We start from the raw sequence: 72,089 nt of genomic DNA on the forward strand, positions 1-72,089 counted from the left end.
ACACTTTGTAAAACAGAGGCTTCTTCTGAAGAACCATCTGCATCCGAAAGTGACAGAAGCTATGCAGATTGGCATCACCTGTGGCTCTCTTTCGGAGACTGAGAGATCATGTTGTTGTAGAAATGGTCTTTACTAGTATTGTGGATTCGCCTAACATCTAATTCAAACCTGTCCAATTTATCCTCAAGAAATCCTCAAGAAATGCTAGATTTTGTCCTTTGTGAGAAGAGACAGGACAAATGTACATCAGTCCTCTTTCGTCAGAATTCCATGCCTCTCTTTTCCATCTGCCAGTACAAGGTAGGCTTCCAGAAATAGGTTTAATTAAGGCCTCAGCCCTTCTGGAATAAGCAAAAGTAAAAGGTATTCCATAAATTATAAAGGAATCTCCTGAGCAGGTACAGACGGTGGCTGAAACAACTTTGGTCTCTGGATCAGTTACAAAATTACAATACCTTTAAAGCTGACTTTTGATTTCCAAAAAGAAAATATCTCTTTTGATACCATCACTTCACCTAACCAGGTGGCTGGTATGCCAAATTCTTTCATAAGCTAAGAAACTAGAACAATTTCTCCATACTCCCATTTTTGTCATAGACATTGTTATCCTTCTGAGGGCCATTGGACTCCTTAGGAATTTCAGCCTAACGGTCATTCTGATTCTAGAATGATACATTCTTCCAAGGAATTCCTGTTTAGCACCATCAATATGTTGATGTATTCAAGAAACCAAAGGAATTAAGCTTGCCTCCCCACATGGAATTTGATAGTGCTCTTCCTATTGAACCATGAGCTACTGTTCCTTTTGGAAAAATCAATTCCGTCTCAGAACTAGATCTACAAGGAGTACATCACCTTCTTTGTAGAAAAGAAGGAGGATGAATGGAAAAGAGATTTCAGGACCCCTTTAGGGGATTTTGAATACTGAGTGATGCCTTTTGACTTGAGTAATGCCCCAGCCGGTTTATTGTGATTTAGGGTCAAGTCTTTCCCGACATGCTGAATCAATTTTAAGGACCCAAAAATGCATGATCAACAAGTCAGCCAAGTACTTAGGAGGCTTCAAATAATCAACTCTTTTGTAAGCTAGAAAAATGCAAATCTGTATTATCTGTCTGAGGTTGAACATTTGTTTTTTTTATTAAGTTGCCAAGGTGTGTCCATGGACTCTCAAAATGTGTCCTGGAGCCTTCGAAGATTGATTATGCAGTTTTTTTCTCCCTGGAGCGCCTCCTGGAAGGCACTATTCTGCTAGTTGCGTTTTCTGTGTCAGCGGCATTCTGGCTACTGGAAGGGGTTGCTTTTACCTCTGGTAGTCTTTAAAGACTAGGCCATTAAGGCTGAGAGGTAGTGTGGAAAACCACAACAGGCATCAAGATTGTGACATAAGGTTTACATTTAATAAAAATATACACATGAAATGGCCCTTCTGAGTGGAGCCTCTGCACTTCAGTTTGCCTAAGGAAGCCAGTAAGAATCTTCCATGGATTCACTTAAGCATTTCAAAATCTAAGAATCAGCTTCAACCAGCCAGGCTCAACCAAGTTGGTGAGGAGGGCTATCCCATTATGGCATGGACTGGAGATACCAATGGGTGGATTTCCTGCATGCAAGCAGTAGCCCAGGGGGCTTCAATCTGTAGTGTTGAAGGATTAGAGTCTCCCCTCAAAGTGTTCTGAAATAAAGCATAAATAATCCATGGGGGCAAAGCAAAATAAATGTTGGGGGAGCTAGCCGCATACTTTGTTGTGGATTGTCTTTACAGGCAGCCTCAAGTACTCAATGTAGGGTCCTCATACATATGTTTAAACTGAAATTCTCAATCCAGACTCCTCGGGTATGGATGTACCCTTAAACCTTCAGTGCACTAGAACCTGAAAAGCCTATGTGTAGTTATGGTATAAAAGACCCAGTTCCAGCCTCCCCTTGGGCTGGTATGTACTCAGAAATGCCAAGTGTAACATTAATATGTGCAGGTTTAGTCAAAACTCACTGTACAGCCTTCAGTTCCCCTCTTACCTCTGAGCTCAATTTAAGGGTCAGCATGGTGGTAACATGCGTGAGAGCCACAAAGGTCACACCTGCCTTTGACACTGTGTGAAGGCTGAGGTTACACCTTATTAAAGCTGCGCTAGTACCAATAATGCACAACTTCTTGGCGCCACAACCACCCCCTGTTATTCACAGACTTTTATTTTCCTTCTTCTGATGTACCAGATGGTGGGATCCCCAAGAACAAATTAGGGGATAAGTAGCTGATTAAGAAGAGAAAAGTGTATGAGTTCCAACCTCGTCAACCCTCTCATGAGCCTCAGATCTGCTTCTTGTATGTAAGGGATGGGACAAGAGATGAAAACTGCAGCAGGTGTCCAGGGATATTGTAACTCTGCTTACCTTCTGTCTGTGCTACTGATACCCTCTGTGTTTTACCCAATTAGGTAAGGCAAAAATGCATCACAAACTGTGATAAATGCATATTGTGATGGTCTCTCAAAATGTCACTATAAAAGCGCCAAAATCTTTCTTTAACAAAAAATGTATGATTTTGGACTGCATTCCTATAACCATTTTGGAGCAAGTACATTGAGTAATGTATACAATAAAATACATTGTGGGTGTACATGTAAGTCAGCATAAAGATGAAATAATTTAAATTTAGTTAGTTACATCCAGAATCAGTGAAGGGGACTGAGAGTGAACGTGGAAGTTTGAACGTTCTGCGATGGCATTGACAGGCATGGCAATGAAGTGCACATTAAACAATAAGCATTGATATCCCTCTGGCCTGAGCTCGTAATTGATGGGAACTTGGTAGCGTATTCTGTGGCAACTGGAAACAAGAACTGGCAAAGCCAACCGGTGTGGGCTTGGCAATCTTTGTGATAGTTATTTTTTTATTTTTATTGCAAGCATACACCACAAAAAAGAAAAAGGAAACATGCCTCTGCCTAATGGTGGCAATAAAAGGTTTGCACTAAAAAATAAAAAGTATTTACAATTTTAATTGAACATTCAATGTCTTATATAGGTGGAATTCACATAAGTTCTGAGTTTTATGCCTGTCAAAGAAAAAAGCCTCCTTGGCATGAGAGTACCTGTGACATGGGTTATGTACGAGATGCTTTGGCTATGCTCTTTTCCTATGTGTATTTGATCAGAATTAAGTTGCTTTTGATGTGGATGTTTTGCAAAGTGGGAATATAACAGGGAGATGAGCAGAAGGTGTAAGTTGGTTAGCAGAGAGAAACTTAATGGGTCACTGAAAAAGTACAGAAACAGTTATGCATCTTTAGGGGAAGAACCATATTTTTATGATTTTTTAGTTTACATTCTAGAGTGATGCCTGCCAAAGTAAGTCATCCTGTGTAGTTGGTGTGAGAAACTATGTACCTTGTACACAAGTTATAATGTTTTGGGAAAGATCAGTGACAATATATCACCATAGTAAAGAGCTCTTTTTAGACTGATGATCATCGTCTTGTATTTGTTCTTAAGGAACGATTTGTGAGCATCTGTGTTTTCTTTCTTATATACTACAACTGCAATGTAATGATCTTGTACATGCTCATTTGAGAAACATTGATACTTGACTAAATTAATATTAGCTAAAAAGGGGACAATTTGACAAATTAACCCATGAAATAGATGAAGTGAGGTAGCATGGTAGCCTTTTAAAACATGTTATTTATGAATCTGAACTTGTAATATCGACAATTAAACTAGGGAATGTTAGATAGAGAAACATGTTATAATAAGTTGCATCAGGCATTATGATTTGTATTCCAGTAATATAATTACTGATAGTAAACTGATCAAAATAACTGTAATAAAACATAATATGTATCTGTTGAGCTTAAGAGTGGAAGTATTGATAGTTTGCAGTGATAGATAGATAGATAGATTTAGCTAAAGACAATACTCTTTCAGGCTGCATAAATTATTTGAAAAAGGAAGCAGGGAACTCTAAGTAGTTCCCAAGTTTAGGTGGAGGGCAGCTCCTTCACATGGAGCACCCTCCAACACCACCAACATAATTTGAATCTGCTCAATTCAAATGTTTGTTTTTCGAACAGAGTTTCTAAGTACAAGATTAGCCCAGTGCTATCCATGCTGAGCTAGAGACAAAGCCTTTTGCTATTTTTACAGCAAAGTCTTTAAGCATAGCATAGTTAGTGCCAAAGTTTGTATAAAGTGTGGGTGTCCCTGTTGGGTCGTCACACCCAAAAAATAAGCAAAAAAAAGAATAATAAATGAATGTCAGGAGCCACTCATTTCTCATTCACTACTCTAGGCAAAGAGTGCCCCATAATGCCCTGCAAGGGCTCTTTAATTATATTTTTGGATCCTGGAGGTGGCCCTAGATGGGGAAGGGGCAATACCAAGCATTTTATTTTAATGTTGTGGACGGCTGCTGAGAGTGCAGCAGCCCCTCCACCAACATTAAAAAACACAGTAAGTCTCTTATTTATTGAATCCATGTCCCCTGGAGAGCCTCCCATTGTTTTTACTGCAATCCTAGCTAAAGCTGTATGCTGTTTAGCTAGAGTGCAGGGAGCCCTTGTGGTTGGTTCTATTGCTGCACTTTGTGGCGTCAAAAATATAAAAAAAAGACTCAAAGACATGTTTATGCTTGTTTAAAAAAATATTTTGAGACAATACATATTATTAAACATTCCAATGTGTGTATTTATACAATATATGTTTTATTATAATTATTGGTGATTTTTTGACAAAGCCAATAGGTCACCTTTATATATGTTGATGTCCTGACCACCCGATGAAGACAATAGGCCTGCCTATGTATATTTTATACATTTCAAAAAAGTGGTTGTACACCCATGCATGGCACAGCAGAAGGACTTGCACCATGTGGGGAGAGGGATTGGGCGCCCTCGGAGGGTGCATGCCCAAGGAGGGTTGGGCATGAGGCCTGTGCTCACCTCCTGATTAAACCAATAGATCCGTCTTTTTTGATTTATGTTTTTCAAAAAGGGTGATTGGCCTCCATGGGGGGTTGGGCACAGTTCCTGGCCACAGATCACGCCCTGCAGCCAACCCCCTGCACCTGGAGGCAGGTTGGGTTTACATGGCAGAAGCGCACAGTAGGTTTTATCTGATATTTCACCTAACTATAACATCCCTTTAACCTTTGTTTTTTTCATCATACACCAAAGTCCATGAGACAGGACATGAGAGAGCCAAATGTTTATGAAGCCTGTACACTAACTTGCTGTTAAATATAGTATTGCATTTTTTTGTTATGTTAAATACAGTTTTCAATAAAGAGTTAAAAACAATAATGTATTCATTTTTCTGAATGAAAAATACATTTTCCAATTTAAACTAATATTTAGAAAAGGGGCAGGTTTTACAGATCTTTTTACTTGCCTTGCCCGGAGTTTAATGAATAAAAAGAGCCTGATTTTGGCATTCAAATGCAAGCTGTTTTCCAAAGTGCAAGTCTTTCTTGTTATGAATGACACATTATAAAATCATAATTTAGAAAAAGTGTGGATGCTAAAAAAATTAGCGTCTTCCACGCTAGTGAATTGCCTGTCACCACACTTACGATAGCTGCATTAAATTAATGTTAGGGAAGTAAAATACCATATGGTAAAATGTATGCTTTAACTACGAACACGGAGTCCTGAAGCAATAACGTTCAGACAGTTTGAAGACAAGTTTTATTCAGCCATCTATGGTAGGGGTTTTATGTTTCCTTGTTTAAAAAAAAAAATTCCACTCTGATACAGTAAGCCTCCGTAGGTTTTGATTTTTCACCTCACTGTACACAACAATCATAAATGTTCACTGTGGACATCGCGTTTCAAGTGGCCTGAGATCCAGAGCAGGGCTTTGTGGTCCAGAGGGGGCCCAAAATGCCAAACTTCTTTGGAGTGTGACTGCTGTCACCTCCCTAGGTTGGGAAAGGCTGGCAGGAGAGGCAGCATGCTTAATTACAACTGAAGTCAATAGGTTTAAAAAATAAGGGGGTTGCCCATATAACACCCTAGTACCTGGGCTTGAACTCTAGAACAATATCAATGGATAACCCAGGGGAAAAATACCACAATATTTTAACGCAATTCAGTGAAACAATGAATTACTACTGAGCATACATTTACTTTAATCTAAATTGTAGATATATTGCAAACTGTCAACACTTCTGTGGTTATACCAACAAATTATATTTACATATACAGGTGGCTGTCCAAGGCAAACATCATGCTCGAATTCATGCACATTTTCAACAACTATGTCTCAAGGGTAACACCTTATGAAACAAGTCTATTCCTTGTTGCTCCCTCTTGTTTTTATAGAAACGACGGTGGTTGTCCAAGATTTTCTGACACAAAAGCTACCTGAAGGTAGCCCTTTTCCATGCAAGGAGTAAAGGTTAGGCACTCTAGAGTTCCTCCCATCGTTATTCTAATGTAAAACAAGTTTGACTCCTTCTCCCAAATATATACACACCGTCTACTCTGTGCTACGAAAGTAGGTATGGGAGGCATATGGTAGAAGAACAAGGGATATTCATTCTGCTCGACTGGTCTGCTCGAATTTACAGATGCGGGTACCGTCAGGCAAACATAACTCGCCTTAATCCACTCAGCAGAAGGTGCTCCAAAGGTAACACAGAAGTATATCTACGATTTAGATTAATATTAATTTATGCTCAGTGGTAGTTCATTGTTTCACTGAATTGTGTTAAAAACTGCAGTCTTTTTACCTCTAGGCTATTTATTGATTTGTTTTAGAATTATATGTGAAGGGCAGGCATTGTTCATGCCACCTTCAGTGTGATAGTGCCTACTGGCCTCTCCCTTTTAAAGTGGTCGCCGGTGCATTTCATGCAAGTCCTTCACTATCTTTACATGGGAGATGAATTGTGAATGCCTGTGTGCATTAAATATGTATAGTAGGATGTACCTGGAGAGCATGTTTGCGCTTTATTCTAGGGAGATTGGAGCTGGTTTTTGAACTACTGTGTACAGATCTCAAGAGGGAGGTCAGAGCTGAGCCATGCCAGACAGACATGTGAATTGGATGGAGCCCCAGAACATTTCTGATGTTCCTTGATAAAGATGAAGTTCCAGTGAAGGATGAGTGAGGATAAAATAGTCTTTCGATGTGCTAGATAGGACCCAGGCCCAGCCCCCTTTTCACTTGCCTAAAGGACTGCTCCGGACAGAAATGTATAGCTGGCAGTCAGGAAAGAGTCTCTTTTCTTTTGTCCCTTTATTTCTTTATCTCCTTGTCAGGGCCCACTCTCCTTCACCTTTATTCCTACCCAAACTCCAAACTCTCCTTCACCTTTATTCCTAACAGAACTCAAATCAAAGATTTTATGGAAATCAGCTCCTGCGAAGGGCCATCTAGTATGCTGCGATGAGACAGTCCCTAATTCACATCAGAAGTCTGCAATGAACATTCTAGTCTTCTAGCCAGGTATAACTATTAGGTAGATTTCATAAAGAAATGTTCATAGGATTTATGATTGACCCTTGTTTGGACAACACACACCATCTGATGGGGAAAGACATCTGATTTCCGGAGATGGTGTCTTTGACAACCACTCTTTTATCAGGTAAAGAAAAAACCTGAAGTCCTTCTGCAACCCTGTTAGAAGTGCTATTTGGGAGAAGCTATGAAGGAAGAAGTTATGACTGAGAAGAAAGGGGTATTGGCTATATCTATACAGTAAGAAGCTATAGAGGTACACACTCATATTTTTAAGGTTAGGACACTTATAAATAACTGATCTGTGAAGTAAAACACTGAAACTAACCAGTGATGTCAAGATTCCTGATGTAATGACTCCTGGGAGCTTAGAACCCCAAAACCCCTCAGGCAGAGCACAGTATGGTGCAAGAAAGTATTTTTTTAAGTTGTTGAATGATCAATCAATTTCTGTGTGCCTTTTCTTATCTAATAAAAGGATGCAACACTTGACTCAGTCTGCAAACCTATAGTTCACACTTTGAGTGTGAATTGCCCTCACAATCAACTAAATGACCTCCACTAATGTCACTGTTGGGACCTCTCTCTTTTAGAATTCCCACCCCACCCTTCACTCGCCTCTAGGCAGATGTCAAGGGGCTGATTGCAGGTGCTGCATGGTTTATGGTCAGGAGATTGGGATCCTTCTCTGTGATGTCCTTCCATCCTACAGAGGCTATCCCTGTGATGAGGGTCCTTCTGAGATCCCCGAGTGCCCAAAGGCCTGGACAGAGAAGAGCTGTGCATAGCACAAGCAGAGAACATGAGTGCATAGGTTTTGGGGCAGGACTTCCTGTTTACACAACTAAATCCATCATAGTCACCATTCCACAGTTCCCTACAGAGTCTTCCCAAATGGAATATGGAGGGTTTAAATTCTGGAAGCCTGATTCTACTCAAGAGGGAGATTTAGTATGTAAGCACTCCTTGCCACAATTGTGCTCTGACGTGGCAGCATCTTATGCAGGCCACTCTCTGGCATTGTGTCTTATATGCACTGGTTGGCAATACGGCTGCTAGAGGAGATGATTTATCTTCAAATCAAAGCCCATCACAATAAGGAAATGTTGTGTCCAGCAATTAAGAGTCCCAATCTGAAATATCATTTTCCCCAAAGAAGTAAAGATTTTGTCCCTACCTACCAGGTAATACATGACATGTTTTCTTGTTTTGTGAATACAATGAATGGATGAATGAATGAATGAACTACCTGCCAATTCTGACAAGGACTGTGTTTGCTTCAAATAAACTACAAACAGACTACAGCGGTTGCCAGCCCACTGTCTAATCACAGACAGTGCCGAAAGTGGCTTTTCTGCTGTCTCGTCATAATAGTACACAGACAGCTCCAAAACAAAAAGAGATAACTGCACTAAAATGCAGTGATTTAATTGCCAGCAGTTTTACAGCATTGGTGCGTTTCGGCTGAAAAAACAGTCTTAGTCACAATGCATATCACCATTTTGTGCAGATATATATAGTTATGTGAAAACAGTGCTCATGACGTAACAAACATAAAAACATACTACTACAAGGAACTATTTGCTTTTACGAGAAATTCTATTAATTATCACAGTGCTTGCAGCAATAATATTAAACGTAAAAGATTTTTTGATCTTAAATCCTCATTCCCAAATTCTTCATTTCAAATGTATTTCACAATTTACAAGCTTGTAAATAAATACTGTAAAGCCCTGAGTGATGAACAAAATTATTAATAACACCTGTGACAATAATGTTAACTGTGGGGATAATGGTCCTATAGTCTCATACTGAAATATTTTCTCCATTCGTATGGCACTTTTGTATTCAAATAATACAGTCAAAAAATTTATGAACAATACAATCAAGCCCAAGTTGTCTATTTATATCAAAATAATAATACAATATGGAAATAAAGAAAAAAGAGAAAATAAGTGAGTAACTTCTTCTTGGCACAAGAGAAAACAAAACATATGTGAAATCAGATTTCTTATTTAATTACAGCACCTACTGCCTAAAGGCATAGTATGGCCCCCTGTGGCAGCTAAAACTCAGTTCACAAGTAATACAAAAATGTACAACAATGTCCATTCCGTGCTCTTCTAAATAGTGATTAAATACAATCTAGGTACAAGATCCAATACAGAAAACAACCCAAAGAGCATTACCACCATATATTAGCTCCTTCTCATTCCTCTCTCAAAAAAGTGAGTAGTTTTATAAGATCCCAGCAGCTGATCTGTAAAAACAGTAAACAAACAACACTTCATTAAACTCTTAAATATGAAACACCCAACCTTCAAAACCTCTAAGCAAGTCACTGTCAATGTATATACACAATTTCAAGCTATGAAGTGGAAAGAGCATGACAAAACAGGAAGTATGTAGAATGTAGCCTCCTACTATACATGAACTTACATTTCTTCATCATAATTCAAACCATTAGGCTATCTGCTGTCAGAAGATAGAAAGTACTTCAATTCAAGAATTCTAAGCTTTTCTTTCTCTAGTTCCACTCCTTACTTCATTGGAGATACCATCAATGACACTTACCTAAACTGATTTTCTTCCCCATTATACACTACATGAAAATACCTAGCAACAGGGAATGTGGATCAGTATGTGGATCACAATTTAATTTGTTACAGTTCTAAGGTGTTGTAGAATATGCTTATGCACTGGTGGAGTGGTACTCCCTACGTAGAGTTTTGGGTATGTACATCTTAATAAATACACAATATAGTTACTCCTACAGGTGTAACAACATTTGATCTTTTTTACCTTCCCACTCTGCATCCTTCTTTCTGTGACGTTCTCACCATTCCTGCAGGCCTTACCTTTGCTGTATTTCACAAATTTATCCCTGGGTTTCAGTCACAATTCTTTCTCTATTCTCACATCATTCCTTATCAAAGTATCTTGCATTGATCTAGCTCTCTTAAATGTGAAACTTGGTCTCTTAGTTATCTGAGTGCCTATTATAGGATCACTCCTTAGTAGCTGCCAATGATTGTTCAGCATTGCTCTGAACGTCTAGTTTTTCAAGTGATATATAGTAATGAACCTACATTCATCCCCTTGTTGTTGTTTCTTAGGTCTCCTGAACAAAATGTACTCCCTTTTATCCACAGAGACTCTGTTTCTGGCAGTCTCCAGAGTTTTATTACTGTATCGCCTTCACATGCACCTCTTAATTATCTCCTCTTCGGATTTTTTAAAACTCATCAGTAGTATTGCAAATTATTTTTATTCTGATGAACTCACCATACGGTATGCTTTCCTTGAGCGGAGTGGCATGAAAACTTCTCACATGCAAGGTACTATTGCCAGCACTGGGTTTCCTGAACAGTGTTAATGTAAAATTGTTATGGTTAACCACTAACTTGACATCCAAAAACTCTAGTTCTCTTTCACTGACAGTACTCATAAACTTCAAATTCAAATCATTTTCATTGATTTCAGCCACAAAGAGATTGGCAGAACTTACATCTCCTCTCCAGATAACAAACACATCATCAACGAACCGGACCCACATGATAGTATTCTCCATCCACTTCTCCAGAGGAGGGCTGTTGAGTACTTGCTCCTCCCACTAGTCCATAGACAAATTTGCATAGCTGGGGTAAAGCAAGTACCCATAGCATCCCCACGTTGTTGTTCAAATATTGAATTGTTAAAAAATAATATGCTGTTCTTCAAAGATCTTTCAATCATACTCAAAAACATCCTGGTGTGTTGCAGAATCTAATGGGTCTGGCTCTAAGAAAATGTCCCACTGTTCTTTAGTCATTCATGTGGTGTGTGAACATATATATATATTTTATATAAATCTATTACCTAGTGGCGGTCGGCACTAGGTACTTATAGTTTGGACCATGTTTCCATAGAAAAAGCATTTTTGGACTTGCCTATACCTTTGCCACTGTTTGACAAATCTTCACAATATTTTCCATAAAAAGTTCCCCGTTGATTCTTGTTGTACACAGAAAGCTTCTGGGTGATCCATCAAGTGGGGCCACGAAAAAGGAGGGTCAAAAAGTTGTGTTTCCCATGATAATTCCCATTGGACCTTTAGACACGACTACAGCCTGAACCGTTGGACAGAATTACACCAAAAAGTTGGGGTGATGTCTGCAAATATGATGGATGTGGTGGATGTATGTGTGCCAGTTGGGGTGGTGTCTGCGGGTATGGTGGGTGTGGTGGATATGTCACTGTGTTAGTGCCTGTGGGTATGCTTAATGTGGTGTCAGGGTCAATGGGGATGGTAGGGGTGTCTGCTGAAGTGGTGACTGATGTGTGTGTGGGTGCCTGAATGCCAGTGTGTCTTGTGGTGTTTGTGTTTATGTGTGCTGCTTGTGTGTGTTGAGGTGTGTGTGCGCATGAGTATGTGTGCTTAGGATAGGAAGGAGAAGAGTTAGGAAGAGTGAGGTGAAAGGGGGACAGAAGGTGGGGGGGTGACTGGCTGTCATCAGTGAGGAGGCTAGAGCCTGAAAAGATCTCTGTAGGCCGGCCATGGCACTATGAACGCCTTCCAGGAAAGCATTATTCTGCTGAAGTTCGCTGGCCAATCCCTGAACGGCATTCACAATGGCAGTCTGACTCACAGAAATGTTCCTCAGGAGGTCAATAGCCTCCTCACTCAGGGCAGCAGGGATAACAGGGGCTGGGGCAGATGTACCTGCGGCAAAGGAGGCGCCCACCCTCTTGGGTGAGCAGGAACGGCCAACTGGGTGGGAAGCAACAGGGAGGGTGGTGAAAAAACTGGGGGGGGGTGGACAAAGATGATACAGGAGTATGTCCTGATGGGTCCGCCACCACTAGGCAGTGTCCACTGGAGGTTGAATCCAATGATGAGGATGTAGACTTGGTCTCCTCCGTGGCACTCCCCTCACTCTCTGAACCACTGGGTCCCTCCCTGTTGGTGGTGTCTTCACCAGAGCTACCATGGCCAGATGCTTACTCACTTGGCTGTGCCCTGTCTCCTTCACTTGCCTGGGTTGATGCTGTAAATGCGAAGAGAAGAAGCATTTGCAATGCAATGAGTCTCTCAATGGCTCGATTTAGAGCTATCAGCAATGTAAACTCCTAACTGGACTTTTCTTGGCACATAAATTGAAAGAAAAAAACAAGCGTGATTGCCCTATATAAAACCCAGCGCGATCGCGGTGAAATTGAAAACCAAAAATCCAGCGCGAATGTGCTGCATGGAAAATAAAAAGATTAAGTAGTGCAGAAACCAGGCTGAAAACATGGAGCCTCATATGTTTTCAGTAGTTGCCTGGTGCGCTCGAGGAGGGCTAAACACCGGAAAATGCATGACGTATGCATGCCTTTCACTAATGAAATGAAATGGATTTTAAAAAGCAAGCCCACAAACCAATTAAAGTGACAGGCCTGACATGGGTGTGGTTAAAAGCCCAAAGAGAGATTACAACAGGGACGGAGCACTTGTGCACTTGACCCTAAAAAGGGTCACCACATCTTCCTGATCACACTTGAACAACAGCTCTGATTAGCAAACATTATGATGAAGTCAAGTAGACTGCAGCATCAAACTCAACTTAAGTGGACCCTACATGTACCATACCATATGCATGTATGCCACCTGAACTGTCAACAGTTGCCCACAGGAAAATCAGGATTTGAGAAAACTACAATTGCATGGTTGAACTTGAGCAATAACAGTGACCATTGAACAAGTAGGAGACTTTGTCACCTTCAATGCTTTGCCTCATGAAGCATACCTCAGTTACCTGTTGTAATACAATCCTAGCCCAATGCCTACTTCATTCCCACAGATCCCAAACAAGGTCATGCAGATATTTATTTGTCACATACACAATAACACAACAATAAGATATGATATTCCCAGAACATTCCATGTTGCTGACAACAGTACAGTAGCTTGGAGAAGGTGACATGGAATTACTCAGGTAAACATATCACCAATGCACATTTCACCAAGTGAAATTTGTCGCAATGGAGTCATGAAGGTAGTACTAATGTTGCTCTGAAATGCCACACATTTGGCGTGGAAATGGGCACTTCAGACATCATGTGCAAATTGACAGGGAGATATGTCCCTAAAATCCACAATGCAATGAATCAGCAAGCCCCAGGGAAATCACCACTAATGTCTGGCACCCCTTACAATTACTTAATCTGATTGCATAAGTAGATGCCATTAGTCCTTTGTATGTTGGAGAGGCACACAGAATTGCAAGTACCTGTGGAAGGCACTCAACATGTTGGCCAATGGGAAGCTACATTACTGTCTCCATTTTGGTCCTGCAAACTCAGATGTCTGTGGATGAATGGTTGTTCCCAACCACATGTGATTTCAACATAACTGCAAGTCACTCCATGATGTATGCCAGCAAACATTCCCCTTTACTCATGTGCAGTGTACTTTGCTACATGATGTCACATTAAAGGCCTGTAAATGCACATTGTGGCTAAAATATCTAGTCGTACACGCTTTGTCCCTTACTGCTACTGCAGTTGTACATGCCAAATGGCAATCAATGATGGTTGAGGGTATGTGTTGGCCAACAGTCAATGGTGACACACTCCTGTCTGTGGCACCACATGAAATGTACTCCCATTGAAAATGTCCTATTCCACACACAGGTTGGCATGCACATATGTGGGAGGGAATACAGGATCCATCCCATGAACACAGGTAGAACATGCATGAAACAGCAGCGTACACATTTTGTCAAAAGAGAAAAGGGCACATGCTAACATGTAGGCACAAATGATGTTGGCAACAGTGAGGGCACATAAATCATGTCAATGGACATTCCCCACTTACCAAGGGAAAGTATTTATCTGTAGCTGACCCAAAGAACAATGTATGCACTGTCACATGTATGTTGGCTATCTTCACACTACAGACAGTCGTGAGGGACAAGCATCCTTCACATGCTAAAGACAAGTAGCCTCTGGGGGCAGATGCCTATATACGCATTTTGTCAGGCACATGGTTGAGAACAGTAATATATCACTTCCTTACATTTGGCCTGTAAGACTGAGGAGTAGTGGTGTGCTTCATAGAATTGACACCCACTACAACAAGAAACATTACTTGCTTGATCCATGTACGTAGTCAGGTGTTGTCTCTAGAGAGAAATGTTTGTGTCAATTGTATCCAGTTGTGTCCTAGGTCCCTAGGCCAATAGACAAGGCACATCAGTATGCACCACATCACATAGCTACATAAAATGTCACTCATCTACTGTGTCACACATGGCTCATCCATAATCACCAAGAGGAGATGTCAGAACCTAACACATTAACTTGGCAATGTGACAGGCGGGAATATGTCCTGTACTTACCCCCTTGTGGCTGCTGTCCCCCCTAAAGCTCCCATCAAGGTCTGGGTACGTCATCACCAGGATGCATGACATTAAGGGGGTCATGGTCCGACGTGCACCCCGCCCATGTTGGGAGGAGAGCTCCAGCTGGACCTCTGGAATCTTCCAGGCCCAGAGTCTCAGGTCCTCCCACCTCTTGTGACAAAGCCACTTGTGACAAGGCACATCAGTATGTACCACATCACATAACTACATAAACAGTCACTCATCTACTGTGTCACACATGGCTCATCCCTAATCGTCAGGGAGAGATGTCAGAACCTAACACATTAACTTGGCAATGTGACAGGCAGGGATATGCCCTGTACTCACCACCCCTCAAACTCCCATCAAGGTCTAGGTTCCCCACCACCAGAATGCATGACATTAAGGGGGTCATGGTCCGACGTATGCTCCGCCCATGCTGGGAGGACAGCTCAACCGGACCTCTGTGATCTTCTAAGCCCAGCGTCTCAGGTCATCCCACCTCCTGTGACAAGGCCTCTTGTGACAAGGCACATCAGTATGGACCACATCACATATCTACATAAACAGCCACTCAAGTACTGTGTCACACATGGCTCATCCCTAATTGCCAGGGAGAGATGTCAGAACCTAACACATTAACTTGGCAATGTGACAGCAAGGAATATGCCCTGTACTCGCTTCCTTGTGGCTGCTGTGCTCCCCTCAAACTCCCATCAAGGTCTGGGTATGCATCACCAGGATGCGTGACATTAAGGTGGTCATGGTCCGAAGTGCACCCCACCCACGCTGGGAGGAATGCTCCAGCCGGACCTCTGCGATCTTCCAGCATCTCAGGTCCTCCCACCTCTTGTGACAGTGGGTGCTCTACTGGCTGCAGACCCCCAGGATCCACACCTTCTGGGCAATAGCTCTCCATATCCCCTTCTTCTGATGGGCATTGACCTGCATGAATGCAAGTGACAAATCAAGAGATTACAATCAGAGGTTTTGCACAAATGGTTGAGTCATACAAATGTCAGAAATACCAATCTAGAAATTGGCAGTTTGTTAACACCACAAGTGTAAAGCACACAAGGCAATAAGTATAGGGACATGACTACAGACATTCATGTCTACCTGCAGACTAACCCACTACTCTACTCAGGGACTACAATAACTAAGTAAGCATACTGACATGAGGTAGCCTATGTTCCAGCAACATGTACTGTGATGTGAGCCACAATGAAACACTACACACATACTTGGCTTCTGAAGAGTAAACACCTTAGGCCTGAATGGACAAACACATTCACACTCCACAAGATTGACTCACTCCATACAGTCCCTACAGACCACTTCCATACTGCAGACTTCACTATTATACTTGAGTGACAATGAATGGGCTGGCATGGTGAGTACAGAAAGTGTATTCCTTGTGCATGTGTTGACATGAGGTCTACTAAATGCCGACTCATTTCAGGGGTGGGTTCTGTGGTATGTACCTGTAAACAGAAAACTCCTTAGGACATATGTGTCTATCATACAGAAATGGCATCCAACATACAAAGGTACTAATTGTACAATTTCTGTTATGTGACCAATTTACTGACACATATCATGGCCTCCCAGGAATCAACTCACTGTCTGCACTGTGGGACTGTTATTAGTGCAATAAGCATGTACAGGACAAATATGACTTTTGTGAAGGTGACAAACGATCTGGGGACGCTGACAATGAGACAAAATGCACCAGTGACAGCTTGCAGGAGTGAAAAAGGGCAGGGCGGTGCGGCATGTAATAGGAGGGAGAAACAACAATTATTTTTTTTAAATAATAAAATAACTTACCTTACATGCCGTGCTGGTGAAGTGCTCCGCTCCGCTCTTCTCCACTACTACTCCGCTCCCAGCCTGCCCTGCAACCAATCCTAACTCTGCTTTCATGCTGCTGGCAGTATGAAAGCAATGTTAGGATTGGACGGAGCACTCAGCCAGGGGGAGTGAAAGTCTCTGCCTGCTGTCTCCAACCCAGCAAAGCAGTGCCTGCATTGCTGGTTTGGAGAGAGCCCAATGCGCATGTGTGTTGTGCCGGCCCGAGACATCTAGTCAAACATACATGCGCACTGAGGGGGAGTGCTGTGCACTCCCCCTTTGTGCTCGTCACAGCCTCATGGACCCTCCCCTTTTACAATAAAACAATAATAAATGTAGTCTATTGTTGTTTTATAGTAAACGTTTTGCGGCTGCTGCTGCTTCTGGTGGGGACAGCACTCCTCTGCCGTAGCGGAGGTGCTGCCTCTGAAATGCACATATGGACTACTTCTGGGATGTACCTCAGTACCCATTCCTAATCTAGTCAAAGGAATGAGGCATTCGGGGCACGTTTGCCACAAGAGCATCATATTTTCCACATGACAGGATCTGCTGGTGTACAGGAAGTGCCACAGTTGCATAGCCACAGTGACTCTCCCACAGACAGGCTGGACTAGGTACCATACTTGGAAATGCAAATGACAGGCCCTGGCCTCTGCAGCTGAACAAACAGAACCTACATGACACATTTCCATCACTTCCATGCAGGACTGTACATCATGTAGGCATCAGTAATTCGACATGTGGTTTGTGTAGCAACAGTAGGACAATGCCAGATGTGGTTTGGAAGATCTGTGATACTATACACATTGCTTACAAGATACTCAAATGAATCATGTAAAGTGCATATATGGCTCATGCTGTCTGTAGGAGGCTGGACTTGCTTGTAGTGAGTACTAAGGGGTACTTACACCTTGCACCAGGCCAGGTATCTCTTATTAGTGTAGAGGGGTGTCTAGCAGCTTAGGCTGATAGAAAAGGTAGCTTAGCAGAGCAGCTTAGGCTGAACTAGGAGACGAGTGAAGCTCCTACAGTACCACTAGTGTCATATGCACAATATCATAAGAAAACACAATACACAGATATACTAAAAATAAAGGTACTATGACAATATGCCAAAAGTATCTCAGTGAGTACCCTCAGTATGAGGATAGCAAATATACACAAGATATATGTACACAATACCAAAATATGCAGTAATAGCAATAGAAAACAGTGCAAACAATGTATAGTCACAATAGAATGCAATGGGGGCACATAGGGATAGGGGCAACACAAACCATATGCTCTAGAAGTGGAATGCGAACCACGAATGGACCCCAAACCTATGTGACCTTGTAGAGGGTCGCTGGGACTGTAAGAAAACAGTGAGGGTTAGAAAAATAGCCCACCCCAAGACCCTGAAAAGTGGGTGCAAAGTGCACCTAAGTTCCCCAAAGAGCACAGAAGTCGTGGTAGGGGAATTCTGCCAGAAACAACAACACCAGCAATGCAACAATGATGGATTTTCTGACGAGAGTACCTGTGGAACAAGGGGACCAAGTCCAAAAGTCACGATCAAGTCGGGAGTGGGCAGATGTCCAGGAAATGCCAGCTGTGGGTGCAAAGAAGCTGCCACCGGATGGTAGAAGCTGAGGATTCTGCAAGAACGACAAGGGCTAGAAACTTCCCCTTTGGAGGATGGATGTCCCACATCGTGAAGAGTCGTGCAGAAGTGTTTCCGTGCAGAGAGACCGCTAACAAGCCTTGCTAGCTGCAAAGGTCGCGGTTAGGGTTTTTGGATTCTGCTGTGGCCCAGGAGGGACCAGGATGTCGCCAACTGCGTGAGGAGACAGAGGGGGCTCCCAGGAAGAGAAGGAGCCCACTCAGAAGCAAGCAGCACCCGCAGAAGTGCCAGAACAGGCACTACAAAGTGGAGTGAACCGGAGCACACCCGAAGTTGCACAAGAGGGTCCCACGAAACCGGAGGACAACTCAGGAGGTCGTGCAATGCAGGTTAGAGTGCCGGGGACCCAGGCTTGGCTGTGCACAAAGGAAATCCTCAAAGAGTGCACAGGAGCTGGAGTAGCTGCAAAACACGCGGTTCCCAGCAATGCAGTCTAGCGTGGGGAGGCAAGGACTTACCTCCACCAAACTTGGACTGAAGAGTCACTGGACTGTGGGAGTCACTTGAACAGAGTTGCTGAGTTCAAGGGACCTCGCTCGTCATGCTGAGAGGAGACCCAGAGGACCGGTGATGCAGTTCTTTGGTGCCTGCGGTTGCAGGGGGAAGATTCCGTCGACCAACTGGAGATTTCTTTTGAGCTTCTAGTGCAGAGAGGAGGCAGACTACCCCCACAGCATGCACCACCAGGAAAACAGTCGAGAAGGCGGCAGGATCAGCGTTACAAGGTCGCAGTAGTCGTCTTTGCTACTTTGTTGCAGTTTTGCAGGCTTCCAGCGCGGTCAGCAGTCGATTCCTTGGCAGAAGGTGAAGAGAGAGATGCAGAGGAACTCTGATGAGCTCTTGCATTCGTTATCTAAGGAATTCCCCAAAGCAGAGACCCTAAATAGCCAGAAAAGGAGGTTTGGCTACCTAGGAGAGAGGATAGGCTAGCAACACCTGAAGGAGCCTATCAGAAGGAGTCTCCGACGTCACCTGCTGGCCCTGGCCACTCAGAGCAGTCCAGTGTGCCAGCAGCACCTCTGTTTCCAAGATGGCAGAGGTCTGGAGCACACTGGAGGAGCTCTGGGCACCTCCCAGGGGAGGTGCAGGCCAGGGGAGTAGTCACTCCCCTTTCCTTTGTCCAGTTTCGCGCCAGAGCAGGGCTGAGGGATCCCTGAACCGGTGTAGACTGGCTTATGCAGAGATGGGCACCATCTGTGCCCATCAAAGCATTTCCAGAGGCTGGGGGAGGCTACTCCTCCCCAGCCCTGACACCTTATTCCAAAGGGAGAGGGTGTAACACCCTCTCTCTGAGGAAGTCCTTTGTTCTGCCTTCCTGGGCCAAGCCTGGCTGGACCCCAGGAGGGCAGAAACCTGTCTGAGGGGTTGGCAGCAGCAGCAGCTGCAGTGAAACCCCGGGAAAGGCAGTTTGGCAGTACCCGGGTCTGTGCTAGAGACCCGGGGAATCATGGGATTGTCTCCCCAATACCAGGATGGCATTGGGGGGGCAATTCCATGATCTTAGACATGTTACATGGCCATATTCGGAGTTACCATTGTGAAGCTATACATAGGTAGTGACCTATGTATAGTGCACGCGTGTAATGGTGTCCCCGCACTCACAAAGTCCGGGGAATTGGCCCTGAACAATGTGGGGGCACCTTGGCTAGTGCCAGGGTGCCCACACACTAAGTAACTTAGCACCCAACCTTTACCAGGTAAAGGTTAGACATATAGGTGACTTATACGTTACTTAAGTGCAGTGTAAAATGGCTGTGAAATAACGTGGACGTTATTTCACTCAGGCTGCAGTGGCAGGCCTGTGTAAGAATTGTCAGAGCTCCCTATGGGTGGCAAAAGAAATGCTGCAGCCCATAGGGATCTCCTGGAACCCCAATACCCTGGGTACCTCAGTACCATACACTAGGGAATTATAAGGGTGTTCCAGTATGCCAATGTAAATTGGTTAAATTGGTCACTAGCCTGTTAGTGACAATTTGGAAAGAAATGAGAGAGCATAACCACTGAGGTTCTGATTAGCAGAGCCTCAGTGAGACAGTTAGTCATAACACAGGTAACACATACAGGGCACACTTATGAGCACTGGGGCCCTGGCTGGCAGGGTCCCAGTGACACATACAACTAAAACAATATATATACAGGGAAATATGGGGGTAACATGCCAGGCAAGATGGTACTTTCCTACACTGTCATGCTGTCATGCACATAGATGTTGTCCAACATTTACAACAATCATGAAGAAGGAGATGTCATTGGATGGCAGTCAAGTTTCCTTACCTAGTTATATGCACCCAACACTCTTATCTAGGACCTTAGAAACCTCACACAACACACCACAACACAATGTGACTGAACTTAACATATAGTGCTGGCCACCTGCACAATGGACATCCCATCGATGCCACTCAGACTGAAAAAACAGGTACACATTGGGCCTGATTCACAAAGTTAAGCTTAGTCTAAAAGTCTAAGTTTAGACCAAAAGGCTAAGTTTAGACCTAAAGTCTGACTTTACTCACAGTAAAGCTAGAATTTTTGTCTAAGTTTAGACTTTTGGTGTAAACTTAGACCAAAAGTCTAAAGTAAGACTAAAAGTCTAATTTTACTATGACTAAAGTTAGACTTTACGTCTAAACTTAGACTTTTGGTCCAAACATAGACCAAGTCTAACTTTACTATGATTAAAGTTAGACTGTACCTCTAAACTTAGACTTTTGGTCTAAACGTAGATTTTTGGTCTCAGTTTACCTTTACCTGAATCCGTCCAAGAAGTCTTACTGGCACACAGGGGCACATTGTACCCTGCGAGGAGGGAAAGGATGGTGTCAAATAGATTCAACTGTGTCTATGAGAATCTTACCTGCTCCTCTGGTAAACCATAGAGGTGTCCATACAGGGTAGGACCTCATCCACAAGCCTCTCCAGCTCCTCTGAAGACAAGGCAGGGGCCCTGTCACCTGCTGGATGTGGCATGATTACTCCCAGAGGTGGCACACATCAGCGCTGGTAGTGGAGGTGCTGCTGGCAGCAGTGTCAGGAGTCAAGTGAGTGCATGTGCCCAACATGGCGGTCACATCTTCCACATACGTGGACATCACTGCGGGCGGACACAGCCATTAAACTGCCACCACCACAGGCAACAACATTAGCCTACGGCTGTGTCTGCCGCGGTTGGAACCACCTACTGCCCTGACAACTTCCCCCGGTGGTCGCAGGCGGTTCCGGATGTCCAGTAGAGTAGGTCAGACATCTGCCATTTTGGTGGCCTGAAATACTGTTTTTGGCTTTGTAAACTGTGTCACACCTACAGAATATGTTCCGTGGCATTGCAAACATCCTTATTCTGTCTAATTATGTAGGTCCTTCTACACAACCACAAGTGAAGTGTGTTGCAGGCCATGATGGAGTTTGATGGCGGTGCACAGTCCACCACCACCGACGGTCATTTTGGCAGACGGAATACACAGTCACATTTCGAAGGCCAATTGTGTAGCACAACTTTGAGTTTTCCTCAAATCTATGTTGTGGACACGTGTTGGCAACCATGGGAGTCACATGTGACCCTAGTGTGATTGCCAGCTGTGATGTTTACCGTGTACGGGGTGTCATGTCTATCTAGTAAGAAATGCTTTGTCACATGATATAATTGGCATGCATAATGTATTTTGCTGTGGACATACTGACTAATGTTACAAATCATGTCTTGTCACACACAGGTACCCTGGGAGAGGGAGGGTGCGACAACCTCCTGTCTACCGTCCGCTGCCAGACCTTCCGACCATGGAGCAACAGCATATAATTATGTTGTACGGCCTGGATAGGCAAACAATAGTGGACTTATGCAGTTAGTTGGAGCCAGAACTGATGCCAGCTATTAATTATCCAGCCTGCATACCACCCATTGTACAAGTCATGTCAGTGTTGCTATTCCTGGAAACAGGGTCCTTCCATCATACAGTGGTCCTATCTGTGGTATGTCCCAACCTATGTTCAGTCTGGTGTTAAGGGATTTCCTCTCAGCAATGATAAAACACATTGAGAGCTATATCAGGTTCCCACAACGTGACAATTTAGCCAATGTGAAGACTGACTTTTATGGTTTTGGACACCTCCCACATGTGGTGTGGGCCATTTAAGGCACACATGTTGGCTTGGTGCCACTGCAGGCCAGTGAACAAGTCTACTGCATCAGAAAGAACAATGTGGAAGTTGTCTGGCAGATCTCTACAACTCACATGTCTGTGACAGTTACCCAGGATCAGCCCAGGGTTCCTTCTTAATGTAGAACAGCACCATACTCCAGCTAATGTCACAACTGCATCCAGAGAGGACCTGGCTGGTTGTTAAGTCACGTCTGTCCTGATTGTGTGTGTGCAATGTCAGGTGCTACATTCATGAAGTGAGTGACTCACTGTTGCACTTATGTCACATTCCTTAACAGGAGACTCTGCACATCCAAACAGTCCTTGGTTGTTGACACCAGAGAGGAATCCAATTATGCCAGGGGAAGACCACTTCACTTAGGCCCATGGACGAGACGGCAGATAGTGGAGTGGGCTTTGGCCTCCTGAAGGCCAGATTCCACTGCCTGGACCGGACTGGTGGAGCCCTCCTCTAGTCACCTGGGAACGTGTGTCAGATCACTGTGGCACGCTGTATGCTCCCATACATCCCAGAGGAGAGGGAGCCTTCAATGCGACCGGGTGTGACTCCTGAAATGCCAAGTGAGGATGACAGTGGTGAAGAGTAACGAGCTGACCTGAGGGAAGATCTCATCATCAGCTACTTTTCATTAGTGTAAGTATGTCATGTGATGTAATGACTGTGACTGCACAATGAACTGTAGTTGTGAGAAAGTGTAAAGTTGAGCGTTTTGGAAACAACTAGGGAGCTGATAATCTGCAATGTTCAGCCAAAGGCTGCTTGATGAGATAGCTGTTGACACATCCCCACCTTGATGACGTTGCTTTGTTTGTGTTAGTTTCCTTGCAATGTACTTCGTTTTTCAGTTTCTTGCTTGTGACTTGTGCCATAGGTATGGTTTCAAGCCTACACTCCTTGTTTTGTTCTTTCTGCAGGTACCTTCACCCTAACATCTTCATGTGGGCATTTCAGAGTTGTGACTTTGGCAGGTATCTGATGTGGTTCTGACATACAAAGTGGACATGGATTGTTCCACGGAATGTAGGTCACCGAGTTCGGATGTATGAGACCTGTAACAAGACAGTTTGCACAGTGTTTGGATGGAGGTACAGAAGTGGCCATCGCACTTGTTTAGTGTGTTGTGGTGGGCCTGATGCATCATATGTGTCATCATGTGCTTATAAAATATGCAGTCCTAGCTTCTTTTGACCAAGTCATTTACCTTCACATTGGCTAACCACTCTTTTGTATGACCTGTATATAGCTGTAGGTGGGTTTCATCATTGCAGGCCACATTGCCTGTGCCACAACACTGCCATATGTTTATGTAATAACACCAGAGGCATGGTAACTTGATCATGATGGCCCTGTAATCAGGGACTGTTGAACTGCCATCTGTCTTTATCTTGGATTTTGTGATGCTAGATTACTTTTGTGTGGTATGTGATAAGGTTCAAGCTGCTGACATCAATCACTTTATTGTTTGCCTATTCTACAGGACAGTTTCTAGCAAATCCCTTCATTCCGTGGACTGGGGGTTTGTACCTGTAAATATGTTCATTTACTCAGTATGAGTCACTCATTCTTGATTTCCAGTAGTCCAGACATATTGACAGCCTATGTGCTGAACACTGTAATAAAATATTTGGTTTGACCAGACACTTGTACTAATGCGTTTGTGTATAATGGTTGGAATCCTGAGCTGGACACTGTGTACATGTAACATATCCCTGTTTGCATAAGTAGCTTGTTCCTTCACTGTATGGTTCACATGGTCTTACATCTCTAGATAGCTAAATTTAAGACAGCAGACAAATAGTTTGTGATGGGTGAATTTATTACAATGCTAATACAGAAAATACATTTTGGACAGAAATAAACAAAATAGTAAAGTGAGGGGGTCAGTCATGGTGAATGAAATCATTGGAGTAAATGCCACACCATTGGTAGTCCAAAGTCCAAAGTACTCTTCCCACTGGAACTGGTAGGTGGTTCAGGATCAGTCCAAAGAGTGAATATGTGCCCTTGCCATAGGGTGCCCTTTCCAGCTTGTTCCTGGACCCTTCGTTGTTAGAAGTGTTGCGCTTCAACTCAGGATATAGGACTGGGGGGTGGGGTCACAAGATGGTAGACACTGTGCAGGTTGGGGGGCAAATGGTTGCCTGTGATGTTGAGGCAACCGGGCTGGGAGGTGAATTTGTGGGCACAGTGAGACTCACTGTTGCCACCTGAACACATTGGCCAGATGGACCAAAACCGTCCTCCACGTCCATACCTCCAGGAGTGTCTTCTTCACTGAGGGCTTCATCCTGGGGGTAGTGGCAGTCTGTTCTGTGGCCTCTGTGTGCCCAGTGGCAGCTCCACTTGTTGTAAAATGAAAAATTCCACTGGTTGTATTGTGACATCTACCTAACACGGTTTAGAGTTACAGTAAGCAGAGACCTTGTACAAAGTTAAGTTGCAGTTAATCCTATTGTGCCAAGTAACTATGATATTGAGTGTATTCACATGACATGTGTGAAGCTTGCCAATTCACTTTGACTAAAGCAGCTGCTAAAATGTGCAGATCATTTGCACTTTGGAGGATAGCCTGAAAATTACATCTTGCCACCAGTGCAGGCAAAACAGTGGCTAGGAAAGATATGGCTGTGCCCATTTTGAGGTCTAGTTGAATGTGATGCAGGCAAACCCAGGACTTTGTTGTGCGTGTGACTTGGGTCATCATGTGTACAGTGCAGTGTGAATGGGTCCACTGTCAATACCAATCTGTTTGATGATCAAATCAACATTATTTGAGAATGACATATTCTCAACATATTCTGCAAGTGGTTGTAAAACAGACTGGCAGCCAGCCGCAATGGGTCTTCCTGGTGGTTTCTTTGTGTCTTTGTGGATTTTGGGTGAAACATAAAAGGCTGGTATGGCAAAATCATCCTTATTAAGGTAGTCATATTGCATTTGCTTAACCACACACCAAGCAGACCCTTATTGGAACTTCACGAATTTCACTTCTGAAGGATGGTGTAGGGTCTTTCTTTAATTTGCTGTAATGTGAAGGATTAGGTAGTTGTCTTAAAACTTCCTGTTCATAATCGTTTCTGTCTTGAATAATGATGCTTCCTCCTTTATCAGCAGGTTTGATAACTATATTTTTATTGCTGACTAGGGAAGATAAAGCTTAATTTTGAACTCTAGTAAAGTTGGACTGCACATATTTATGTTCCTTGAATACTCTCTCTACCTCAAACAGAGCAGAGGCACATCACAAGCATGTGATACTTTCTGGACTCACATGTGGATTTTTAGTAAACCAAATTTAAGTCTCAAGGTCCTAAAAAATTTATATAACTCTATTTGAGTAAAAAATGGGTCATTCCTATGAGTTAACACAAAGGATAGACCAGTACTCATAACTTCAATTTCTTTAGAACTTAACTCGTGTGAGGAAAGGTTGAAGATCGGTACCTCCTCCAAACCAGGATTATGTGTCATATTGTCTACCACTCGTAATGTCTGAACCCTAGGGTGTATTGGTTTCTGAACCACCCTGCCTGAAGTTCCTTACCCTTCCACGTGCTGGTCTCTGGCCCCTTTCTAAAAAAGTTTGTCTAGAGGTGGAGGGTTCAGTATTGCAACTTGTATTAGGGAGGCCTGCAGTAGAAACAGTTTTCACTGTCAGAATCACTCGTAGTATCTGAGAAAGTGACAATATGTTTCCGAGTATCACCAGTATTTACTGTACATATTGGTAAAAATCTTTGTTCAGATATGGATATGTGTGCTCCTTACTATATCGTCTTTTTGTAACTTATCTGTCTTCTTCAGGATATTAGTTATTGGTTATAGTTTGATCCTCCAAGAACTTCTTTTCTAGCTCTGTAATCTCTTTTTTAATCTTTTCAATATGTTTTAGAGCTGTTTCTATGCTGAGGACCATCCAACTTCTTGAGCATTTTTTTTAAACGAAACTGAACCCAATTTTAAATTCCTCATCATTCACAAAAATAATCGGAATATTCTGTACTTGTCACCCCACTGGGATAATATTTGCATTTAAACAATCTGTTAAAAACTTGGCGTGTAGCTCAGTCTTTACCAATTTCTTATGCAATTTTTCTAGTTGGGCCAAAGTGGAATCCTGTTGTGATGTAAAAAGGATGCCTTCTGTAGTCCTAGAAGAGACGGGCCGCTTGCTGTTCTAGCAATGTAATCATCAGTGTAAGGTAATGTTTCTTGCTCAGACATTTATCCAGTTATCAATTCTCAAGGTGCACTTAACAAAGATGTTTACACAAATTAAACATAGATATCAAAAATTAACTAAATTAAGGGTTCACCTGCATTGATCATAGTTCTCGAAAGACTAATACAGTCACTTAATGATAAAGGGGCCCTCGCAGAGATACCTCTGCTCTTGTAAAAGAACACACTTAGGGGCAACCCAGTATTCCACTAGGAAGTGAGTACAGACAATCTCTCACTTAAAAATGCTCCTAGAGGAATTATTTAGATATAGTATGCGTACATATGTTCCATTCTTCAATTAATGAATAAGACAACTCCGTACTGTTAAAATCCAATATATTACTCAATAGTATTCAGGAAGTTCAAAAAACTATACAATAATTCCAGCGAATGTCCATTTCATGAACAATAACACTGTATATAACCCCTCTAGATCATAAGATTGAATCACAACTGCAGATCCAGAAAGGGGTCATAACCCTCCTCATGACACAGTTCTGCACAATAACTGCCTGGTTTTCAGTCCCAGTTCAAGCAATATCATTGACTTTCAGTTCAGCTTGTCAAATAAGAAGGTAATGTCGACATTTCGGCCTGTAGTGGCAGTCAGAGGTCCATCAGACCATCATCAGGACTCAGTGTTGTTAAATAATACCTACATGTCAGAAAAATTAATTAAAAAACAGTATGTGCAATCTATTAAATCACACCACATGCTGGCCTTCCCGGTGAGTTTAAATATCTAAATAATTCCTCTAGGAGCATTTTTAAGTGAAACTTTCTAAAAGTGGCATTTTCATAATTGTGACTTAAAATACAGCTTTACCAGTTTTGAATTACAGTTCCTTAGATACCAAACTTTATATTTCCACCTGTTCCCAAACAAAAGTTATCACTTATTAAATGTAATAAGGCAACCCAATACTATCCTATGGGAGCAGTGGGCTTCACACTAGTGAATTTGTGAGCTGTTCACTACCAGGGTATGTAAAACTTAGAAGTATATGTCCAACTTTTGAAATACAATGCACCCTGTTCTATGGGCTGTTTAGGGCCTATCTTAGGCGTGACATATATATTAAAAAAGGGGGTTTATTTTGCCAGGTCGCATTGGCAGTTTGAAACTGCACACAGGCTAAGATGGCAAGCCTGAGACACGTTTTACAAGGCTACTTAAGTGGGTGGCACAATAAGTGCTGCATAACCAATAATAGCATTTCATTTACAGACCCTGGGTACATGTTGAACCACTTTATTAGGAAAGTATACGTAAATTAATTGTGCCAATTGGATGTAAGACAATTTTACCATGCTTTGAGGAATGGATGTAAGCATTTTAACACTAGTTAGAAGTGGTTAAGTGCACAGAGTCCTAATTCCAACAAAAACAAAATGCAGAAGACAGGAGGGTTGAGGGCAAAAAGCTTGGGAGTGACCCTGCGTATAGGGCCAAGTCCAACAATAGCAATCTATGTTCCTGTCTGAGACAGCAGGTGCTTTAGATTGCAAACACAATGTTAGATTTACTTTAAAAAATATGTGGATGCAGTCCTGCCAAGTACTACGCATCAGTAGTCAGACTAATGCATTTCAGTGCTGGTGGCCACATCACCAAACTAAAATGCATTAGTCACGCATTATGGCACTAGCGAGGCTGCCTAACAAAAGAAGCCAGCACACTTTAAATTGGCTTCTTGGCAGTGACTAAACTGCTGCTACAGCCAGCCCAGAGCAAGTGAATTGTCTCACTGACACTGTGAGCTGGGCAAGGAAGGGTCGTGAGCACTCTGCGGTTATGTTTTTTTACAGTAAAAGATAAAAGGCTGGGCTTCAACTTCTGATCAAGCCTGGCCTGTCTCAGTCTCTCTGAGCAGACCAAATGGTTCTAAATTCATAAATAACTTCAGCCATCCAGGTCAGGAGGATGGCACTTTATCCCCACGTGGGTAGATCCAGAGACACATTGCTTTCTGTTGTTTAGAAGTAAGGCAGACAGTCACTACCAAGCGTACAGCAGATATTGGCCCAGAGTGGAGGTGGCAGGTTTGCTTTTTTTCTGTGCAGTGCTCTTTGCTTTACAAGAGGTCCTTCTGGCAGGATGCTGTTTTCCCTAGCTTGAGTGAGTACTGCCTCAAGTCCTGTCCTGCAGGTCCCTTCAGCAGCTCACCAGACATAAATTCAGCTGCCCAGGCTGGATGAATTTGTTGACATGAATGACAACCAGTGAAGTTAGTCAACAGTTTGTAGGCATATTGTGTTCCTTCCCAGTGGTCGAAAAAAACACGCTAATAAATGTGGCGACCAGCCACCCTCTGCCCTGTCAAGGGATCTGAGGCTGTGAGACAGAGAGAGCAGAGCCTGCCTTCCAGTAAGACAACACCACCAACAGCTAACAGCCAGGCTGTGGTGGCCTTACAGTGGAAAAGCCTTGTGATAAGGAGGTGCCGCAGGACCAGAAATGAAGTGCCAGAACAGACTTCTTCCCTGGTAAGCGCTATGCTCAGTCTGACTGCTATCAGCACAGTATGGTGCACGAGAGTCTGAAGCACAGCAAGTGGCTAACGGAGTAGAAACCTACAGAGGCAAATGCTTTGAAAGGGAGAACATGAGTGCTTGAGACACACCTAATACCACCCCTCCTTCCACAGACATAGAATAAGTCAATTCACAGTCCAATAATTTCAGAATTTGAACTTTTTCAATTCTAATCATTAACAAAATCATTGTTGTTTCTCATTGACCGGTTTCTTCCAATAAGTATTGATGACATATGGTTTCTTTTAAGCCTATGTTCATTGCTGTGTGATATGTCTTGATACAGTCACTGAAAACTCACAGAGAGACCGTCATTGCTTTAATTTACCATGCAGAGGGACTCAGTCCGCGCTCGTGAGATTGGGCATGTTCCTGCGTTCATGAGTGACTTGTTCGCACTTGCTGCCTTCGCTCAGCTGCTTGTGTCTAAAAGATAAGAATAATATGCAAAGGTTAAACAGCAGTGTGTAGAGCTATTTGCAACCCTGCAAGAGAGATAACACTATATGAACACTGTACCATGCATGTATAGGCGGGCAGTGTCCAATCAATCAATCAATCACTGCATTTGTAAAGCGCGCTCCATACCCGCGAGGGTCTCAAGGCGATGGGGAGGGGGGGTGCTACTGGTCGAAGAGCCAGGTCTTGAGGAGTCTTCTGAAGGCCAGCAGGTCCTGGGTCTGTCGTAGGATGGTGGGGAGAGTGTTCCAGGTCTTGGCGGCGCTGGTAGGAGAAGGATCTGCCACCGGCGGTGGTTTTTCGGATGCGGGGGACTGTGGCGAGGGTGAGGTTGGCTGAGTGGAGGCTTCGGGTGGGGGTGTGGAAGCTGAGTCGGTTGTTGAGGTAGGTGGGTCCGGTGTTGTGCAGTGCTTTGTGTGCGTGGATCAGGAGCTTGAAGGTGATCCTTTTGTTGACGGGGAGCCAGTGCAGGCCTCTCAGGTGGAGTGTGATGTGGCTGCGGCGGGGGACGTCGAGGATGAGTCAGGCCGAGGCGTTCTGGATGCGTTGGAGTCGTCTCAGGAGCTTGTTTGGAATTCCTGAGTAGAGGGCGTTCCCGTAGTCGAGTCTGTTGGTGATGAGGGCCTGGGTAACGGTTTTTCTCGTGTCGAGGGGGATCCATTTGAAGATCCTGTGGAGCATACAGAGGGTTTTGAAGCAGGACGCGGAGACGGCGTTGACTTGCCTGGTCATGGAGAGAGTGGAGTCGAGGATGACCCCCAGGTTGCGTGCGTGGTCCGTGGGTTCCGGGGCTGTGCCTAGTGACGTGGGCCACCAAGAGTCGTCCCAGGCTGATGGGGTGGGTCCGAGAATGAGGACCTCCGTCTTGTCTGAGTTCAGCTTCAGTCTGCTGTCCTTCATCCAGTAGGCTACGGCCTTCATTCCTCGGTGGAGGTTAGCTTTGGCGGTGTGGGGATCTTCGGTGAGGGATATGATCAGCTGGGTGTCGTCGGCGTAGGAGATGATGTTGAGGTTGTGTTGTCGTGCGACATGGGCGAGGGGGGCCATGTAGATATTGAACAGTGTCGGGCTGAGGGAGGATCACTGTGGGACGCCGCAGATGATCTCGGTGGTTTTGGAGCGGAAGGGTGGGAGGCGGACGCTCGGGGTTCTGCCGGAGAGGAAGGACGTGGTCCAGGCCAGGGCCTTCTCTTGGATACCGGCGTCATGGAGGTGTGCTGATAGGGTGCGGTGGCAGACCGAGTCAAAGGCTGCTGATAGGTCCAGGAGGATGAGGGCGGCTGTTTCTCCTTTGTCCATCAGGGTCCGGATGTCGTCAGTGGCGGCGATGAGGGCGGTCTCGGTGCTGTGGTTACTGCGAAAACCGGATTGGGAAGGGTCCAGGATGTTGTTGACTTCGAGGTAGCGGGTCAGCTGTTTGTTGACAATCTTCTCAGTCACTTTTGCCGGGGAAGGGAGCAGGGAGATGGGCCGGACGTTCTTGAGGTCCTTGGGGTCCGCCTTGGGCTTCTTCAGAAGGGCGTTGATCTCGGTGTGCTTCCAGCTTTCTGGGAAGGTTGCTGTCTCGAAGGAACAGTTGATTGTTTTCCGGAGGTGGGGCGCGATGGCTGCACTGGCTTTGTTGAAGACGTGGTGAGGGCAGGGGTCCGATGGGGATCCGCAGTGGATGGAGTTCATGGTTTTGATGGTGTCCACTGCAAGACTTGTCTGAGGAAATGACCTTTACTATTTTACACAATGCTTTCAGAAAAGTGAAACGTCACCAAATGGCTCAAATGTTCATGCTCAAATCTCTCCTTTCGCTTCAGAGTAGGAAAGAATAGTTTAAACCAATAAAACCAGTCCCCAATTTACCAACCTCATTTTACAGACATAGAGTTAAAACCTCCACCGGTGGAGGATTCCGATCATAAAAAAACCTTTGTGTCTCACTCAAAAGCAGAATCAGACTGTCGAGGACTAAGGTAAAGCTGGGTCGGGGGAGGATAAAAGCACACAAATAAATTAAGCATGTCGTAATGTGTGAATCAGTTCTATCGCACTGTAGTTGTGTTTATATAGCAATCGGATGAGGCGCCTTTACGCTTTGGTAGCTGGGTTGCATTCATGACTTAGATTGTGCTTGACTGGAAAGGTGAGACTTTGCAGGTGATCTATATGAAAAGTGTTTCAGAGTGTGATGACCAGAGATGTTATATGTGGCTATGCCTGGGCCAGTGGTGGAGCAAAAAAGATGAAGAGTCTGCATACTTTAGTAGAAATGGATTAAGCATTTTGTCAAAATCTGCACTTTTTTAAGTTTGCCTGCTGAGTGAAATTGGCGAACTATAGTTAAAGGGTGGATTGCGTGCCTAGTGCTTTACAAATAAATATAAAGGTAGAGGCACTCACTATTTGGAGAAATTGTTTGCTCCTGCTAGGCACCAGTACTATCTCAGTAAATGTATTGCAGCGGTGCTGACTAGTGAAGATACTCTTCGTTTCAAATTAAAAAAGGACAGGTACTCAGTTCTGGAAAGTACCTGCACATTTATAGCCCGAACACACAGTGCTGTACATTTGTGTTCAAGCTGCCCATCCGTCAGCCGTCGAGAGGCGCAGACTACAACACAGATGCTGATTCCCTACCATCATCCCGTCCAAACCATCCTAACACAAGAGCTCCTCTTTGATTGATAAAAAGCATGCCAGTCAGTTTGCTGTGCATTCATAATTATAATATTCCATAATTTTTAACCAATAAGAATATGGTTGTGTGTCAAGCACCTCCTGTTCCCTGTTTGTCTCCCATGCACAAACTGCTTCTGATTCGTGTCCTGATAATCGCACATCATTGATGCCACCCACAGTTCGTAGGGTTTTCTTATCTATAGGAGGCACATTTGCCTCACAATATGCTTCCGTGTACTGTGAATTGAATAATAAAACAGCCCTGCCGTAGAGCTAAGATTAAAATAAGTTGTTGTGTCTGGTTGGAAGGTTGTGGGAATGTAAGCGTGGGCTAGAAGGGAAATGTTTTGGTGTTCTGTGCAGGATCGGTCTGGCCTAACGAGCAATCAGGTTGTGTTTAATGGGCTGCTCTGACTGGTCAGCATGTGGGCAGTTATTTTGTCTGTTTGTAGGCCTGTTTTATGATCTGCTGGGCCAGTGTTTACAGATGATTTCCCTGATATCAAAACAAACATTCCACCAACCACCCAGATATTCCTGTTTCACAGGACTCCTACTCGCGCACATCCCATGCATACACAGTACCAGATCAGGTTTTCTTACATCGCTTCTAAAATGTGGAATCGCCTCCCACTCCATATCAGAGCCTTCTCTGCAAGAAGATGAAGACCTGGCTTTTCAATTAACCAACCTGCCATAGGCAGGCCTAGCCGCACACATCTGCTCAGCACCAGCGCTTTACAAATACAATAACAGTAACTGGGTCAACTTTTCTTTTGGTGCCCGGGCCTATTTTGTACCAGTCTGGCCATGAGCATGTGTGATTGACAGAAGCTGTCCTTATGGTGTCATTGTAAACATGTAGCTAAGCTAACTTGTTGCATGTGATCTTGCCTAACATTCCTCTGTAAGATTTGGTTCCTTCCGTTTATTGGATGAATGTTGTAAGGAAATACCTCTTTTGTCTGGTCACCCCCAATGTTTTTGGACTAATGTTGCTCTTTTTTTCCATTCTGAAAGTGCATGCTAACCAAACCTCAGTGCCTGTGCCCTCATCCAAAACTGTATGTTTTATTGGCTTCTACCCAATTGGCGTAAGCTAATATATGGTGCACAGGTGCTCAGGGCCTGTAAATTAGAGATTTACCCCAGGGACTGCAGCACTGATTGTACCACTCTGGGTGTCACAAGAGTAAAACATGGCTCCTAGACTGAACGGGCAGTTTTAAACTGCTAACTTGACTTTGCCATTTAAAGTCATGAAAAAGCCAAGTCTCCTCTTTTTAAAATACTTACGTCACCCAGAAGGTAGGCCTAGCGAGCCATAAGGCATGGTGCTGTATAGTCTAAATGTGAAATGGTGTGTTTACTTTGGAAAAGGCTAGTAATCCCAATGACAAGTGCAGAGTGGCAGGCTGCCACAGCAGTCCTGCTAACCTCTGACTGAGACTACTAAAGTTGATACTGAAAGGTGTCAAGCGACTCATTGCATTAAGCTGGACTTGATGTCCAAGTCGAAATTAATGTAACTTGTTGCAGTGTGACACTTTTATCATGTTGCCACTTTGTTCCCTAAATTATCTTTGCCTGTCAAAGCAGCACACAGGGTATATCTTTGAGACAGCCTTCCCACAAGGTAGCCACATGTCTGGTGTGGGCTAGGAAGCATTCAACGCCAAGAGACGTGTTCTGGTGTGTTGGAAATGGGCAGAATGGTTCATCCTGTGATAGCCAGATGACACAATTTGCAGGAAGTGGTCCTCAGGAGGGAGGGAACCTAAAAGCCCATTGGCTACTGTCTGTGGCCACCCTGAGGGCATTTTCTGGGAATAAAAAAGGCACCCCTGGCTTTCAGAACACAGATCACAAAAGGCTAGAGAAAAAGGAAAGAAGAAGGATTACCCTGCTGCACCAAGAACTCAACAATGGGAGGCTGCGTCAGCATGGGCTGCGCCTGCTGAACCTGGTGGCCAGCAAAGGAAAAGGGATTGTGCTGTCTGTGTCCAACTAGTGGAGAAGTCATTCCTGGAGCAAAGCTGAAAGTAGAGATTCCAAGATCAGTTGGCTGACCTCCTGTTCGCAGCACAGGGCCACAACAGCTGAAGAAGGCTGCTGGGGCAAACTGGTAGCCCAAATCCTCAAAACACTGCCTCTCGTGACCGTGCAGCACCAGAGACCAGGACCCAACACTCTGAGTTGCCCCATCTGCTAATCCCATGGGAGTCATCGAAGTGTACTTGTTCATCCAGAAGGCAAGTTATCATCTAAGCAAGGACTTGACTGTGACCGTGAAACCAGGCAACTGGCAGCCTAGTTGAAACTAGACTTCTACCAGGACCAAGACAACTTTGAGGAATGTTGACTCTCTGGCCAGGACCACCTCACCAAGTTCATGGACCAAGAAACAGTCATAGGAAGATCCCCGTTGACTGCATTGCATCCACAGCATCCTAGAGCATCTTCAGCATCCTGTATCCCTTGTATCAGGACCACTCCCATAGAAACCTATTGTAAAGGGATAAAAGTGCCTGGAACTTCCTGAAGACTGCTTCTTCCTCCAAGGTAACTGTTTCTGTGGACCTTGCTGGTCTCCCTGATTGACTCCATGCTGGATGTAGTCACCTAAAGTAACTTAAAGTAACCACATTGATCCTTACCCATGTTTTTAATGAAGTTTCCAAGTTTCAAATCAGTTGAATTTGTCAATGCTTGTTTGTGGTTAAGTGAAACAGTGTTTATTTACTACACCTTGTAATTGCTATTTCTCTGGGACTTCTTTCTAGGGGATCATTTTCATTGTGATGTCTAAAAATATCAAATACAGTCTATTTTTATAAATTGGTATGAATTTTCTTGAGTGTCTCGATTTCTTCTTCAATTGTTTTGGTGCTGTTTAAATGCTTTATACTTGTTCCTTGTGTAGGCCTTGCTCCTCTATACCACAAATACCTAGGGTTGAACTAGAGGATTTAGCAAATGAAGCCTTCTGGTCATAAAGGGGTTTGTAAGTGTTACACGGTGAGGTCACACAATCACACCATATAATACACCTCGTTTCCTCACAAATGTCATGATAAGTCCTGTGCCATATCTTCCTTGTGATGGTGAGTGGTTCTTTCTTTTGGAGAGTGCCACTATTTTTGGTGTAAGTAAATTCCTAAAATGTGTGTCACTGTCTGCACCGCACACATCTTCCGCAAGTAGGTTTAGGTAAAGTGTCATACTATGTTTCCATGTTACGCTATTCTTTATTTGTGCACTTTCTGCACCAGTTACCAGGAGTGATTAGAGCATAAGCTTGGCATGTGATGATCTGAATACCCTGGAAGTTATTATGGTGTTTGGGTACCTCATTTGCGTTACCTGCCCCCAAACTCTTCACCTAGAAAATCCTCTGCGGTATTATATGGACATTTATTGTGCTGTTTATTTAATTAGCTGTATAGTTTTGTAAAATGTGAACCAGGTGCCATAGGCATCAGAACACTGAAAAGCAGAGGTTCAGTATAAATATGGATTTTACACACACCAGTGCATCAATTTACAAAGTGCCATAGTGGACAAGATTACATCGTAAATTGCCAAAGATTTAGCATCCAGAGCACAAAACATCCATACTACTGGAATTCCAATCACAGGCCAAGTACAATTAGAATAATACCAAAAGTTCGTTTTAATTGCCAGACATGGTTAGAGGTTTGAGGCAAACATTTTTAGGTTTTTGCACCTGATTGTATTGGCATTTTCAGCACATACACAGTACAAAATTGGCTATAAATCATTAAGTAAGACACTATAATGTCCCATGTAAGCTTCAGTCTTGTGTTCACTGGTTTGGTGCCATATTACACTATGTGAATAATTTTTTTTATAAAAGGGTGAAAAATAAACAACTAATGCAACAAAGAACGCCCCACCCTTCAAAACCCAATGCTTGGTCTTAGGTCACCTATCTCAACATCATCTGATATGTACACAGGTCTGTGAATCTAGCAGCTTTGGAAATAACTCTGTCAGGGAAGGTGATCACAAATAGCACAGGAAGGTGACCATGTCTTCTCATGCCCTAGGCATTCACAGCAGAAGCAGTCTCTGAGCCCTCCGCGCCTGGATTCAATTCTTCTTCTACAGTGTCCCAGGCCTTAGCCACTTCGTTGAGCACCATCCTCTCTTGGCATCTCGGACTAAAGCAGCCCCTTCTTAAGCAGCCCATTTTTTCAGCTTGCCCGTTCACCTGGAAGCCAGCGGACCTCACGCACTTTTCCAATTTAGCATGATCTGTCCTTTCGCTAAAATCTGCACCAAATTGCTAAACCACGTGGTGACTTTGTGTTTAGTCGGCTGTGGAAACATACCCATGAGACCAACTGTGGGCTCTCTCGTCAGAACGCACTCTGTAACCACTGCGATCAGGGTCAACACCTCTGCCCAAAACCCCGTCACTATCGGCAACTCCACAGCATAAGATACATGTCAGTGTCAGCCAGGAAAAATCTGTTGATCCCTGCAGGTGTAAGGTAGGCCATATGAAGATAATAAAAGTTAATTAACTTTAAACAGGCATTGCGAGAGACTAGGGGTATCTCGGCCTGCACCTTAGCCCAGTCTGCATCCGTAATAGGAGTGATGTTGTCAGCCACCCAGGTGTCTCTGAGAGCAGCAACCCTGTAGTGATGGCAGCTTCTCCTGCCCCCGCCACCATCATCACCGCAGAAATGCTGATGCAGTGCCATTGAAGAGGAAATGACCTACAGGCAGATCATATGTCGCCTGCAAGTCCTCAAAGGGTCACAAGCTGTAGATTCATAAAGATCCCCAATTGTTAGCAGCCCCAAAGCCACCCATTCCCCCAAACGTTGAGTCCCCTCTATAGGCAAGAAGCATGTCAGCCAGCAAAGGGGTATCACTGGGGTACAGGGAACCACCACTCTTGTCTGCTGTAGGAATCACAACTAGCAGTGTTTGGCCACCGGTTGCAACGTGTACTGCTTCACTTGGGCTTTTTTTGGCTCCATCAGGAGCTGTTTCACCCAGGTCATTGTTGGCACTCCCTCCTTCCCCCCCACAAACATCTGCTCTGTAACACAGTGTCTACCCACCTGGCCACCCACTGCAGCTGGGCTGCCAGGTAGTATGCCTCAGAGTCATGGGCAGCCAATCCCTCATCCCAAGTCGAACACATAGTTTCACCACGGTGACCGGGATGGAGTCCCAGATGAGATCCACTAGTAAGGACTGCATCTCACTGAACATGGAGCAGGAGATTGCTACCAGAAGCGTAGCAAAATAATATAGGAGTCAGGGCAATGCGATCATCTTGATGATTGTTACACACCTTGCGACTGACATCACAAGCATTTTCCAAAAGCGGTTTGATCCCTGTAGCACTGGCCGGGCTCCTCAGAGGTTACCATCCAGCAACTGAGCCTCAGTTCAAGAGAGCTGCACCCCCAGATATTGGAAGGTGGCAGCCTCACCTGTAATCCCATAACCAGGGTGGAGGGCGGCCGAGGTCTCCCGCAGGGAGTACAGACTGGTTTTACCACAGTACACTCTCAGGCCTGATAGAGCACCACATTCCTCCAGAAGTCCAGTCACTCCATAATCTTTCAGGAAGAACAGCATATCATCTGCATATAATGCAATGTGGTGCACAAGCCCCTGATGCAAAATACCACAATAACATACCCCTGTTTGTTCCCTGCATGCCAGTGGTTCCAACACCAGGGCAAACAACAGTGGGGACAAGGGACAACCCTAGTGCGTACCCTGCTCCACCTCATTGGCGTCCGAGATCATTCTGCTCATACGAACCCTCTCAGTGGGGGCCACATATAGTAAGCGCTCCCATGCCAGGAACCCACCCCCATGGCCCAGCAGTCTCAGCACTGCATATAGGTAGTCCCAGCCCTGACTGTCATACACCTTCTCAATATCTATGGTCAGGACCGCCGCCCTTTCATCAAGCTCTGCTGCGGTGAGTAGCAGTGTCACCACCCATCTGATATTGAACGCTGTACACCTCACGAGAATGAATCCCATCTGGTCACTGTGGACGAGTCCCAGCATGTGGGGTAGAAGCCCCATCACCAGCCACTGGACAGTACTTTGTAATCAGCATTAAGCATGGATAGGGGCCTCTATGATGCCCTATCCTGCGCCATGTGTCCCTTTTTAAGAGTGGGGGCAATCAGGACTTCCCTGGTTGTGGAGGGCAACACTCGGGCATCCCACACCAACTTATGCACCTTGGCCTGGCCAAGGGGACAGTTGAGTAATGTAAGCAGCATAAAACATGACCAGTAAACCATCTGAGCCTGGAGCTTTCCCCTGTGCCATAGCCCGAACTGCAGCAGCAACACAGTCAGCCGATATACAGCACACAGCCCTTCCACAACCACCGGCTCAAAGACCAGCAATAGCAGCAAGTGCAGGAATAAGTGCATAGCAGAAGGTCCTGGTTGAGGGTGGACCACATATAGCCCCGTGCAGTACTCACAGAAGAGGTTGTATATGTGGAGAGGGTCATAAAATTGGGCACTCCCACACCTGTGGCCTCCGCAATTGGAAAGCCGCACCTAGTGGGATTTGCTAGCCATGCAAACAGTGCGCCTAATTTCTCACCCTCCGAGTGTGCTCTAGTCATGTCATGTCTAGTCACAGCATCGCAGCCATTCTACCATGGCAACCTTTTTTAGCAGTAGTGAACCCTGTACTGATAGGTTGATATGGTGGCACTGTTCTAGCGCAAGCAGTCATCCCTCCTGCATTTTCACCTCCTTACACAATGTTCTGCGCATCCTTCCTGTCCAAGCAATTTAACATTATTGCACAAGAAACTTAAAAGCCTCCTATTCTGTCAATGTTGATTCTGTGGAACCCCCATTAGCCCCAAAGAAGCTCCTAACGTCCTTCCCCAGGCTCTCTCAGAACGAACACCTGGTCTTCTAGATTCTCACACCGAAGGCATCAGTTGGGTATGTGAGTGCACGCCTGAACCCAGGCCAGTATGACCATGAGCAGGCTATGATCGGATATTGTACGGTCAAGTACTCTGAATGATGCACTTGGGTACGAACCCCCTGGAAAGAAAAGAAAAGTAACCAATCACACAAGTAGATAGTGCACGGGTGAGTAGAAAGAGTAGTTTCTTTCTACAGGGTTGTCAAACACAAGGTGTCAACCAATCCTCATCTCTGCTTTCCATCCACTCCTTTTTTTTGCAGTCCATACAACCTGGCAGTCTCGCAAAGGCTGATGGGGCATGTCCAAGATGGCGTCTGTTACACAGTTAAAGTCCCACCCAATCAAGATGTGGCCAGTTAGGTATGGGGCCAGAACCTTCAACAACTTATCCAAGCATTTCAACTGTTCAGTGTTGGGGGCATAGACATTATCAGCACCATTCTGAGAAGACATCATTATCGGCGTCACTATCAGTGGTACACATAGGTATTGTCATCATTTCCCTTTCTCACCTATGTGTAACAGGAACCTCATGCACACTTGTTAGGGATTGTTTATGCGATTGCTGACACAAGTCTGCCACATTATCAGTTGTTTAGGTACATATCTGCATCACGGATCCTACATGATCTGTATAAGTACACCTCACACAGACAGGTCATTAGAGGGGTTCCTTCCAGATGCCATCTACGCTACACATCACCATGCTGCTGAAGTCAGCCTTTGTGTCACCACGGAGTCTGACCTAGAGACCTCATTCCAAGGTAACAAGGGTTAGACATGGTATTGGCAGATTAGGTGTATCACACTTAGCTCTCGGTAGGGTAGAGATTAGGCTTTCTTGATTAGGAATTTAATATCTTATGTTTATTGTAAGATGGTGGGGTTTTTTATATTCACAATTCTTACAATTCTGCTCTTATTACTGTTCATTGCCCTAATCATTGCAGCATATGTATTTTATCGTAGATTGCTGTCTTTTCAATAAATTTATTAAAAACTCTCCTGCATCTCCTTCATTGCCTTTGTGCGTATGAGACTTATTGCTAACAAAAGAAAAGGGTAACTTCCATTCCACCACAACTTACTGAGAGGTCTCATCTAAAGTCCATGCGTAAGGCTGCTAGAAATCACCTTTATCGTCTGAGTATTGGTGAAGTACTGCTTGTTAGCCGGGAGGGTTGGGCCGGCAGTTGCGTCTTATTGTAAGAGTGACTCAGTCGTCTACAAACAGACGTACTGTCACCCCTAAACCATCAGTCTCACCTTAGAGCGAGGGTCCATCTAGCACATGGTGCCAACAACAATGGCGTTTTGGCACTAATTTACAAATTTCCTGAATATCTCTCTCACACACACAGCATGTACCCTAAGTACCATTATAAAGCGTTGTCCGTGGTCTTAGGGGTAATCCTTCTCAGCTGAATAGGGAGTACCTAATTAGGCTCTAGGTTGTTCAAGCTTGAATCCTTGAAAGGATTTTTCCCCATTTGGTGTTCCTTCTCCGTGCCCATTATTTAGCATTGCTAATGCTATAAACATTCCAGAAAATGTCAGATATGCATTAACACAACATCTAGCAACCCATGGCTTAACAGATGAGGGCGGGGATGTCACATTTATAGTGGAAGCTCACAAGGCTTACCAAACAGAAATATTCTATTCCTTGTCACTTTTCCTGAAGAAGACAATACAACACATATATTTCACACATATCAAATAGCGAACGTACCGCAATGATACTAGGCTTACCGATATTTAGAGATACAGCTTTTTTTATCAAGAACATCAAAACTGGTTCAGCGGTACCCTACCACATGTAATACAACCCATAGGATTAGGTCCCCTAAGTAATGACGGACCAACTTGGCCCATGTTTGCCACATATAAACTACATCCTGGCATTCAGGCAATGCAAATAGCTGATGTACAGATGATTGGTACAATTCGCTATGTGGTCCTTGGATTCTGCCCCGGGATTGGCTGCACCAGCTGGTCACCAATTAGCTGTTAATGGGATTAACCCCCAAACAGTACATTCTATCATGGGCAAGGCACCCACGGAAAGTGAGAAGATTCCATTCTGGATAGCACAAAAAACTAACCAGCTGGAAGCAGTGTTTCCCCATATGGGACCCCAAAGATAAACATAGAATTCTCACAATGTGCCTGCCATTTGGAATGGTTCCTTCAGTGAACGACTACTCCACATAGGGTACAGTCTTTGCTTCAATTTACACTACCATGCATGGTACCCCAACACTTGCGAACTTACCGGAAGTGTTAAAACAAATTCAAAATGAGCACAGGGCTGCTCCAGCCCTAGGTTTGTGGATGAAACTGATGCAGAACTTCGACACAGTCTCCTCAATACTCAGTAACATTAAAAGGGAAGCGGTAGCTTTGGTTATACACCAGTGACTTCGGGAGATTCCACATTTGGAACAGGAGAGTCAACTACGGAAAAATATTTTTGAGCCCTATACTAGTATAAGACGTGATAGTTTTGGGGTCCTAAAGATGGTACTAAACAAGCACAAGAGGGTTCTAAAAAAGGTTGGGATAAACAAAAATAAAATAAAGGCAGAAGAAGTCAAAGAGCAGACTCTCTGCATCCGGAGAGCTCTGAAAGGAGATCTATCTCAGAATTAGAGATACTTTAAAGGCTCCTGACAGATATACTGATAAACTTCCCTCCCGTTCCTTTCAGGACACGCTGGATAGACAGAGTGAAAGAGTGGACCAGTCAGAGCAATGCACTGACTATGTGAAACAGAAGAAAGACTCACAGCATTCCTCAGACAAGAAAGAGGACAAATCCCCACAACAAAAGACACAATTAAAAAAAAAGACGATGACAGCGATTTGAATAAAACATGCCAGCAAACCTAAGACCATTGCTGAGGAACAAGATGTGGGCAGTGACCCTGCTGGACAGCATTGCAGTAGTCACAATATGTCACCAAAGTCTGAAAGATTATCTGGATGTGATAGCAACTAACAAGTTTTTTGTAATCGAGACTGCGGATGGGTGCGTCCTCCCACCCGACAGTGTTTATGATTTTAAATATCAAAACTGAGGGAGACGTAGAGTGCACTATTAGTGTAATCTCTAGGAGAACTTAATTGTGATATCCTGTTGGCAGAAAAAGACTGACCACCCGAGTACGTCCGCAAACTCCCACATGAGAAGATGTAATTTTGCCTTCTTTCTCAGATCTTGTTCTGGATGCAGTAAACAAGCCTATGCTGTTAACTGGGCTATGGTGCAGGCACCCACACTGTATCGCAACCACGTAGGGTGGGATAAGGATTCCCCCTTCCATGTAATACCTATAAGGTCTACACCTCAGCCTCAGCCCCAATATCCTGTTAAACATGAGGCTTAAGTTCCAATGAGAGAAATCCTTACTCATCTGGAGTACTAGGGAGTAATAGAGCCCTATGTCCCTGCAATGAATAACCCGTTATTCCCAGTTGCAAAACCAGACCATTCATATAGAAGAGTCTTAGATTACAGACATTTAAACAACTACACATGCACATATGCGATATAAAATGCACACAGCACCGCACTAATTAACGACATAGTGCATAAAAAATACAAAGCAACCTTGGATGTTCCAACATTTTTTTCTGCCAAAACGTAGTGCCTGAAAGTCAGGACCTCAGTACATTCTCATTTGGCTCACAAAAATGCTTTTGTCATTTGCCCCATGGCTAGGTTGTCCTCTGCCCGTGTATCATCAATATTGCATGATATTGCCCTATGTGGATGACATCTATCTCACAGATGACGACGCCAACATTCATCTTGCCAGGGTCGATCGGATCATGTTAGGATTTGCCGCCTTAGGCTACAAATTCAATTTTGAGAAAACAAAACTAACCTTTCTCAATGTATTGTTCCTGGGGTACGAGTTATCAGATGAAGGCAAGAGCCTGGCCCCACACTTTTTAGAAAAATGCGCTCATTTTCAACCACCAAATACCATCAAGAAACTGCAGTCATTACTTGGTTTCTTTAACTTTCGCAGAATTTACATTCCAGATTATGCACAATGCATAAAACAACTCTATGATTTAATCCGCCCAGAGTTCTCAAGCAAACACTGGTCAGTTGAACACACACACACATCCTTAGAGGATTGCAGCAAGTAATAAAGATATGAATTTTGCAAGAATTAACTTAAAAATACAGTTTCTTGAAGTCAATAGCTCCGTCTGGGGCTATCACAGCGTCGTGAACAATAAATCTAACAGTTCAGGCCAGCCTGTGGCGTCACGGGCAAGCTGTGGTGTTGGGAGGACCCGCAAACAGTACCTTGGAAATGTAGGGCATTGTGATTCGCACAATGAGATCCGGAATGCGGCGTCGCTGGCATAAGCAGGTATTGGTGGGTGTCAGTTCCTGAGATCGATGCAGAGGTCAGCGGGTCTTTGAAGTCACATGCATTGCAGATCGAACTCCAGGCTGATGAAGTCAGGAGCGCTGGCAGTGATGGCGTTCGGGGTGCAGTGGAAAGCGGGATGATGCAACATGCGGTGCCCACAGGTCACAGTGCAGGCAGCAGCTCGGTGACGGCATCCTGGCGTTGGCGAGCCCAGGGCTGTGGGGTGAAGTGGGACAGTGCTACGTGCAGAGTCTTCAGGTCATGGTGCAGGCAGCAGGAACATTGTTACTGAAGCGTTGTCGTCGGTAGGCCGAAGGCGGCAGTACAACACAGGGTGGGCTCTGTGCATTGCCCACAAGTCACGGTGCAGACAGAGGTGTCTGTTAAGGACCGGGGCTGTGGTGCCACACGAGTGGTGTCCTCAGGCCACGATGCAGGGTGTGGCATCGGTGTCAGTATAGAGCAGCGCTGTCGGGGATACCAAGGCTGGGGTGTGAGCAAGGCGATGCAGAGTGTGGGACCCACAAGGCATGGTGCAAGCAGCAGCGCAGTGATGGGTTCAGGTGGCGGTGATGGTGAGACTAGGGTTGCAGTGTGAAGCAGGGCACGGCTCAGTGTGGCAGCATCAGGTCACGGTGCAGGCATCGTTTATGGCGTTGTGAGGGTTTCTCTTCTGTTGCAGCACAAAACACAGAGTTCCCATTGAGGTAGGCGGATGAACCTGAAATCTTTGATATCCCTGAGACTTCCAACCGGAGGCAAGCTCTACTTCAAGCCCTTGGAGAAACTTCACAAGCAGGATACACAGCAAAGTCCAGTCTTTGCCGTCTTTAAGGGAGAAGCAGCAACTTCAGGCCAACCCAGCAAAGCACACACAGCAAAGGGGGAGTACTCTTCCTACAGCTCTTCACCTCTTCTCCCTGGCAGAGGTTCCTCTTGATACAGAAGTGTTCTAAAAGTCTGGTGTTTGGGTCCACTACTTATACTTATTTCTGCCTTTGAAGTAGGCAAACTTCAAAGGAAAGGTCTCTGTTGTTCACAAGATCCTGCCTTGCCCAGGCCTGCCCTCAGACACACTCCAGGGGGTCGGAGACTGCACTGTGTGAGGACAGGCACAGCCTTTTCAGGTGCAGGTGTCAGCTCCTCCATCCCCACTCTAGCCCAGGAGACTCACCAGGATATTCAGGACACACCTCAGCTCCCTTTGTGCCACTGTCTGGAGGGAATTCACAAACAGCCCAACTGTCAGTCTGACCCAGACGTGGATTCCACAGGCAGGCAGAGGCACAGAATGGTTAAGCAGGAAAGTGCCCAATTTCTAAAAGTGGCATTTTCAAACAGACAATCTAAAAACCAACTCTACCAAAAGATGTATTTTTAAATTGTGAGTTCAGAGACTCCAAACTCCAGATCTCCATCTGCTCCCAATGGGAAACTGCACTTAAAAGATATTTAAAGGCAGTCCCCATGTTAATCTATGGGAAAGGTAGGCCTTGCAATAGTGAAAACCGAACTTGGCAGTATTTCATTATCAGGACATGTAAAACACACCAGTACATGTCCTACCTTTTAAACACACTCCCCCCTGCCCATGGGGTTACCTAGGGCCTACCTTAGGGGCGAGATGTAGCAAAAGGGAAGGTTTGGACCTGGCGAGTGGGTGCACTTGCCAGGTCGAATTGGCAGTTAAAACCTGCACACACAGACACTTCAGTGGCGGGTCTGAGACATCTTTACAAGGATATTCATGTGGGTGGCACAATCAGTGCTGCAGGCCCATTAGTAGCATTTGATTTACAGGCCCTGGGCACCCATAGTGCACTTTGCTAGGGACTTACTAGCTAATCAAATATGCCAATCATGGATAAGCCAATCACCAATACGATTTACACAATGAGCACTTGCACCTTAGCACTGATCAGCAGTGGTAAAGTATGCAGAGACAATAAACAAAACAGAGCCCAACATACCATAAAAACAGGAGGTCAGAAGGCAAAAAGACAGGGGAAATATGCCAAAAGATGCCAGGTCTAACTAACTCCATATCATCCAGAGAGTAATTCCGTTGTGGAGAGGAGGAATCGTGACCTAAAGCAGTCCTTAACAGCAAGAGCATTAGGTTCAGGCTGCAGTTGGCTTCATCACCTATATGGGTCCAGAGAGCACTGAATAATCTGCCAAGATGGTCCTTGTGGGGTTGCACTCCTTATGAGGTCCTTTTTGGGATACCTATGTATGTTCCTGATCTGGATGGCCCGACTATGGTGGTGGCAGACACACCATTTGACATAAATGAACGCCTCACTGTCTTACAGGAACTTCAACAATTTTGTGATGACAATTCATCTGTCAGTGCCGCCACCTTAGGAATAAGGGATCTACCAACAACATCTACAAGCTGGATTCCTAAAGTCGGAGATCTGGTTTGTGAGAAGATTGTTGTGAAGAAGGAATTTGGCCCATCCTACAGAGCACCGGTTCCAGTCCTGGGAATTCAAGGCACCAGAACTGTCATTCTACCATTGCTGCCGGTTTCCAAAGGGAACAGATTTGTCTCCATAGACAACATCAAATTGCACCATGTGGCCTATCTGGCACAGTAGACCCCGATGTCCCCTGGGTAGTTCCTGATCCCCTCTCACTAGCCAATAGGATATCTTCAAAGAAGAAACAACAAAGCCTCTGAATATACCAGAATGGACAACAATGCTACAAACGCCTCCTTGAGCATGGGGAGGGTAGAGAATGAGCTTCTGCTAATTCCTGTTACCACTTCACTGACAAGAACTGTCCAAGATGTAGCTGTTTTTACTCCAATACAACAAAACTGACCACATCATCCTCTATGAACCTCCATGTGAAATGGATCCATCAACCAGCTCAGCACCGGCTCCTATGTTTGCAAACACTGCTTCTAGTTACTTCATTGATCAAGATGCCTTTTCTTCAACTTCATCTACATCTTCAACTGAAACTGTTTCAAAGACACGCAAGCTGGATATCTGGCCTAAAAATAATGTTTGGTCTATCAATGGCATTATCTGTGGATACTTCTGACATTGCTTGCCTCTCTGTTATGGATTGGTTTTGTGACTGTTTTCTTTCTCCTGATAAATGGTCAGTATCTTCCTGAACGCTCTTCTGTCGTGCCAGTGGATGAAGTCCCAACACCATATTTCTCCTTGGATAAGGTCCGAAGAGACTTGTCCCTTGTGAACATTTCAGCAGTACCAAATCTAGATGTCCTTGTTTGGGATAAAGTTTCTTTTGATGTATATGGGCCTACTGAGATTATTCAAATTCCTTATGTGTTCAAAATTTCAATGACTGATGTAATTCCACCTGGTATTGTTTCTGATGACTAGGATGTTAAAACAGTTGATTCTAGGCTGTCTGTACTGCAGGATTACACTGTAAAGTGAAGACATGAATATGAACACAGCAAATTATCGAGAAATGTTCTGTTATCCCCATTGGAGACATTACTTTCTACACCGACCAAATAGATATAGAGCAGTATTTAACTACACACAATGGGAACACTGTTCAAATCCACCTAAGGGGAGCCCCAAAACATATGTAGACACATTTGCATATTTTTCTGGCCATGACACTACAAATGCAGAGTCATAATATTTCAAATACCACCTTCTAAAATGCAGAACATTTTGCTAACCAACATCAAATGAATGTATTCAGATTCATTTGTTTCCCAGCTTGCTGTTGAAGGTTATGAATACTGAAAGAGCAATACTGATGTGTAAGTGTATGGGGAACACAAGATTGACAAATTCAGAGTAGGGAAGCTCTGTTATCCAAAGTCCTTATGTATTCAAAATTTCAATGAGTAATGTAGTTACACCTGGTGTTGTTTCTGATGACTGGGATGTTAAAACAGTTGATTCTATGCTGTCTGAACTGCAGGATTGCACTGTATTTGAAAGTGAAGTTGTGGATATGAACACAGTGAATTATAGGGAAATGTTCTGTTATCATCATTGGGGACATTACTTTCTGTATCAAGCAACTAGACATAGAGCAGTATTTAGTCACACACAATGGGAACATTGCTCAACTCCACCTGTGAGGAGCCTGAAAACATATGTATATAAATTCACATATTTCTCTGGGCATGACACTACAAATGCACTGTCATATTATTTTAAATTACCACCTTCTAAAATGCAGAAAATGTGGCTAACCAACACCAAATTAATCTATTCAGATTCCTTTGTTTCCCAGCTTGCTATTGAAGGTTAGGAATACTGGAAGAACACTATTTATGAGAAAAGTGTATGGGGAACACAAGTTTGGCAAATTCAGGGTAGGGAGACTTTGTTTAGAACATGCCCTATTCCTGTACAAATTACATTTTTAAATAATACAGTTCAACAAACATCCTGCATAGGGTTAGCAAAAATAATAGAAATGAATACACCCAGTATCCCCACACCAACAAAATTCACCAATTGGCAAAAATATTTAAGTGTCACTGAAGAAGTACTGAATGCTTGGGTCCAGTATGGTACCTTTAATTTCACACTTTCAAGTCCCAGTGGGTAGTTATCATGGCCTTTGGACACAAATGGGTGTAAGGCACGTTTTGGTAATTCCTCAGGGGGTTTCAAGATTAGCCGGCCAGACCCTTGCTATGTCTTGGGTCAACTCTCTGGTATAGTTACTACATGCAGTGTGGGGAAACTGTGCCAACAATGGTTATGCACTAACACCTTAGCAGCAGTTAAAGAACATCTAAGGGGAGCATTATGACCCCGGAGGTGAGTGGAAATGTGGCGGTAGTACTGCCAACAAGCTGGTGCTACATACTGCCACATTATGAGAATGGCAGGTTGGCTGCAGCCAACCCGCCACTTCTCCACTCATACCGCCATGGCGGTATCAGCCGACGGGCTGGAGATGTCAATCTCCAGCCTGGCAGCTGGCACAGTACCTTCGGCGGCATTATGAGCCTGTCTACTACCATGGTTTTCGTGGCATTACAACGTCATGAAAACCATGGCGGTAGGCCCTACCAGTGACAGGGAATTCCTTCCTTGTCACAGGTAGGTGTCTCCCCCACCCCGGAAGTCACACCTGACACCCCCTACTCTCTCCATCCAAACCCCCACCCTCCGATAATCACACACATACCTCCACCCCCTCCGATCATCACACACACACCCTGCCCCCTCGTTCATCACACACACCCTCCATACACGCACACACCCACAGACATGCACCACGCAATCACTCACACTGGCATACACGCATTCATACACGCATACTTCCAGACATACCAGCACACATTCTTACAATCATACTGACATGCAGACACGCACTCTCATACGCATTCACTCACACGAATACACCCACGCAAACACTCACACATTCATGTACACAACCAGGCACACACACAACACCCCCACCCTCCTCCCCTGTCAGATGCCTGACTTACCTTTGTCAAGGAGGTCTTCCAGCAGGAAACAGGAAGGGGTGCTGCTACTGACATCAGCGCCCACCAGCAGAACACCGCCAGGCCGTATCACAGGTCATGATATGGCTGGCAGCGTTCAACTGGCGTGGCGGTGCTGGTGGTAGCAGCGCCAGATTGCCACCGTCCGCCAGCATGATCACTGCATGATTTCCGCCCTTCTTGTGGCGGAAGTCTGGCAGTGATCATAATATGGCGGACGGATGGTAGCTGCAGTGATGATATTTTGGAGGCCATCACGTGGTGGTAAGCGGTTTTTAACACCAATGTCAAAATGAGGGCCTTAACAATATTTTGTCATCTGCAATTTATATAATTCAGAATGACATGTCACTTTTACAACATGGGCAAAGTCAGCTGCGTTCCATCATGAAGTTGGGTTGGACATTGCAGATTCTGAAAAATGGCTGTGTTCTTTGGAAATACATCAACAGTAGTGAATTGTTTGCTGCATTTAAGTTGTTCAGGGAGCAACAGATAATGGCTAAAAAGGAAGCAAGTTACAACATGCTTAACATTGAAAAGTTAGAAAAGCTGCCTTGCACTGTAGCAGAGACACCATCAACAGTATGGTTAGTATGTGGGGTTATAAATCTGCCAATTTCCACCTTTCGTTTCACAAAATGTTTGAATCATTTTGCTGTAGGCAGATACAAGCAGCTAGGAGACAGCTATATTAAGGAAGAGTGGGAGATGTCTTTCAAGTTCTAATGTATGAACGGCGAAACAGAGGTCTTTCTGAGTGGAAGCGAATGTGAGACTACTGTTAGTCATTCAATGATTTGCAAACAGGCGTCCCTTCACGGCTTTTGCAATATGGAGGTCACAAACTTGGTATGCTCTCTGAAGGGCACTCCCATCCCTTTGATTTGTCTAGCATTTCATATACTTCTGAATGGAAGTTTTGTGGTTCTGATCGATCAGAGTTGCTGTGGAATGACACCAGATATTGCCTACCCAAATTCAGTTTCTCAAATTGTAACTTTTTGTGGGCATGTTTTATTCCCCCCCACACCAGAGATACGAGTAGCAGAAACGTGGCCTCACTTTGACACAACTAATGTAAATTTTGACAAGCTGAGCAGACTAAAGGCGCTACTGTTCCAAAAACAAGTGGCCTTGACATCGACCAAGGAGATGTACACACTCCAGATAGCGAGGTCATCAGCTGAGATATAATCCAATTAAATACCAACTTCCCAGAGCAATTTGAAGAGCTGGTCTGCAGAATACTCAACGCTTCGAGCACTGCAGGGATTGTACACTTTTTTAAGGCTGTTGGGTCTGGATTTGTTTCCGCCTTCCAGACCACTTTCGGAGTCATTCTTTCAACTATCCATTCACTCTTTTTGAGTGTGCTTGGCAGATTTCCTATAACTTTGGGGCTGATTGACAGAATACTGCTACTGCTATTCCTGATACGCAGTGGTTGTGCTTTCTCATTTAAGTGGAGCTATGGAGCTACTGCCAGCCTAGCTTATCGCATGATGCACTACTTTGGTGCTCCATTGCTGGAGGAACTGGAGAATGATTGGTCATTGTCATTTCGACCAGTCCTGTGGTGCATGCAACATGTCTTTCATTGCACCTGGTCCCTCTTCGAGTGTACAGTGTTGGTGTGTCTTGCAGTACAGCCAGTAACTCTTGTGGACAAGGAACTGTTAATGTTCCCGTGAGGGTTCCTTCACGGTTGTGCTCCATGAGACTGAAGATGATTTGCAAGACCACCAGTGGGCCACCCCTTGTGAACTGGCTCCAATGACATCTGGCACTATGGAGGTGCGACCTACGCGGCTCACTTCTGCTCAGTGGATCTTTCTGCCAATCCTGTGATCGATTTGACATCTGCCGATGTGGAGTCATTCCTGAATGCACTCCCATTTGATGACTTTGGAGACGTTCTTCAAGACCATAGCTTTGGTTGAAAAATATGACCATTGGCTTTTTTCAAAATATAACATGCAACATCAAATTGCCTTTAAAATTTGGCCCGTATTTGACTTGCCTTGCTTGCCATGGTTGACATGATATCTCTTTTGTATGATTTTAGCTCAGATTTTAACTAGATTTTAGGTTTTTAGTTCAGAGTATAATAGACTTGGACTCATGCACCCTCGATAGTGAGTTAGCATCCTTGTTTCTGCAATGAGGGTGTGATCAATACATTTTAGTTTCCCATTGGGAAGTTAGCTTAGCCTTTGGCTTGCAGGCCTGTTGCCCAGTCACCTGGTGACCTTTTATCCACTTAGTAAGCTCTGTTTTATTTCATTTATTTTATTATTTATTTCAACTTGCTGCCATTGCTTACCTTTTATAGGAAATGTTTTGATTTCCATTATCAGTGCCATTCTGAAAAGGCGTCATTATCAGCATCACTATCAGTGATACGCGTAGTTATTGTCCTTATGTCCCTTTTTAACTTATGTGTGACAGGAACAACATGCTCACTTTTTAGGAATTGTTTATGCAATTGCCGACACAAGTCTGCCACATTATCAGTTGTTTAGGTACATACCTGCGTCAGGGATCCTACATGATGAGTATAAATACACTTCACACGGACAATGTCATTAGAGGGGTTCCTTCCAGATGCCATCTACACTGCATGTCACCTTGCTGCAGTAGTCAGCCTTTGTGTCACCACGGAGTCTGACCTAAAGACCTCATTCCAAGGTAACAAGGGTTGGGGGGGCACTCCTCGTGGACATGGTACTGGCAGATTAGGTTTATCACACCTAGCTTGCTTTAGGGTAGAGATTAGGCTTTCTTGGTTAGGAATTTCATACCTCCTGTTTATTGTAAGATGGTTAGGTTTTTATATTCACAACTCTCATCTTCAGAGTTATGCTTTTATTAATGTTCATTATACTAATAATTGCAGCACATGTATTTTATTGCAGATTGCAGTCGTTTCAATTAATTTATTGAAAACTCTCCTATATCTCCTTTATTGCCTTTGTGTGTATGAGACTTATTGCTAACGAGAGAAAAGGATAACTTTCATTCCACCACGACTTCCCTGAAAGGTCTCATGTACAGTCCATGCATAGGGTTGCCAGAAATCACCTTTATGGTCTGTGTTTTGGTGAAGTACTGCTTGTGAACCGGGCAGGTTGGGCTCACAGGTGTGACTAGTTGTAGGAGTGGCTCAATCACCTACAAACAGAAGTGCTGTCACCCCTGTACCAGTAGTCTCGCCTAGGAGCGAGAGTCCAACTATGAAAGCCCCTCTTTGCCCTCCAGGAACCCCACAAGGCATATGTTGTTACAACGTGCACGTCCTAAAGAGTCCCCCACTCTCTGTGTTCCAAGGTATGAATACATTTTAGCTCATCAGCCATTTGTGCAGTGAAGCCTCCACACCTCTGGGAAAATATCCGTTACCGCATGCTTTCTGTTTGTCAGGTCGTCAAACAGTTTGCGATGATCATCCATAACAGTGGCCAAATCTACCACCACGGTGTCCAGTTTGTGTTCCAGGGCCTCCCTTGAGTTGTTTACTGCCAAAATGGAGTCCAGGGTAGTGAATGATTCTGACCCTGTGTCAGCCAACCCAGACCCTGCAGCAGCAGGGCAAGGGAGACTCTGTGAAGGCCAGCCATCCCCTTCATCCCTCCTTCACCTTAGGCGTACGTCCCATATTCTCTGTGCCTTCAGGACCATGGAATTTGGAATGAGGCACTTCCCTGCAGAGCAATGGCCAGTTAAATATTGGGCCCTCCATTGGTGGGGGGGGACCCCACAGAAGTCCTCCTGCCCACAGTTGGCCTGGGTAGCAATATCCTCAGGGTTCTAGGTTGGGAGGAGCCCAACTGTATGTTCCCTTTGCTTTGCGCCTGGAGTGATGTAGGAGGGTGGCTGGCCACAATTCCCTCACAGTTCAAGGGCAAGAAGGTTGTGCACCAGATGCCCCCAGAAGCGTCATTTCAGCTAGCCCCCACAGGGCAGGGCTGGCATGCCATGGCTCCAGCTGAGTCCCGGGTGCAAGGGGGGATGGGGAAAAAGAAAGGGCAGGGGACAGGCTGTCTACTAAGCCTAGTTTACAGCAATGTCTCAGGTGGGCCCCAACAGTGCCCTCCGATCAACGCCACATCCCAGAATGGTCCCTCAGTCTTCAGGATGAACTAGAATTCCCAGTAGCGCTGGAGCTCACTGATGGTCTGATGTAGGACCCCACCTGAAGCAATCAGCACCCCTGGGGTGCCGCCGCAGGTCCCTGGGCTTACAGCCCGGCATGGGGTCCCAAATAAAGGTCTGCCAAGCTCCAAGGGAGGCTCACTCACCAGATCTGCCATGGGAGCAGAGCTGCAGTGGGCCATCTCCACCCGACAGCCCTATCCTCTCTTTCTCAGCTCTCCATACAGGCCGTCACCCCGCAGCTACTCTGGCCAACAGCTGTAATTTCTGCACCGGCCATCAGCCCCCATTGGAGGTATCCGGTCAGCAAGGCACTAGCAGGTTGTCAGGGGTTGTGGGCTGTTCCTCGCCACAGTGCCGCCTCTCCTTTAGCCCCCGTTAGGGGTGTCTCCTCTATGAGTAGGTCTTCAGGCCACTTTGGTCTAAGCCACCATCCTGGCAGGCCACATGGCCACCAATTCAACCACTGTCAGCAAAGCTGCTGCAATCTCTCTTCTGGGCCACCTCGGGTGCATCTGATGTCAGGGCACTATCACGGGGTACCCCAATTCATCAGAGGGGCCCCCTCATGCAGGATGTCACTCAGATCGAGCAAGGAGGCAGTGCAGCCTGGAGAGGACTCTAATGGCGTGTCTCACTCCATCAGCTCCCAAGCCATGGCCCCTCCAAACATTTCTAGGTTAAGCCACATTATAAGACAAAGACTGAAATTTGAAGAAGGGAAGAAAGAATAACAACATTAAATGTGAAACTTTGGAACAAATAAAACAGCTTGAAGGGACCAGTTAACATGGCTTGAAAAAATAGAAATAGAACATTCCTGAGTGAACTGGTTGAGAGTCTAGAGTCTAACTTAGTTACGTCCATATGCTTCCCGGGAACATGCATGAAGTACATGTGACATCAGCTTTGTTTAATTGTGTGGGACACATAGAGCTGTACCGCCACCTCTGGGTCCCAACAATAGTTTTTCAATAAACATAATGAGTACATACGGACAGCACCTTCTTTATACTGCCCGTTTTTTCTGGTTCAACTACGGCCATAAAGCCACCAGACTAAGGGAAAACACTTTTTTCATCTCCTTTTCATTATCTAGTTAATTGTATTATCAGATCCTCCATTTACGTGACTTGTCATAACACACCTTATGAGACTATCTCATCCTGTGAATTAGCATTCTTGTTTTTTTCATTTCCTTATGCAGCTTGCTACCTAATACCTGGTTCTCTTAGACAACACGATAACCACTTGGGATGACTGGCAACGTATGTCAGAACTACACCACCCCTCTTAATACTGTGAACATTTTTTTCACCCCCCATTTTTTCGTTTGTACTTGCATGGCACCACACAAAACACCTTTATTTCTCTAGTTTTTTAAATAACCTGACTCAGCACCCTTGTCAAGATGGCTTCACATTAATACTCATACTTGATGCTATAGCTATTAAGTCTGAAGACCATTATGGCGAAATATATTGACATCAAGTATGTTGTTACTCGTCTTCTTAACATATCTTCATTTTTTACATCTCCAGGCTTACCATGGCTATTCTGAATAACTCACACCGTTTTCAACCACTTTAACATCGTTGTCTCGACAATACGGATGTCATTGGCCCCAGATGGCTCAGAAAATCACTCTACTTTCGAACTGCTCATACACATACTGTCTCACCTTACTAGACTTCAACTTTATTTTCTTTAACGACCTTTTTCCCAATAGGTATGTTTCCATTGCGCTTTTCCTCATTACTCCTCACCCAAGTTTTTTCTTTAACTCTCACTAATGGTGGTTAGTGGCACAACATCTCTATATTTCTTTTTTCATCTTTACACACAACTTGTTAGACTTTTCTCAACTCCTACCTCTTGTTCGAATAGGTGCACTTCTTATAACAAATCCTAATATGCACGGTTCATTCACTATGTGACACAGCCAATTTTCATGTATGGCAGTCTTAAGTACTGGCTTCGATTTCTTTGCTATTTTTCACCTCTATCATTTCTTCTATCATCCCTGTACATTAACAGACATGTATCTCTCATTCTATGCTTCTTCGTTGTTTCATTTGACTTGCAGCCTTGATAAAGTCAATGTGACGAAACACGTGTCAGCTGTAGCTGTGGATGAAACTCTTTTTGGGCAAGAATAAATTCTATCTTCACTAACTACGTGATTTCGGACTTTCATTTATTTTCCACTTGGATCTACTTCATTGGACTACTTTTTTGGTGTGCCTTGTTTTACACCATTAATTAACACAGCTGTACAGTTCTGCTTTTTCCAGGCACAACTTGGAAAATCATTCATACTCTGTTAAAAGGTTTGTGGCCCTTCCCATCATTCTTTACAGTGATTAAAGTTTGAAGGAAACAGTAGGGAAAGATTACTTTTTGCAAAAAACAACTACAATACAATAATATAGAATGTCTTTGAATGCTATTTTTTACTTATTTTTGTGATTTTATATAGCGCCGACATGGCACAGGGGCATCTGAGCCCTTTACAAGAGTACCTTTACCAACATAAAAATGCCCATCCCAACAGGTCTCTCTACTTCTTTCTCCCTCCAACCATGCTAGCTCAGGACCACAACTATAACCAAAATCTCAGATTGGACAGTATACCACCTAAGCTACCAGTTTACTGAAAACCATAAACAGTGTGCCTGTCTTTCACACTTCATCATCCACCACACTGCTAAGTGCTGTGTCCCACGACACAATAACCGCACTTTGGTGGTCATTAGGCACGACATGGAAACACTTCTCACATTGAAGCATAACTAAGACAACATCTTCCGCCCACACAGCCAACACAGTGTTGCATGTTACCCAGGTAGGCAATCGCTTCAGTAGGTAGTAGGGGCTATATAAATGCCGCAGTACAGAAATCATTGCAATAATATATTTGAGATACAGTACAGGAAATGAGGAAAATAGACATTCCAGAGTATGCGAAAGATCATAGATTTCACCTGTTAGTTCTTTGTTTCGTGAAAAATTGTGTAGGCACAGGGGTATGTATGTTTAGTGGCTGGGGCAGGCTGCCGTTTCCTGATGCCAGACGGAGAGGGTGCGGGTGGGCGTCAGGTCATGGGCCACCTGGTCCCGCTCCTTGGCTCAGACAGCACAGTATGTGTCTGAGGCGGCCTCTATTCCTGGCCGCTCTGGCAGCAGATGGGCCGCAGCTCAATGTGCGAGGGCGGGTTATTTCCGGAGCAGAGGGGAAAACCGGGCAAGCGGAGACAAGCAGCAGAGAGGTCATGTGGGCGATAAGGTAACCCTGCCCTGGACGGGCCTGGGAAGGAGGGGTGAATGTGCATGTGGGGGCGCTTACATCTGGCACAACGGACACATTTTTAGCATATCACAAACAGCCCTCACGCACACACACCAAGCGACATTTAACACATCACATGATTAATCCAGCACATCACACGGTGCACGCACGCACGAAATACGACATACACAATTAGCAGACAAGAGTATATCCACACTCGAGTATACAGCGATTTAGGCCATCGCGCAAAGAAGAGCAGAACAAGACCAGACGGTAGTACAATGGTGCAAGCGCAATAACATAACAGAGTTAACAACGTAAGCAAAACCGCACAAATCACGCCTTTAAAGCACTACACATAGGAGAGCAGCATATTAGAATCAGCATTCCACACTTCCATTATATCACTCACAAGACCGCAGCCACGAACGAACAATGCAATCGTTTTGCAGATAGGCAACAAGTACACAGTCATGAACAACGAATATACTAATCTAACGCTTCAAGCACACATAAGCACACATACAGGAAGACATAATAAGTACATCGACACACACAAAACAGCATTCCCACGAACCCATAAGATATACACATCTAGCACGGCAAACACAAAACTCTCATTTAGCACAGCATAGACAATAAAACATATAGAAGAACATACAGTTCCCGCATCTAAGACATTGTGCGCTCGCACACACAGACAAATACACAATACATTCGCACACCTACACTCAAACATACACTTATAGGTACAAATACGTACACACAAACAAATGTGGGGCACATACTGGCGCGCATACGCAGATAAAGGCACGGAGACAGATACGTATACAAACGCACTCCAAACATAGGGAGAAATGCATAAATGCACAAACATAGACACACAAGCACACACGCATATCTCGAAGGTGCAATGAAAAAGCTAAGGTTTAAGATACTGTCTTCAGGATGTGGCATTGGCAGTAAGATTTTTTTTTTTTTTTTAAACCGTTGCATTTATTCTTTAAATTGTTTACGTTGTATGTATTCATTAGTGTATCATCGGCGATTGATATTATGATATTTTTATTCTGGGTGGAAATGGCAACGTTTATTAGACACAGTCACCACCAAACCGAAAAGGTCTGGCCTTGGAAAGCTAATGTGATCGTTATTTTTTCAATTACAAACAAATACCACAAAAAGAAAAAAAAAACATATATACTTTCAATAAAGTGTTGACATTCAAATGTAATAATTGCATATCATTTTAATAGTATAGTACAGGTGCCTCCTCATAAGCAGGTGTACTTAGAACAGGTGTAGAAATCTTTTTCAGTTCAAATGCACATTCCAGTACACAAAAATATTATTCTTATTGGCACAAAAAGTTACTATTGGGTTTGAATTACTCAGTTGTGAAGACATAGCTTAAAAACACAAAGATGGCAAAAAAAAAAGGGGAACAATCGAAAGAAAGGGCACATTTGTCTCAACATTTTGCCTGCACTGATCTGGCACTGAAGTGCACTTCTATATAAGTGGATGTCCTCAGGTGAAATGTGTCACTTACAGTGCAAGAGAGCTAATGGCTAAAGTGGTTTGACCTATTACCGATGCGGCATGCTGTATCAGGGGAATGCAAAATGTAAATGACCGCTGATCAGACCACGAAGTCACTGAAAAACTCCATTGAGTTCCGCTAGCAAGCGGAGTTTCTTGCCACGCCCGTTTGCAAGACGTTTAACGTCACTGGCAATGCGAAGTAGATCCTCGTGTTGGAATTCTCGACGAATGGCACCACGTGGTTCGCATGGGCGTAGCCATCTTGTTTTTTGCTTATTATGATGCTGGGGTCTAGTCTTATATCCCTCAATATCTGTCCCATCCCACACTTTTAAAAGCTGTATTCCCCTAGTTTCTGTTCACTATATTACCTTTTCTCTTTGTGTATTTATGTTTTAACTTTTTTCCTATTTGTTTGTGTTTTTTTGTGACATTATTTTGTAATTTTTATGCTTTACTTTCTTTTTTTCTTTCCTTCTTTCTTATCTCTTCCCCCGAAGTCCCCAGCGACATTGGCAAAGCAAGGGAGCAGCAGCGCCAGGCCCCCAACCACCACCTTGCGGGAAGCGACGATGTGAAGAGGTGCAGCCCTGCCCTATTTTTTCCAAGGTGGAGGTGGCTGCCTTGGTGTTTTATGTGCAGCACCACCTCCCCTCCACCTTGGCAGCAGGCCCGTGTCTGGGTACGGCCTCCAGCAGTGCCTGCAATGCTGGGAGAGGGTACGCTGGGCTGTGCGCGGCAGCTCTGGGGTCCAGCGCACTCAGCAACAGCTAACGCACTGGTGGGCCAATATCCTGGACCATGAAACAGACCTGCTTGACCTGCTAGGCGTAGAGGTTGCAGGGCTCAGTGAGTAATAATTCATTATTACTTGTGTTCTATGCTAATAGTTTCTTCCCAAATAGCAAGCATGCTGCTCACAGGAAGGTAAGTTAACTTTAGGTTACAAATATAATATTATGTGACTGTCATCTAGACAGATACTCAGTGCTACCTAATTGTACTTGTTTTCGGTGCTTACTTTGGCTGATTAAGAAGTAACACAGAGACTCCTCTTGTGCCCTCTCTAAGATACTCATAGTTAATATTAGTATTAGCGAGTTGGCATATTCTCTCACTTCTCTGTCCCTTTATTTTTTGTAGCTTGTAAAGTGCCTACTGGCAAGCAATTTCCCAGTGATGTGTAGTAGTTTTACATGCATGCATCCAATCTATGTATTGAGAGACTGAGAATGAGATGAGAACTATAGAAATCATACATTGCAATTTATTAGTAATTCTAAAATGCAGTTTAGGAAATTTGGAATAGGGTTAGGAAATTTGTACTAGGATGGTCCATGATACTAGTATTATTATTATAATACAGGCGCTCTGAGCCCCTAATGTAGAAATGTTACTGCATTTGCATTTTCCTTTAAAAAAAATAGTATTCTTGGAGATATTATTTATTAACAGTACCACTAATCTTATCTAAAAAAAATTCTTACATCATCCAGCACCGAGGGGCAGGAAGAGGGTTTGTGAGGCGGGTGAGGAGGTGAAGGTGGCCCCTCCACAAGTGCCAGGGCAGATGGCTTTTCTTATACGTGCATTGTCCTATTTAGTTATTTTCTATATTTCAAGTTTCTTTTCTTCAAACTGTCTGACTGTAATAGTCTGTTTTTGGCTTCCTTTCTTCTGCTTTGTGAGTGAGCTTTTCCTCTCCCCTTATATATCTTATCTTGTGGAGTGGGTGTAAGGCTCATAGAACCAATGTACTGAAGACTGCATGCCCACGTAAGGTATTCTATGCATGTTTCATGAGAAGGCTTTCTTTTTCTTTCTCCAGCTCAATGATAAAAAAAGGGAAAAAAGGTGTTTTTGAATATTGTCATGTAACTGTTTGTACCCTCCAATGTTGTGTATGTATTATTAGTATGCTAGAAGTTGATGACCGTGCACCATGGTTGGAAGTATGAGGAGAATGGCCCCATTGCATTAGCCAACCAAGATCATATGTCCTTCATTGACCAATTCTTATTTTTCGTGAAAAACTCAGATTCATCAGTAGCTAGTTTTGCCCCTCCATTGACAAAAGTTTTTCTTTTTACTTGACTACCTGACTTTTAAACAATTACCAACCAACAAAATACCCACCTGATATTTTGATAGAAGAGATGATGGTAACCAAAGTATAGTCATGTGTTGAGGTTGTATTTTACTATTAAAAAAAACAATGGGGGGGTGTATCTGGCATCTAAATTGTGTAATGTTTTTTTCTAGCCGCACCAACCACCAGTGCCAGGGCCAGCAGCGCCATCGCAGAGGCGGCTGCAGGAGTAGATGAGGGGGGAGTCTCGGCAGCCGCAGTGGCAGGCGGTGGTAAGTCCTATTGCTTGCCTATTGGCAATTAGTAATATAGTAACTACAATAGTGTACTAGTGTTGTTGACTCACTCGTCAACACCCTGCTTTAGCAGATGCAGAGGGCGTTAAATATTAATGACCTCTTCTATCTGCAACTCAGCAGACTAAGGTTCATAAAATGAGCTTGAACTATGATGTGTTTAGGGAAATTGAAAGAAAGATTGAAGGAGAAAGGATGGGTGAAATATAATATGAGTGAAAGGCTGTGTGGATGAAAGGGTGCATAATAATGATATAGGTGGCTGATGAGGATGATAGGATGCATGGGTGGATGAAGGATAGATGAAAGGGCATAGGGGTGAAAGGATGCCTGCCCAGGTGGATGAAAGGGTATGGGTGAAAGGATTCCATGCCTGGAAGGGTGAACAGATTCCTCAGGTGGGTTGGATCTCTTGGATGGGTAAATGCGTGAAAGGATGTATGGGTGGGTATTAGGTAAATGGATGTTGGTGATAGGTTAGGTGAGGGCCATGTTTGAAATTTAGATGTTTTTAAATGGCAAAAGACTGGATGAGAGAATGTAAAGTTTAAATAGTGTGTATTAACGCCAAGGGTGAAGAATAAGAGTAGTAGAACAAATATGTAATGTTGAATAGATAAAAGCTTGAAATGAAGAAACAAGGGAGCTCTTCTGGATAGGGGTGTTCTTCTCACCTACTTGCTTGGAATGGTTTTTATCAAAGGTTTGATTCAAAGGATTGGATGGTATTTCAGAATATTCCCTTGACTCACAGTATTTTTAAAGCAAGGCAGGTAAAATGTATCCCAGTATCCAGTGACTGTAGTGTGGTTAGTTTTACGTATCCTTTGCGCATTAGCTTCAGGCATTAGGCCTTTGTGCACTTTGCCCTGGATGTATTTTATTCATTTGCTTGCAGCTTAGAGCCTCTGTGCACTTTGCTCTAAATGCTTTTTTATTAGGCTTCGTACTATTATTTTTCAAATAGCCAGTTCTACGGTCTTGTTTTTTATTCATATCACACTGTTTAGCCTACTTCAGCACTGGAGTTCTCCATAACACATTCCTGTTCACTCTGTGCTTCAGTCAAGGATACAGTCTGGTACAATGCCGATAGACGTGGTAGGAGTTTTGTCTTTGGCATTTCTGCGTAGGGTCATTTTGTGATCACGCTGACATGTTAGTTATAAAGTCACTTCCATGTCCCAATACACGCAAGAGGGAGATTCCGACCAGGGAACCACAACTAGACGCTGACTGCCTTGTTGCAGATGCTGAACCAAGATCACAGGCCTTTGCTCAGATATGAGGGCTGATGTCTCCCCAGGGATCAGAAAGGCAAGTTAGAAGCTTAACATGCTGTGCTCGAAATAGACCAAGCAGAGGGAGAGTAGAAACTATTAGACACCATGATAGCTTTGTTCTTATGTTTTACTCTCCTGGTGACTATTTCAATCCTACTGTGTTGTATGGTTCTGGTTATTGCGGCTCACGCCTTATTATCTAAAATACAGTAGTTTTATTAAAACATTATATAAAACTTATACTGCCTTTGTCATTTGTATATGAGATCATACTGTAAATGAGAGACTTGGTTTGGATCTGAGTGACCACGACTTCCCTGAGAAGTTCCAAAGATGTCATGCGCTCGGCTGCCCAATCGTCTCTTCCCCTTGGGAGAAATGAGGCACTGCTAGTTAGCTGGAGCAAAAACCGGATTTAGGGTGACAGAGTTCCTTACATGTGGGTCCGACTCAGTCCCCCACACCGTGATTGATCCTGCTGCCTAGAAATCCAGTAGTCTCATTTAGGATAATGAGAGCCCACGCAACATGACCATAACCTCCCTCCATCGCTATGGCCTTTCACCAGTGCCATCCATGATCACCTAACAGCTGCATTGTTCAATTTGGCAGAATTGGCACTGCAATTTTGGCTTTGTAATATGTGTCTGTCTGCTTAAGTTAATGTGTCAAACATTTTTCAATGCATGGTAATGCAAAAACAAGGTGTGTTTCCCTTCTCCACCAGTGCCCACTGGGCCACTCGCTTACTGGTTCTTCACTCCTTCAATCTTTCTTAAGTTCTACTCCATCCTTCCAAATAATTTCAAAAATATAATCTTTGCTTGTCCCACATTTTTCTTGCCAAATGATATTAGTATAATTCATTAAGGCTTCCATAATGGATTTACTGCTGTTTAAATCTTTCCCTTTCAACATTTGCCAACCACAGTGAGTCACACTACTAGCCAAACCTTAGGCACATGATGACGATGAGGGATTGATTGATCAGTAAAGTGTGTACCCTACCTATCCATCCTAATCCCCTCTACCTTACCCTTCAGTTGAGTAAGTTAAGAAGATTCCTTTCCTTATTGCAAAGCAAAGTATTTTTTGGAAAACCGTAGTTATTACAAAGTGTGGTGGAGGAGGGTCATGAGTGCAGTGAGTAAAGTGGTACTAAGTAAGTGCCTTTATTTTCCTGAATGGGATAGTCTGTGACAAATGCGCTGAATAAAATCTCTATATATATCCCATTCCCTAATCCTTTCTCTTTAATGCAGTGCATCGCTTTTCCCACTGCCTACTTATGGCAGACAGGATGCCTGCATGATTGATTTTATTATACTACGTGACGTGTTTCATTCTTAGTATTCATCGGCCTTGTAGTCCGGGTACAATTGAAAGGTATTTTCTTAAGAGAAGAACAGGGCCATTGGAATAAGATAATTTTCTAGTACAGTTGTCTCAGCTGCAGACAGTAACGAGTATGACTAGGGCGCCAGCTGAGCTAGCAATGTCACCATTAATTTTAGCACAAAAGGAGAGAGAAGTCATCTCCCCGCACGCCCTTGCCTCGCTGGACTACATCCTCCTCGGTGACCTCAACTTCCACCTGGAACAGAAAAACGACCCCAACACCACCGCCCTGCTCGCCAACCTCGCCAACCTCGGTCTCAAGCAACTGGTGAACACCCCCACCCACATCGCCGGACACACGCTTGACCCCATCTTCTCCGCCAGCAACCACGTATCCTTCAGCCACTCCTCCGTAATACACTGGACCAACCACAGATGTGTCCAATTCACCTTCCGACGCGAGACTCGCCACCTCCGCACACAATCCATCCCATGCCGACATTGGAACAAAATCCCCGCGGAACAGCTTCTCTCCACTCTCAGCGACAACCAACCCACCTTCTCCACCGACCCCAACGACGCAGCTCTCAGCCTCACGCATTGGATCACCAACTGCGCAGACAACCTCGCTCCCCTCAGACGCCTCCCAAGACATACCAACACCAAAAAACCTCTCTGGTTCACAGACACCCTCAATGAATCTAAAAAAACCTGCCGCACCCTCGAGAAAGCCTGGCGCAAGGACCACACCGCAGATAACATGTCTGCCCTCAAGAACGCTACCCGCGAACACCACCAACTGATCCGCGCCACCAAAAGAAATTCCTTCACAGACAGACTGGACAAGAACACTCACAACAGCAAAGAACTCTTCAACATTGTCAAAGAGCTCTCCAACCCTAACGCCAACGCCATCACGCCCTCACAAGACCTCTGCAACTCCCTCGCCACCTTCTTCCATTGTAAGATCACCGACCTACACGACAGCTTCGGACACCAGACCCAGCCAACCACCACAAAACCTACAACCCCAGCCATCACCCTCAACACCTGGACTCACATCAACACGGAAGAAACCAAAGCCACCATGAACTCCATCCACTCCGGTGCCCCCTCGGACCCCTGCCCACACTTCATCTTCAACAAAGCTGACGACATCATCGCCCCGCATCTCCAGACCATCATCAACAGCTCGTTTGCTTCTGCCACCTTCCCCGAGAGCTGGAAACACGCAGAAGTCAACGCCCTACTGAAGAAACCTACGGCGGACCCCAGCGACCTGAAGAACGTCCGCCCCATCTCGCTCCTCCCCTTCCCTGCCAAAGTCATAGAGAAGACCGTCAACAAGCAACTTACCAACTTCCTTGAAGACAACAACCTACTCGACCCCTCTCTGTCCGGATTCCGAGCCAATCACAGCACAGAAACCGCCCTCATCTCAGTCACAGACGACATCAGAACTCTGATGGACAACGGAGAAACAGTCGCCCTCATCCTTCTCGACCTCTCGGCTGCCTTCGACACCGTCTGCCACGAACCCTAATATCCCGCCTCCGCTCCACCGGTATCCAAGGACAGGCCCTGGACTGGATCACCTCTTTCCTCTCCAACCGCTCCCAAAGGGTCTACCTCCCACCGTTCCGCTCAGACCCCACCGAGATCATCTGCGGCGTCCCACAAGGCTCCTCGCTCAGCCCGACTCTCTTCAATGTCTACATGAGCCCCCTCGCCGACATCGTACGCAAACACAACATCAACATCACCTCCTACGCCGACGACACTCAGCTGATACTTTCCCTCTCCAAGGACCCCACTAGCGAGAAGACCAACCTGCAAGATGGAATGAAAGACATCGCAGAATGGATGAAACTCAGCCATCTGAAACTGAACTCAGACAAAACGGAAGTCCTCATCCTCGGAAGCACCCCGTCTGCCTGGGACAACTCCTGGTGGCCCACGGCCCTTGGCACCACACCAACCCCCTCAGACCACGCACGCAACCTCGGATTCATCCTGGACCCACTTCTCACCATGACCAAACAAGTCAACGCCGTATCATCCTCCTGCTTCCTCACCCTCCGCATGCTCTGAAAGATCTTCCATTGGATCCCCGCCGACACCAGAAAGACCGTGCCCCACGCCCTCGTCACGAGCCGCCTGGACTACGGCAACACCCTATACGCAGGAACCACCGCTAAACTCCTGAAACGTCTGCAGCGAATTCAAAACGCCTCCGCCCGCCTCGTCCTCTACATACCCCGCAACAGCCACATCTCCGCCCACCTGAGACACCTGCACTGGCTTCCCGTCAACAAAAGGATCACCTTCCGACTCCTCACCCACTCACTCAAATCCCTCCACAACAAGGGACCCGAATACCTCAACCGTCACCTCAGTTTCTACACACCCACCCGTCAACTTCACTCCGCCAACCTCGCTCTCGCCGCCGTCCCTCGCATCCGCCGCACCACAGCAGGTGGGAAATCCTTCTCCTACCTGGCGGCCAAGACATGGAATTCCCTCCCCACCAACCTCAGGACCACCCAGGACCACCTCACATTCCGGAGGCAACTCAAGACCTGGCTCATCGAGCAGCAGCAACCCCATCCCCCTAGCGCCTTGAGACCCTCACGGGTGAGTAGCGCACTTTATAAATGTTTATGATTATGATTACTCCATAGTTCATAATCGCTGTGATTCTAATCACCTTGAAACTGAATTGCGTGAGGTGACCAGCAGATGACCTGCTACTGTGCCACTACACTAAATGATTTTAAACAAGTGTTTTGCTCAGAGAATTGTTTACAATTTTTCTTTTTTCTTTCTTGATATAGCTATTCCTGCTGGACAGGCAGGGCGGCAGGAAATAGCAGCCCGCTATGGCGGCAGAAGCTGGGGGCCATACAGGCCAGGTATCAGCGTCTGGTGGTCCACGAGAAGGAGTAGACAGCAGTCACTGCCAATACTCAGTGCCCGAGCCAGCCCCCAGCACCTCCAGCCCAACAAAATCAGTGCCGCAGTTCCAGGGCAGTTGCCTGCCACCATACCATTGCTGCTGTCCCCCCCTTGGACACCGTTTTCTAATGTTCTCCTTCGAAGGCTGGCTCTAATAGAAGCCAGGCATGGATGCATGGAGGGGCTCTTCAAAATAATCCTGTTCTGCCTTCAGTGCCCTGTTCTGCCTCTTTTTTAACCTTTTATTTTGGTGGGTGCACTTGTTGTGGGTGGAGAGGGTGGGAATAAGTGGGCTTGGGACTTTTCATCTTGGTGGTGCGTTATATGGACAATTGGACAGGTTTTTTTGGGACACTAGTTGGGGAAAGGGACATTATTTTGGAGATAGGGTTGAGCCAGTTGTGGGTGTAAGGGGTGGGTATTTATTCTTTTTGTTATGGACGGGGGAAAATAAATATTTATTTACAGTTGTTTATGCCTAAATTCTTTTTTGAGGAGTTTTACTCTGCACTGCTGCCTTTACCCTGCGTGTGTTTCAAATCTGCTGATAGTGTATTCCTTATAGCGTAGCATGTTTTAAAATCTGCTGATAATGTATAACAATTATTTATGCGGTTAGGCACCCTTTTCTTAATAATCTTCTAAGCTATGCAATGCAGTCTGCAGAATTTGACCCATAGGAGTGGGACAGAGAAATTTGCCATTGCCAATTATATTGCCTAAACATAAAGTACAACAGTGCTCCATAATTCTCTTACCTGAATAGATGAAGCGAGCGCTGCATGGATTCTCAAGGTACCATGGTAGTTTAGTAGTAGCATGCTAGCCACTAACAGTGAAGGCATCGGAAGAGAGGTCCCACTCTACCTAGGTGAACTCAAGGAATGGAAGGAATAGAAAAAAGTAATATGTATGGCCCAGGTAACTTTGCATTTCATCAGCCCCAGTGAGTCCCAAGTTGTTATATATCTAAAAATGTTCGGTCACCTACGTTTGCAAAATAGTACATACAATTGATGTTGGGGTGAAGCTACCACACACAGTTCTAAAAAAAGGTTATTAAAAGAAAAATGATATTAGTCTGTATTGCCAAATTGGGTGGTGTGGGAAAGTACCATCTTGCCTGGCATGTTACCCCCATTTTTCACTGTATATATGTTGTTTTAGTTGTATGTGTCACTGGGACCCTGGTAACCCAGGGCCCCAGTGCTCATAAGTGTGCCTGAATGTGTTACCTGTGTAGTGACTAACTGTCTCACTGAGGCTCTGCTAATCAGAACCTCAGTGGTTATGCTCTCTCATTTCTTTCCAAATTGTCACTAACAGGCTAGTGACCATTTTTACCAATTTACATTGGCTTACTGGAACACCCTTATAATTCCCTAGTATATGGTACTGAGGTACCCAGGGTATTGGGGTTCCAGGAGATCCCTATGGGCTGCAGCATTTCTTTTGCCACCCATAGGGAGCTCTGACAATTCTTACACAGGCCTGCCACTGCAGCCTGAGTGAAATAACGTCCACGTTATTTCACAGCCATTTTACACTGCACTTAAGTAACTTATAAGTCACCTATATGTCTAACCTTTACCTGGTAAAGGTTAGGTGCAAAGTTACTTAGTTTGAGGGCACCCTGGCACTAGCCAAGGTGCCCCCACATTGTTCAGAGCCAATTCCCTGAACTTTGTGAGTGCGGGGACACCATTACACGCGTGCACTACATATAGGTCACTACATATATGTAGCTACACAATGGTAACTCCGAATATGGCCATGTAACATGTCTATGATCATGGAATTGCCCCCTCTATGCCATCCTGGCATTGTTGCCACAATTCGATGATCCCAGTGGTCTGTAGCACAGACCCTGGTACTGCCAAACTGCCCTTCCTGGTGTTTCACTGCAGCTGCTGCTGCTGCCAACCCCTCAGACAGGCATCTGCCCTCCTGGGGTCCAGCCAGGCCTGGCCCAGGATGGCAGAACAAAGAACTTCCTCTGAGAGAGGGTGTGACACCCTCTCCCTTTGGAAAATGGTGTGAAGGCAGGGGAGGAGTAGCCTCCCCCAGCCTCTGGAAATGCTTTGTTGGGCACAGATGTGCCCAATTCTGCATAAGCCAGTCTACACCGGTTCAGGGTACCCCTTAGCCCTGCTCTGGCGCGAAACTGGACAAAGGAAAGGGGAGTGACCACTCCCCTGACATGCACCTCCCCTGGGAGGTGTCCAGAGCTCCTCCAGTGTGCTCCAGACCTCTGCCATCTTGGAAACAGAGGTGCTGCTGGCACACTGGACTGCTCTGAGTGGCCAGTGCCACCAGGTGACGTCAGAGACTCCTTCTGATAGGCTCCTTCAGGTGTTAGTAGCCTATCCTCTCTCCTAGGTAGCCAAACCCTCTTTTCTGGCCATTTAGGGTCTCTGTCTCTGGGGAAACTTTAGATAACGAATGCAAGAGCTCATCCGAGTTCCTCTGCATCTCTCTCTTCACCTTCTGCCAAGGAATCGACTGCTGACCGCGCTGGAAGCCTGCAAACCTGCAACATAGTAGCAAAGACGACTACTGCAACTCTGTAACGCTGATCCTGCCGCCTTCTCGACTGTTTTCCTGCTTGTGCATGCTGTGGGGGTAGTCTGCCTCCTCTCTGCACCAGAAGCTCCGAAGAAATCTCCCGTGGGTCGACGGAATCTTCCCCCTGCAACCGCAGGCACCAAAAAGCTGCATTACCGGTCCCTTGGGTCTCCTCTCAGCACGACGAGCGAGGTCCCTCGAATCCAGCGACTCTGTCCAAGTGACCCCCACAGTCCAGTGACTCTTCAGTCCAAGTTTGGTGGAGGTAAGTCCTTGCCTCACCTCGCTGGGCTGCATTGCTGGGAACCGCGACTTTTGCAGCTACTCTGGCCCCTGTGCACTTCCGGTGGAAATCCTTTGTGCACAGCCAAGCCTGGGTCCACGGCACTCTAACCTGCATTGCACGACTTTCTAAGTTGGTCTCCGGCGACGTGGGACTCCTTTGTGCGACTTCGGGTGAGCACTGTTTCACACATCCTCGTAGTGCCTGTTTCTGGCACTTCTCCGGGTGCTACCTGCTGCTGAGAGGGTTCCTTGTCTTGCTCGGCGTCCCCTCTCTCTCCTGGTCCAATTTGCGACCTCCTGGTCCCTCCAGGGCCACAGCAGCGTCCAAAAACGCTAACCGCATGATTTGCAGCTAGCAAGGCTTGTTGGCGTTCTTTCGGCGGGAAAACACTTTTGCACGACTCTCCACGGCGAGAGGGATCCGTCCACCAAAGGGGAAGTCTCTAGCCCTTTTCGTTCCTGCAGAAACCTCAGCTTCTTCTGTCCAGTAGAAGCTTCTTTGCACCCGCAGCTGGCATTTCCTGGGCATATGCCCATCTCCGACTTGCTTGTGACTTTTGGACTTGGTCCCCTTGTTCCACAGGTACCCTAGATTGGAAATCCACAGTTGTTGCATTGTTGGTTTGTGTCTTTCCTGCATTATTCCTCTAACACGACTTCTTTGTCCTTAGGGGAACTTTAATGCACTTTGCACTCACTTTTCAGGGTCTTGGGGAGGGTTATTTTTCTAACTCTCACTATTTTCTAATAGTCCCAGCGACCCTCTACAAGGTCACATAGGTTTGGGGTCCATTCGTGGTTCGCATTCCACTTTTGGAGTATATGGTTTGTGTTGCCCCTATCCCTATGTTTCCCCATTGCATCCTATTGTAACTATACATTGTTTGCACTGTTTTCTAAGACTATACTGCATATTTTTGCTATTGTGTATATATATCTTGTGTATATTTCCTATCCTCTCACTGAGGGTACACTCTGAGATACTTTGGCATATTGTTATAAAAATAAAGTACCTTTATTTTTAGTATAACTGTGTATTGTGTTTTCTTATGATATTGTGCATATGACACTAAGGGCCTCATTATGACCCTGGCGGGCGGCGGAGGCCGCCCGCCAGGATCCCGCCCTCCAAATTACCGCGCCGCGGTCAAAAGACCGCGGCGGGTATTACGAGTTTTCCCCTGGGCTGGCGGGCGGTTCCAGTTAAACCGCCCGCCAGCCCAGGGGAAAACGACCTTCCCACGAGGATGCCGGCTCGTAATCGAGCCGGCGGAGTGGGAAGGTGCGACGGGTGCTACTGCACCCGTCGCGTATTTCACTGTCTGCAAGGCAGACAGTGAAATACATTTTGGGGCCCTCTTACGGGGGCCCCTGCCGTGCCCATGCCATTGGCATGGGCACGGCAGGGGCCCCCAGGGGCCCCGCGACCCCCCCTACCGCCATCCTGTTCATGGCGGCTTTCCCGCCATGAACTGGATGGCGGTAGGGGGGGTCAGAATCCTCATGGCTGCGGAGCGCGCTCCGCAGCCATGGAGGATTCCAATGAGCAGCGGAAAGTCAGCGGGAGACCGCTGACTTTCCGCTTCTGACCGCGGCTGAACCGCCGCGGTCAGAATGCTCATTGGAGCACCGCCAGCCTGTCGGCGGTGCTCCCGTGGTCGGTGGCCCTGGCGGCCACCGGCCGCCAGGGTCAGAATGACCCTCTAAGTGGTACTGTAGTGGCTTCACACGTCTCCTAGTTCAGCCTAAGCTGCTCTGCTAAGCTACCATTATCTATCAGCCTAAGCTGCTAGACACCCTATACACTAATAAGGGATAACTGGGCCTGGTGCAAGATACAAGTACCCCTTGGTACTCACTACAAGCCAGTCCAGCCTCCTACATTGGTTGTGCAGCGGTGGGATAAGTGCTTTGAGACTACTTACCACTCTTGTCATTGTACTTTTCATAAGAGAAAAATATACAAAACAAGGTCAGTGTATATACACATAGCCAAAAAGTTTTGCATTTCCTCTTTTCACTCTTTTCTAAGTGCTGAAAAGTACTTCTAAACTTTCAAAAAGTTCTTAAAAGTTTAAAAAGTTTTTTCTGTCTTTCTAAAAAGTTCTGAAAACTTTTTTCTCTTTTTCTATCACTTTAACTCTCTCTAAAAATGTCTGGCACAGGCCAAAATGTTGATCTGTCCAAAATTGCATATGACCACCTTAGCTGGAAATGAGCAAGGAGTCTCTGTGTAGAGAGAGGTTTGAGTGTAGGGAAGAATCCTTCTTTGGAATTATTGCTTAACATGCTTAGAGAACAAGATAAGGCCATAGGGGCCACATCTGTTGAAAAAGTAGCAAATGGTTCCCAATCTGATCCAGGGACTCCCCCAGGAAAAGATTCAGGAAAGAAACTTCCTAGCCTGCCCATTACTAGACAGTCTAGCATAGTTGGTAATGATGGAGAGCCTCACCATAGAAATAGTGTTGTCTCACATCATAGCAAAAGCATTTATTCTCACCATACTGGTAGTGATGTTTCTGTTAGCCAAGCTGTTAGGGTGGCTTCTGTAAGGGACAGGTCTCCTTCTGTTCATTCTTCTGTGTCTAAGAATGTCCCTCCCACCAACCCTGATGACAGAATGTTAGAGAGGGAACTCAATAAGTTGAGAGTGGAACAAACCAGACTGAAGCTTAAAAAGCAACAGCTGGATTTGGATAGACAGTCTTTTGAACTAGAGAAAGAAAGACAGAAGTTGGGTTTAGATACCCATGGTGGCAGCAGCAGTATTCCCCATAGTCATCCTGCAAAAGAGCATGATTCCAGGAATCTGCATAAGATAGTTCCCCCTTATAAGGAGGGGGATGACATTAACAAGTGGTTTGCTGCACTTGAGAGGGCCTGTGTTGTACAGGATGTCCCTCAAAGGCAGTGGGCTGCTATCCTATGGCTATCATTTAGTAGAAAAGGTAGGGATAGGCTCCTTACTGTGAAAGAAAATGATGCTAATAATTTCCAAGTTCTTAAGAATGCACTCCTGGATGGTTATGGCTTAACCACTGAACAGTACAGGATAA

At 44.9% G+C, this 72,089-nt stretch overlaps 1 long non-coding RNA gene across 1 annotated transcript; it reads right to left on the bottom strand.

The window, feature by feature from the left end:
* Positions 1-9,520: 9,520 nt before the first annotated feature.
* LOC138249193 (uncharacterized) lies at positions 9,521-56,549 on the bottom strand. The gene is made up of 3 exons (XR_011194771.1): positions 56,370-56,549; positions 29,597-29,694; positions 9,521-9,721 (listed from the first exon to the last, which is right to left on the bottom strand). It is a non-coding gene; the product is annotated as an uncharacterized lncRNA (long non-coding RNA).
* Between the last annotated feature and the right edge of the window lie 15,540 nt (positions 56,550-72,089).

This window comes from Pleurodeles waltl, chromosome 8, assembly GCF_031143425.1.
Source record: "Pleurodeles waltl isolate 20211129_DDA chromosome 8, aPleWal1.hap1.20221129, whole genome shotgun sequence".
NCBI lineage: Eukaryota > Metazoa > Chordata > Amphibia > Caudata > Salamandridae > Pleurodeles > Pleurodeles waltl.